The sequence below is a fragment of the Rhinopithecus roxellana genome, chromosome 7 (genome assembly GCF_007565055.1).
Source record: "Rhinopithecus roxellana isolate Shanxi Qingling chromosome 7, ASM756505v1, whole genome shotgun sequence".
NCBI classification, from domain to species: Eukaryota; Metazoa; Chordata; class Mammalia; order Primates; family Cercopithecidae; genus Rhinopithecus; species Rhinopithecus roxellana.
The window spans coordinates 103,020,598-103,092,686 of record NC_044555.1 but is presented as its reverse complement, the minus strand read 5'-3'; the positions used below and the strand labels follow the sequence as shown (position 1 = coordinate 103,092,686).

The 72,089-nt window shown below is 40.0% G+C and overlaps 1 pseudogene; it reads right to left on the bottom strand.

Annotated features, from left to right (window-relative positions):
* Window positions 1-61,356: 61,356 nt before the first annotated feature.
* Window positions 61,357-64,180, bottom strand: LOC104680860 (annotated as a pseudogene).
* Window positions 64,181-72,089: the final 7,909 nt, after the last annotated feature.

Genomic DNA, 72,089 nt, shown 5'->3' with positions numbered 1-72,089 from the left:
AGCACCATTTATTAAATAGGGAATCCTTTCCCCATTTCTTGTTTCTCTCAGGTTTGTCAAAGATCAGATGGCTGTAGATGTGCGGTATTATTTCTGAGGACTCTGTTCTGTTCCATTGGTCTATATCTCTGTTTTGGTACCAGTACCATGCTGTTTTGGTTACTGTAGCCTTGTAGTATAGTTTGAAGTCAGGTAGCGTGACGCCTCCAGCTTTGTCCTTTTGACTTAGGATTGTCTTGGCAATGCGGGCTCTTTTTTGGTTCCATATGAACTTTAAAGCAGTTTTTTCCAATTCTGTGAAGAAAGTCATTGGTAGCTTGATGGGGATGGCATTGAATCTATAAATAACCTTGGGGAGTATGGCCATTTTCACGATATTGATTCTTCCTATCCATGAGCATGGTATGTTCTTCCATTTGTTTGTGTCCTCTTTGATTTCACTGAGCAGTGGTTTGTAGTTCTCCTTGAAGAGGTCCTTTACATCCCTTGTAAGCTGGATTCCTAGGTATTTGATTCTCTTTGAAGCAATTGTGAATGGAAGTTCATTCCTGATTTGGCTCTCTGCTTGTCTGTTGCTGGTGTATAAGAATGCTTGTGATTTTTGCACATTAATTTTGTATCCTGAGACTTTGCTGAAGTTGCTTATCAGCTTAAGGAGATTTTGGGCTGAGACGATGGGGTTTTCTAAATATACAATCATGTCATCTGCAAACAGGGACAATTTGACTTCTTCTTTTCCTAACTGGATACCCTTGATTTCTTTCTCTTGCCTGATTGCCCTAGCCAGAACTTCCAACACTATGTTGAATAGGAGTGGTGAGAGAGGGCATCCCTGTCTTGTGCCAGTTTTCAAAGGGAATTTTTCCAGTTTTTGCCCATTCAGTATGATATTAGCTGTGGGTTTGTCATAAATAGCTCTTATTATTTTGAGGTACGTTCCATCAATACCGAATTTATTGAGCGTTTTTAGCATGAAGGGCTGTTGAATTTTGTCAAAAGCCTTTTCTGCATCTATTGAGACAATCATGTGGTTCTTGTCTTTGGTTCTGTTTATATGCTGGATTACGTTTATTGATTTGCGAATGTTGAACCAGCCTTGCATCCCAGGGATGAAGCCCACTTGATCATGGTGGATAAGCTTTTTGATGTGCTGCTGAATCCGGTTTGCCAGTATTTTATTGAGGATTTTTGCATCAATGTTCATCAGGGATATTGGTCTAAAATTCTCTTTTTTTGTTGTGTCTCTGCCAGGCTTTGGTATCAGGATGATGTTGGCCTCATAAAATGAGTTAGGGAGGATTCCCTCTTTTTCTATTGATTGGAATAGTTTCAGAAGGAATGGTACCAGCTCCTCCTTGTACCTCTGGTAGAATTCAGCTGTGAATCCATCTGGTCCTGGACTTTTTTTGGTGGGTAGGCTATTAATTGTTGCCTCAATTTCAGAGCCTGCTATTGGTCTATTCAGGGATTCAACTTCTTCCTGGTTTAGCCTTGGGAGAGTGTAAGTGTCCAGGAAATTATCCATTTCTTCTAGATTTTCTAGTTGATTTGCGTAGAGGTGTTTATAGTATTCTCTGATGGTAGTTTGTATTTCTGTGGGGTCAGTGGTGATATCCCCTTTATCATTTTTTATTGCATCTATTTGATTCCTCTCTCTTTTTTTCTTTATTAGCCTTGCTAGCGGTCTGTCAATTTTGTTGATCTTTTCAAAAAACCAACTCCTGGATTCATTGATTTTTTGGAGGGTTTTTTGTGTCTCTATCTCCTTCAGTTCTGCTCTGATCTTAGTTATTTCTTGCCTTCTGCTAGCTTTTGAATGTGATTGCTCTTGCCTCTCTAGTTCTTTTAATTGTGATGTTAGAGTGTCAATTTTAGATCTTTCCTGCTTTCTCTTGTGGGCATTTAGTGCTATAAATTTCCCTCTACACACTGCTTTAAATGTGTCCCAGAGATTCTGGTATGTTGTATCTTTGTTCTCATTGGTATCAAAGAACATCTTTATTTCCGCTTTCATTTCGTTATGTACCCAATAGTCATTCAGGAGCAGGTTGTTCAGTTTCCATGTAGTTGAGCGGTTTTGATTGAGTTTCTTAGTCCTGAGTTCTAGTTTGATTGCACTGTGGTCTGAGAGACAGTTTGTTATAATTTCTGTTCTTTTACATTTGCTGAGGAGTGCTTTACTTCCAATTATGTGGTCAATTTTGGAATAAGTGCGATGTGGTGCTGAGAAGAATGTATATTCTGTTGATTTGGGGTGGAGAGTTCTATAGATGTCTATTAGGTCCGCTTGGTACAGAGATGAGTTCAATTCCTGGATATCCTTGTTAACTTTCTGTCTCGTTGATCTGTCTAATGTTGACAGCGGAGTGTTGAAGTCTCCCATTATTATTGTATGGGAGTCTAAGTCTCTTTGTAAGTCTCTAAGGACTTGCTTTATGAATCTGGGTGCTCCTGTATTGGGTGCATATATATTTAGGAGAGTTAGCTCTTCCTGTTGAATTGATCCCTTTACCATTATGTAATGGCCTTCTTTGTCTCTTTTGATCTTTGATGGTTTAAAGTCTGTTTTATCAGAGACAAGGATTGCAACCCCTGCTTTTTTTTGTTCTCCGTTTGCTGGGTAGATCTTCCTCCATCCCTTTATTTTGAGCCTATGTATGTCTCTGCATGTGAGATGGGTCTCCTGAATACAGCAGACTGATGGGTCTTGACTCTTTATCCAGTTTGCCAGTCTGTGTCTTTTAATTGGAGCATTTAGTCCATTAACATTTAAGGTTAATATTGTTATGTGTGAACTTGATCCTGCCATTATGATATTAACTGGTTATTTTGCTCGTTAGTTGATGCAGTTTCTTCCTAGCCTCGATGGTCTTTACATTTTGCCATGTTTTTGCGATGGCTGGTACCGGTTGTTCCTTTCCATGTTTAGGGCTTCCTTCCGGGTCTCTTGTAAGGCAGGCCTGGTGGTGACAAAATCTCTAAGCATTTGCTTATCTGTAAAGGATTTTATTTCTCCTTCACTTATGAAACTTAGTTTGGCTGGATATGAAATTCTGGGTTGAAAATTCTTTTCTTTAAGAACGTTGAATATTGGCCCCCACTCTCTTCTGGCTTGGAGAGTTTCTGCCGAGAGATCTGCTGTTAGTCTGATGGGCTTCCCTTTGTGGGTAACCCGACCTTTCTCTCTGGCTGCCCTTAAGATTTTTTCTTTCATTTCAACTTTGGTGAATCTGGCAATTATGTGTCTTGGAGTTGCTCTTCTGGAGGAGTATCTTTGTGGCGTTCTCTGTATTTCCTGAATTTGAATGTTGGCCTGCCCTACTAGGTTGGGGAAGTTCTCCTGGATGATATCCTGAAGAGTGTTTTCCAACTTGGTTCCATTTTCCCCCTCACTTTCAGGCACCCCAATCAGACGTAGATTTGGTCTTTTTACATAATCCCATACTTCTTGCAGGCTTTGCTCATTTCTTTTTCTTCTTTTTTCTTTTGGTTTCTCTTCTCGCTTCATTTCATTCATTTGATCTTCAATCGCTGATACTCTTTCTTCCAGTTGATCGAGTCGGTTACTGAAGCTTGTGCATTTGTCATGTATTTCTCGTGTCATGGTTTTCATCTCTGTCATTTCGTTTATGATCTTCTCTGCATTAATGAGTCTAGCTGTCAATTCTTCCACTCTTTTTTCAAGATTTTTAGTTTCTTTGCGCTGGGTACGTAATTCCTCCTTTAGCTCTGATAAGTTTGATGGACTGAAGCCTTCTTCTCTCCTCTCGTCCAAGTCATTCTCTGACCAGCTTTGATCCGTTGCTGGCGATGGGCTGCGCTCCTTTGCAGGGGGAGATGCGCTCTTATTTTTTGAATTTCCAGCTTTTCTGCCCTACTTCTTCCCCATCTTTGTGGTTTTATCTGTCTCTGGTCTTTGATGGTGGTGACGTACTGATGGGGTTTTGGTATAGGTGTCCTTCCTGTTTGATAGTTTTCCTTCTGACAGTCAGAAGGACTGTCTGTTGGTCTGTTGGAGATTGCTTGAGGTCCACTCCAGACCCTGTTTGCCTGGGTATCAGCAGCAGAGGTTGCCGAAGATAGAATATTGCTGAACAGCGAGTGTACCTGTCTGATTCTTCCTTTGGAAGTTTCCTCTCAGGGGTGTACTCCACCCTGTGAGGTGTGGGGTGTCAGACTGCCCCTAGTGGGGGATTTCTCCCAGCTAGGCTACTCAGGGGTCAGGGACCCACCTGAGCAGGCAGTCTGTCTGTTCTCAGATCTCAACCTCCGCGTTGGGAGATCCACGGCTCTCCCCAAAGCTGTCAGACAGAGTCGTTCGCGTCTGCACCGGCTCCCGCTACTTCCCCTGTTGGTCTTCAGCTGTGCGCTGTCCCCAGAGGTGGAGACTACAGAGACAGGCAGGCTTCCTTGAGCTGCTGTGAGCTCCACCCAGTTCGAGCTTCCCAGCGGCTTTGTTTACCTACTTAAGCCTCAGCAATGGCGGGCGCCCCTCCCCCAGCCTCGCTGCTGCCTTGCGGATAGATCGCGGCAGACTGCTGTGTTAGCAGTGAGGGAGGCTTCGTGGGCGTGGGACCCTCCCGGCCAGGAGTGGGATATGTTCTCCTGGTGTGCCTGTATGCTTACAGTGCAGTATTGGGGTGGGAGTTACCCGATTTTCCAGGTGTTGTGTGTCTCAGTTCCCCTGGCTAGGAAAACAGATCCCCTTCCCCCTTGCGCTTCCAGGTGAGGCGATGCCTCACCCTGCTTCAGCTCTCGCTGGTCAGGCTGCAGCAGCTGACCAGCACCGATTGTCCGGCACTCCCTAGTGAGATGACCGCAGTGCCTCAGTTGAAAATGCAGAAATCACCGGTCTTCTGTGTCTCTCGCGCTGGGAGTTGGAGACTGGAGCTGTTCCTATTCGGCCATCTTGCTCCGCCCCCCGGCTTTTTTTTTTTTAATGGAGTCTTATTCTACCGCCCAGGCTGGAATGCAGTGGCATTATCTTGGCTCATTGCAACCTCTGCCTCCCGGGTTCAAGCAGCCCTCCTGCCTCAGCCTCCCAAGTAGCTGGCCTGGATAATTTTTGTATTTTTAGTAGACATGAGGTTTTGTCATGTTGGCCAGGCTGGTCTCAAACTCCTGACCTGAAGTGATCTGCCCACCTCACCTCCCAAAGTGCTGGGATTACAGGCACGAGCCACCAGTCACCTCACAGGGTTGTACTTGCCTCACAGGGTTCTGGTAGGCCTCTAATGAGTTTAAATATGCAAAGCAGCTAGTCATGCACTTAACACACAGCAGTAACTCAATATATATCAGTGCCCTCTACCTTCCCTTGAAAATAATTATTGAAAATTAATCTCCATACAGCAAGGATGTTTTAAGATCTATAACATAAATATTTTATATTTACTAATTGTAATTAATAGTTTCATATTATTTCACCATTTCTACTTTGTTACATAGTTGTGGTTACCCCAGATCTTGTGCTTCTTAATAGTATGTGCAGAAACTCACCCACACGAAATGGATTATTTTGTGACTGATTTAAAAAGATTTGCACAAAATTACTGCTGCATTTTAATTTGCTTATTCCATTTTTCTTTTCATGCTACCTGGCAGAATTGTCTTAATGGCACTTAGAAAAGCAGACTTACATGGGAAAGTAAGTTATCCAAGCAGACACCCAGAATTGCTTGGCATACTTTATATAACAACTGGCAAATTAACCTTCACACACTCTGATAATACTGCAGAATTTAAGGAGCAACTGTATCTGCCTCCATGCAGCTGTCTCATTTGCTAATGCATGTTCCTAAAATAAAATTTAAAAAAACCACTGACACACATATTATCTTTTTCCTTTCAACAATCCAGCTACTCAGTCCTTCTTGAGGTCCATTTTCGTAAACGCTTTGCTGATCAAGAAGTGTCTGAAGATGGGAGGACGGAGAAAGCTTTTATTGTTTACTGAGTATCAGAGGACACTTCCTTCAAGTGACCTAAGGCATGTGTGAGAGCTATCCTAAGGGTCACATTTTAAAGGAGTGAAGTCATCACGAAGGCTGCCTTAGAGGACTGAGTTAGTGCCAAAGGCTATCCTCAGCAGCATTTCCAGATTCGCTTTTCTAAAAATCCAGAGATTTTTTTAAACATATAAATCAAGAATAAACAAGGCAAATGTTCAGTAATTCACTTCCATGCATTACTCCCCTTCTCCCTGGAACTCAATTTCTTAGCCGGGTTGCTTTTTGGGGCTAAAAGAAAGGAAAACAGAGATGGAGACAGACAGGGCCAAGAAGCCAATAAAGAGATGAGCTGCACAAAGGTATGATAATCAGTAAACCTAAGCAAGAAAAAGCTGAGAGGAAAGAAAGTTACTTAAAATCAGAGAATGTGGGGAGGGAGAAAAATTGCTTAAAATTAGTTTACAGAAAAAGAAAATTAACCTCCATTTTACTGTTGAATGACCTTTAGTCTGGAATTAGAATTCTATGAAATCTAAACAAAGAGCCACATTTAATTCCCTGGGAAACTCCAATTTTAACTTGGCTTTAATAATAAAAATTTTGTGTGCAAATTCAGAAAGCAGCACACACAAAGAAATTAAAGAATACAAAAACCAGTCCTAGGTAATCATGGAAATCTTACATAAAGAGAAAATGAAAATCTTTTCATGCAATTGCCCTTTACTCGAAAATTCTACTAATCCTGACCTTTCGGGTTTTGTAAAGTACCAAATGCAAATTAAATGAAAATGAAATCACAATACATTGGATTTTAGAGAAAGGAAAGGGCTAATCATGAACGCTTTTTTTTTTGGTAAGAACTGTTCAGGTGAATATTATGCTTAGTAACTGTTCAGGGAAGAAAGTGGGTAGAAATAAGCTTTCTCTCCTACCATGAGGCTGGATGCATGCTTTGTTCTCTGAGGGAAAGATCTCTACACATTGAATAAAGGTGATGTACTTACACTGGACTTTAGCGAGAGTCTGACCCACAGAATTCCTTTCCTTTGTGGGCAATAGGAGCAATTCTCAGCATGGGAAGTACACACACACACACACACACAGAGAGAGTCATCGCACCCACTCTCTTTCCTTGCCTACGCCTTTTGTCTCCAAATCTAAGGGACCACACACCATCTCCATTTTATAGGCCCCTGTTTGACACTCTTAAGGCATTTCAAGTTTATCCTGCCTAAGCCTATATTTAACATTATAGATTAAAATCAGAGAATGTGGCCGGGCGCGGTGGCTCAAGCCTGTAATCCCAGCACTTTGGGAGGCCGAGACGGGCGGATCACGAGGTCAGGAGATCGAGACCATCCTGGCTAACACGGTGAAACCCCGTCTCTACTAAAAATACAAAAAAAACTAGCCGGGCGAAGTGGCGGGCGCCTGTAGTCCCAGCTACTCGGGAGGCTGAGGCAGGAGAATGGCGTAAACCCGGGAGGCGGAGCTTGCAGTGAGCTGAGATCCGGCCACTGCACTCCAGCCCCGGCGACAGAGTGAGACTCTGCCTCAAAAAAAAAAAAAAAAAAAAAATCAGAGAATGTTAAAGCTGAAAGTTACCTTATATACACCTACGTCACCCAGTCAGTCAGCTCTTGCAACATTAAGGCCATTTAAATAATTTAATTGGCAAATTAAATTTCCTTGTGTTTTTCGGGAAAAAATCTATTATGTAAAGTTAAGTTAGCCTCTACAAAAGCATTTGTGCTTTAGCTGTAATCTGGCCAACCATTTTAGTGATCATTCATGAAAATATATCATTCATTCTAAGTCCTCTTAGGCATTTAGAGGTGAATTGAAAATACTTATTTCTGAATTTGTTCCTCCTCTATTTCTTAGTATCACCTCTACCTCCCATGCACATTAACCTGGGAAAGAGACAGAAAAAATCAGGGAAAAAAAAAAGATGTTAGGAGAAGCTGAACAGAGTCTGAAATTCTCCAGAATGAGAGTGAAAGGAGTTGAAATGCCTTTGAAATATTCTTTCTCAGCAAACAAAAATCACAGAATAGATGCTGCAGACTTGAAAATGGATAAACAATGTGCCTACATCTTTATCTCTTTGCAATCACCTCAAGATTGAATTGTACTGTACACTATGGATGTCTAGTTGTGCTTCAGTTATAGTATATTTCCTTTGATGCCAGCCTCCCTAATGTCAGGATTTTTCCCAGATTAAGAGTGAGAACTGGGATTGAGCCAAACAACAACACAGAATCCATAATCTTCAATATAGTTCAAGGTTGTGGGATAAACTTGAAATGCCTAAGAGTGTCAAACAGGGGCCTATAAAATGGAGATGGTGTATGGTCCCTTAGGTTTAATATGTACTTTTAATAAACCTAACTTTAGAACATCAAAATACATGAGGCAAACACTGACAGAACTTCAAGAACTTCAAAGAGAAGTAGATGAATCTACTATTATAGATGGAAACTTTATAACACCTATATATCAGAAATGGACAGATTCCAACAGCAGAAAATCAGTAAGGACATGGCTAAACTTAGCACCATTAATCAACTAGTTATAATTGATATCTATAGACTACCTCATCCAACAACAGCAGATTATACATTATTCTGAAGCTCATGTGGAATATTCACCAAGATTGACATTCTGGATCATAAAACACACCTTAACAAATTGAAAGGAATAGAAATCATATAATGCCTGCTCTCAGACTACAATGGTATTCACCTAGAAATCAGTAACAAAAAGATAGCTGAAAATTTTCCAAATACTTGGAGATTAAATGTTAAACTGCTAAATAACATGTGGGTCAAAAAAAAATCTTAAGAGAAATTTGAAAAATATTTTGAACTAAAGGAAAATGAAAATGAAACTTCTTGAAATTTGTGGGATTCAGCAAAAGCAGTAATTAGAGGGAAATTTGTAGCACTGAATCTAAATATTAGAGAAAAAAGGTTTAATATCAGTCATCTAAGCTTCTACTTTAGGACACTAGAAAAAAAAACAAAATCAGCCAGGCGCGGTGGCTCACGCCTGTAATCCCAGCACTTTGGGAGGCCAAGGTGGGCGGATCACGAGGTCAGGAGATCGAGACCATCCTGGCTAACACGGTGAAACCCCATCTCTATTAAAAATACAAAAAATTTTAAAAATTAGCTGGGTGTGGTGGTGGGCGCCTGTAGTCCCAGCTACTCGGGAGGCTGAGGCAGGAGAATGGTGTGAACCCGGGAGGCAGAGCTTGCAGTGAGCCGAGATCCTGCCACTGCACTCCAACCTGTGGGACAGAGCAAGACTCATCATTTACATTAGGTATATCTCCTAATGCTATCCCTCCCCCCATCCCCCACCCCACGACAGGCCCCAGTGTGTCATGTTCCCCTTCCTGTCTCTAAGTGTTCTCATTGTTCAATTCCCACCTATGAATGAGAACATGCGGTGTTTGGTTTTCTGTCCTTGTGATAGTTTGCTGAGAATGATGGTTTCCAGCTTCATCCATGTCCCTACAAAGAACATGAACTCATCCTTTTTTATGGAAAGCCAATGATACATAAAAATAATTATATGTCACTACTGTACCAGGTATGCAAGGCTGGTTCAACATTTGAAAATCAATTAATTCCCGTTTTATTGTTTATCAGTTAAAAAGAAGAAAGAAAATCAATTAATGCAATCCATCACATCAACATGCTAAAGGAGAAAAACCACATGATCATATCAATAGGGGCAGAAAAAGCATCTGACAAAATCCAACACCCATTCGTGACAAAAACTCTCAATAAATTAGTAATAGAGGAGAAATTCTTCAACTTGATAGAGAATACCTACAAAAAATCTGTAGCTAATATAATACTGTTAATAAATAGTGAGAAACTTGACGCTGTGAGCACCCTAGACAAGCAAGGTGTCAGTTCTACATTTCCGTCTGCCTTCAGGCTATGGGTAATGAGGGGCCCTCTCTGCTTCCATCTGGCTTTGGGAAAAAGCTTGTCACCTTTGATCAGATTAAGATTTCATCCAGTGCCTCAGTATTTGTGGGATATGCTTTGAGTTATCCTTTTGGCCTCTGATTTGGGAGATACTGGAATCTAACTCAAGCCTATAGATAGTAAAGAAAGCACAAGCAGATACCACTGGGAAAAAAAAGAGTAAAACACTGGAAGAGGGAAATTAGTATAGATTCAGAGAAAATTGTAAATTTTTCTCTTACTTTGGAATTGAAAAAATTAAAAATAAAACTCCTCTAATAAATTCAGTCCCTCCCTTTGTCTCCTCTACACCACCACCCTTCCTGTCCCTACCCAATACATTCATATGTACACATACACATATACACTCACATGTGCACGAATGAAGACAGAACTAAGCCCATTGAGAGTAAGGAGAAGGAAGAATTCAGAACTAGAAGTTTGTTGAAGACCCTTTGAGGGACCCTCCAACAAGCCCTAAAAGCAGTCCAATAGGCAATGGAACCCAAACCAGTCCCTCTTCCGGGAAAATTGACTAGATGTCCACAGGGTTTGCGTTTTAAGGTCAAAGCCTGTGCGTGGCTATAACCCTGCTGACTTCAATGTGGCCATTTGCTCAAACCTGTAGATCCCTCATTTCCCTAAGAAATTCCATCAGTTAAAAAGCCAAATACTTGGCCCTTATTAGATCCAGACCTTCATCTATATTTTTGAGAACCTGTGTGTGTCTTCTTGGGTTCAGTTTTCTAAGACCTGCTTTGACCTAAAATAGGAATAAAAATGATATAAATATGGGAAACAGTTCATCTACATATTCTGCCTCTATTTATAGGGTAGATGGAGATAACTATACAGCACAATTTTTTAAAGCTATTAATTCTCTAACACAAGTGATTCAGAATTACAATTCCCTTTCTTGTCTCAAAATTTATACTGCAAGACAATTCAACAACTGTTTATCAGGTGCCTAGCACAGTGTTCTTAGTGTTTATCATGGTGTCTCAAAAGTAGTTGCTGAATTATCATTTGAATCAAACTGCTATTAGTTAATTTTGCCAGTCCAAAAGACAGATTATTAGAAAATGTCTTCATTTTTCTGGCCGGCATCTGAGGGGTTTGGAAATAATCTGGATTCATTCCCAGAAATGAATATTTCTGCTAATCAGGGTTCTGGAGTGAAAAAAAAAATGTTGAAGCTTAGGTCAGATTAAGAAATAGGTGGTTTGTTTTACTTCCTGTGACTATCTAGTGTTATTCTAATGCTGCCCCCTACTTAAATGCATAAGGAGCAACATTAAAGTACTCCACTCTGTGCTTTGGTTGGATGGATGGGCCAATAGAAAAAAAGGTAAGCCGACCGGGCGCTGTGGCTCACGCCTGTGATCCTAGCACTTTATGAGGCCGAGGCGGGCGGATCACGAGGTCAGGAGATCGAGACCATCCTGGCGAACACGGTGAAACCCCGTCTCTACTAAAAATACAAAAAAATCAGCCGGGCGTGGTGGCCGGCGACTGTAGTCCCAGCTGCTCGGGAGGCTGAGGCAGGAGAATGGCGTGAACCCGAGAGGCGGAGCTTGCAGTGAGCCGAGATCGCGCCACTGCACTCCAGCCTGGGTGACAGAGCGAGACTCCGTGGCAAAAAACAAAAAAAGAAGAAAAGGTAAGCCATAAAAATGCAAAGTTTGTAGAACTGATTGATTGTAAGGGGCTTTCTTTGGAGAAGGTTTGTAAATGTGTTATAGAAAGAAAAGGTGTGCCTGGAATCTTGTCAAAAAGACTCATCTTCCTCAAGGTCAATCAAGAAACCGAACTGACTGGCATATGATGACAGTGGAAAATTATAATCTACTCAACTCCATTGGAACTTCTCTGGCATGACATAGTCATGATGAAAAATATAAAAGGAGAAAGGAAATTTTAAAACTGGGAGAAAATGGGATTTTAAAAATGGGAATAATTTATCAGTTTTCAGAGAAGAGTAAACTCTCGCCCTTTCTATGGGTTATTGAGAAACAATCACCTTGACATAGAGAAAGACATTCATTTAGCCATGCTTATTTGATAAAAATAAAAGTGCAGAACTCAAGAACCCTCCTTCCCTTCATCCAAATTTTTTGCTCACCAAACAGTCTTCCTGTGGATTACTTTCTATGCAAAAGGTTTATATTAATTTCTTATTGGATTCATAACAGATTGTGAAATTAGATATTCACCCTTTCTATGGGTTATTGAGAAACAATGGCTTAGATGTAGAGAAAAACATTCATTTAGTCATGCTTATTTGATAAAAATAAAAGTACAGAACTCAAGAACCCTCCTTCCCTTCATCCAAATTCTTTGCTCACCAAGCAATCTTCCCATCTATAATTTGGTTCCCTGAGTGCCCATCCAGAAGGAATGTCATGAGAAAATGAAAGATGTGAATTATTCTACAAGATCCATCTGTAAATTAGTAAGTGACTCTGTGGTTTCTATGTCAGCCTTTTACAGGTGTAGATAGTGTGAAGCAGTTCCCCAAAATTAACCACTTTGGTGCTAAATAAACCAAGTTTCTGGATCTGCAAAGCTGAGTATCTGACCCTGAATCCATGAGGAACTTTCAATCAGCCTGCCCATTGAGCTTTGCTAACTTGGCACATTAAGCATTCTTGTTGTCATTCCTTAACTGTCGCATGGCCTGAATATCACATTTACTTTCATTAGAAATAAATGTGCAAAAAACAAGAAACTCAGAGGAAAGTAATGTAGCAGAGAGGGAAAGGGCTTTAGTGTCATAAGACCTGAATTTGGATAAGATACCAAGCTCCTACCTTCCATTTTTCTCATTTGAAAATGGACTTAATAATGTCTACTTCTGAAAGATTTCCTTGTGAGATCAAATGATATTACACATAAATTATCTGGCAAATGGAAGATGTTCAATAAGACATAACTTTTGTTACTACCAGGCTATGTTTATATTTTAAAAATACCTTAGACTTAACCCAAAGGCGTAAATGTCTGGTGGAGACATCTCAGACTCCAGTCAGGAAGCAAAGTGGCAAAAGAATGTGGGGGGACCCAGGGCCTATCAAGGTCTTTGGAAATTGCACCCCAGGAGCTCCAAACACTAGAGCTTCTGGTTGTCCACTTAGGGAGGATGAAGTAATTAGGTAGCTATCCTAAACCCATTTAGGGAGGATGCAGTAATTATGAAGCTGCTTCTATCATAATTTCTGTGTAGATGGGTGGTTCATTGACATAGGCTACTCCCAACACATTGTCACAGATACCTTCTATCTTCATCCAGAGAAAGCTTGCTGGGGAATAATACAAATTATAATACCTAACATTTGTTCAGCATTTACTTTGTGCTTTACACTGTGTTAAGAAAAGTAGTTCTCTAATTATTTTCATATGCATTTGTTTTGTCTCATCAAGAATATCCTAAGCTCCTTGAGGATTTAGTGTCTACCTCATTGCCCAGCACAGTGTAGGGTGTAATGGAAGAACAAATGCTATGGATGTTGCTGCTGAACTATTAACATTTACTGATTCCTTACTCTAAGCCAACCAGTATGCTAACTGCTATTACATGCATTATCTCTTTCATTTCTCTCAATAACCGAATGAAGTAGGTTATTATCCCTATCTTACAGATGGAGGCATTGGAACTTGAAGGTTAGGTTGCTTGCCTAAGTTCACTCAGCTCTAAGTGGCTGAGTATGGAGTAAGTCCATGTCAGTGATTCCCAAAACCATTCTACTACCATCCTATTATCTCAAATCTTGACTTATCATTTACCTCAGGCAGGTCATTTAACGTTTTTAAAGTATACCTATGCTATGGTCTGAATGTTTGTGTATCCCTAAAAATTCAACTGTTGAAATCCTAACCCACAAGGTGATGGTATTAGGAGGTGGAGCCTCTAGGAGGTGATTAGGCCATGAAGGAAGAGCTCAGGATTGAGATTAGTGCCTTTATAAGAAACCCTGGAGTGCTAGCACACCCCTTCCACCATGTGAGGATACAGCAAATAGGCACTATCTATGGAAAAGGAAATAGGTCCTCCCTCAACAAAGACCAAATCTGCCAATGCCTTGATATTGAACTCCAGGCTCCAGACTGTGAGACATACATTATGTTGTTTATAAGCTTCCCAGTTTATGGTATTTTCTTATAGCAGCCCAAACAAAGACAACCTATGAAATTGAGATAATAATTCCCACCCTCAACAAAACAGCACATTGTGAATTCATCATTTTGACCCTGAGAATGATGAAACCCCAAATAAAGACTGGTCATTAGAAAGATCCTATAATATCTAGTTTCACAATCTGTTATGAATCCAATAAGAAATTAATATAAACCTTTTGCATTTTTATCCAATTCAAAATAAATATTACTAGTAAAAAAAAGTCAGCACAAAATAAAACTGAAAAAGCTGAAGCAAAACTAACTATATTTGATAATAAAAAGTTGTAGTAGCTGGGCGGGGTGGCTCAAGCCTGTAATCCCAGCACTTTGGGAGGCCGAGACGGGTGGATCACGAGGTCAGGAGATCGAGACCATCCTGGCTAACATGGTGAAACCGAAACCCCATCTCTACTAAAAACACAAAAAACTAGCCGGGCAAGGTGGCGGGCGCCTGTCGTCCCAGCTACTACGGAGGCTGAGGCAGGAGAATGGCATAAACCCGGGAGGGGCAGCTTGCAGTGAGCTGAGATCTGGCCACTGCACTCCAGCCCGGGGGGACAGAGCAAGACTCCGTCTCAAAAAAAAAAAAAAAAAAAAAAAAAAAAGTTGTTGTAGATGAAAAACTAAGAATCAGACCTTTTTAGTCAAAAAACTGCAAAAATTGACCTGATGAGTTAGACTTGGTAGAACTTATCAAAGAAATTGAATGGAAAATGAATAAAAACACACCAAGCAAAATATGTCATTAATTGCAAATTTAATAGGAAACAAAATTTTGCAAAATATGTATCTATCCAATTGGACTAAGGCAAATTGAACTGTGTAGAAATAATTGCCATAAACGTGAAACTAGGGAGAAAATGTTTGCAAACAACCCTTCTGACAAGGAATTCATAGCCAGAACATATAAGGAACTCAACTCTATAGGAAAAAAAGTCCAGTAATCTGATAAAAAAAAAAATGGGCAAAATATTTGAGTAGATATTGCTCAAAAGAAAACATACATGTGACAGACAGGCATATGAAAATGTGCTCAACATCATTGATCATCAGAAAAATACAAATCAAAACTACAGTGAGATATCATCTCATGCCAGTTAAAATGGCTTCTATCCAAAAGACAGAAATAATAAAGACTGCAATAACAAATGCTGGCGAGGATGTGAAGAAAAGGGAACCCTCGTACATTGTTGGAGATAATGTAAATTAGTACAACCACTACGGAGAAAAGTTTGGAGGTTCCTCAAAAAACAAAATAGAGCTACAAGGTGATCCAGCAATCCCACTACTGGGTATGTATCCAAAAGAAAGGAAATCAATTTATTGAAGAGACATCTGCACTCCTGTGTTTGTTGCAGCACTGTTTCCAACAGCCGAGATTTGGAAGCAACCTAAGTGTCCCTCAACAGATGAATGGAAAAAGAACATGTGATACATATCCACAATGGAGAACTATTCAGCCATAAAAAAGAATGAGCTTCAGATGTTTGCAACAACATAGATGGAACTGAAGGGTATTATGTTAATTGAAATAAGGAAGGCACAGAAAGACAAACATCACATGTTCTCATTTATTTGTGAAATCTAAACATCAAAATAATGGAACCCATGGAGATAGAGAGTAGAAGGATGGCTACCAGAGGCCAAGAAGGGTAGTAGGAGGTTGGTGGGGAGGTGGGGATGGTAAATGGGTACAAAAAAATAAAATGAATGAACAAGGCCTAGTATTTGATAGCACAACAGGGTGACTATAGACAATAATAATTGTTCATTTTAAAATGACTAAAGGAGTATAATTGGATTATTTGTAACACAAGAGATAAATGCTTGAGGGATGGATACCCCATTTTCCATGATGTGCTTATTTCACATTGCATGGCTAAATCAAAACATCTCATGTACCCCATAAATATATACACCTACTATGTATCCACAACAGTTAAAAACATTTTTAAAAGTAAAGCTATATAATACAAAATAAATTTCAGTATAACCTTTATTAAGAAACTAACTGATTTTGATAACAAATAATTTAAGCAAATTAAAAGTAAAAATGAAAAAAAATTTCACTTCAATGCATAAAAAATTTGATAAAATAAATATATAGGCTTAGTGGCATTCTCTCCAGGAAATAATTTAAAGAAGAAAATTCATCAATGTTGTTATAATTAAGAATCATAGCAAAATGGTTTTAAAAGTGTGGGCTCTGGAGCCACATGATCTGAGCTTGAATTCCAGCTCCACCACTTACTTAACTGTATACTTCGGCTGGTAGCTTATCTTCTGTCTTCTCTGTACCCTGCAGTGACTTTGTCTGTAAAATGGGTATAAAAATAGTATTTGTTTCTTGTGAGGAGTAAATAAAGTAGTGCATACAAAGCACTTAAAAGAGTGCCTGACATATACTAAGTTCTGTATAAGCACTGGCTATGTACAAATCTTTCCTTTTCCATTACTTTCAGGACCCCATATCGCTTAACATTGGGTCATAATCATTGCATGAGAAGGTGCTATCAAGACATTATGATATGCCTGTAATTGAAAGAACTAGTGTGTTATCAATGATCAAAAATCCCATGTTTAATAAACAAGTTTTATGTTGTTTCAACTGCCAGAACTAGGTTGTTTTGCAAAGATTATAAAAAAGTAAGTTGATAATTTTTCCATGGAGTTTTCTGAGTTGCTTAAATGTAGGCTGTTTTGTTCTCTAGCACTAAGAAGGTGGGTGGATAGTGTCTGCAGAAAAGAGTTAGTCTTCATTAAAAATATATGTGATTTAGGCACATATATATTTAGGCTATAACGTTGCCTTTTGATTCAAAGATGCTGAGTCTAGGCACTTTCCTACTAGGTATTTCTGTATTTTAGTTTGATCCCTTTATTTCCAAATAGAAGAATGTGCCTCCCTCAATAATTCATTCTAGTATTTAAAACTCACTATATGGAGATATTGAGACCTGGATATGATGGGAGTGGGCCAGAAACCAGAAAAAAAAAAGGGGAGGGGCTGGTGAATATCTTCCTTTTACCACCAGTTTTTTAAAAATTTTATTATTATTTTTTAAAATTCTGGGGTACATGTTCAGGATGTGCAGGTTTGTTACATAGGTAAATGTGTGCCATGGTAGTTTGCTGCGTCTATCAACCCATAACCTAGATGTTAAACCCAGCATGCTTTAGCTATTTTTCCTGATGCTCTTCCTGTCCCCCGCCAATCCCGACAGGCTTCAGTGTATATCGGTCCCCTCCCTGTGTCCATGTGTCTTCATTGTTCAGCTCCCACTTATAAGTAAGAACATGAGGCACCACCCATTTTTTAAAATCCCATAATAAAAATTTTTAGATATTTCCATTTTCCCGTACTCCAGAGCTAATTTTTACCCCTCATATGCCTGTCACTGTCCCTTTTAACCTTTCCCACTTTATTGCCCAGTTTTCAAGGCTCAGTTCATTTTCCATCTCCTCCCTCCTCTAATTAAGCAAGATATTCTCTCTTTGAATTCACATTGCATTCCTTACCTTGACCATGGAACTTTAGACTTCATTACTTGTGTTGGTTTTCATGTCATGTGTTATTTTAGTCCAGGGTTCTTAGCCACAGCTGCCCAGTGAAATTAACTGGGGGGCTTTAAAAATGTTGATGCCTGGGTCCCACCTCACAAATTCTAGTTTAATTAGTCTTAGATGCAACCCAGAGATTGGGATTTTTAAAAGCTCCCCAGGTGATCTTAGTGTATAGCCAGGATTGAAAACCACCATTTTAGTTCATCATGAATGTAAGCTCTTTTATATTAATAAATTTTGTACTAGCATTAGCATTAGCAGCCCTCAGACTTGCTCAAATGCTGATATACCTAGAAGTTACAGTGCTCTTTAAAGAACACTATAAAATATTGATGTATTTGATTGGTTCCTATAAATGCAGAACAATTTTAGTGGCAAAAAACAACTATGGTTTGAATATCAAATATAAAAGTATAGCCCTGTGTACATATAACCTAGACAAACTTTTGAGCTATGCATGACTGCCTGATTCTCAGTTTCTCCTTAATATTCTTTGGCTTATTTTTTTGTGATCTGTAAGCATTCACTAACAGTCTCATAATAAGAGGTATCAAACTTTTAAATAAAAATTATAAGCCACAATTTCAAAAGTGACTAAATTCCATCTTTTTGTGTTCTTTTACTTGCAAAGTAAGAAAAGCCTATTGCTACTAGATTTTACTGTTGAAATGCTTCCATTCAGCTTGCAGAACACCCAACACAATATTAATTGCTGACATTTATTAAACCCTTATTACATAGCAGATGATCTTCTTTATATACATTATTCACATTTATATGCTTTATATGTTTATGTATTATATATAAATTACCATTTTGTAATGACAGCTTTTGTTAAAAAGGAATGAATGGAATACAAATAGCATTTTATTTGGAAATTACTTGTCTGAAGCAGGTCTTTTGAATCTCTTTATAAAAGAAACTTGCATTTTATTAATAACAATGGCATGTACATGAATATGTAATTGGTAGGAGTCATACCTGTAAGTTATTTATTTCCATAAAAGTTTTGGAGTCCTAGAAATAATTCCACAGTTGGCTAGCAAACTGAGACTTACAGGTTGTAAACTAAATGTTGAACTCCAAATTTGGAGTCTGTGGTATGCTGATTAATGGCCCCTAAAGATATCCAGGTCTTAATTTCTGGAATTTGTACATGCTATATGGCAGAAGAGACTGTGCAGATATAATTACATTAAAGCCCTTAAAATAGGGAGATTATCCTGGATTATTTAGGTGAGCCTTAGATGCAATCACATGCATCCTTTAAGAGTGAAGCAGAGGGAGATTTGACACAGAAGAAAGAAGGCAATATGACAACCTCAGCACAGAGAGAGAGATTTGAAGATGCCAAGATATAGGTACTGTAGATGGAGGAAGGGCCCGCCCACAAAACAAGGAACGCAGATCTTGAAGCCAGAAGGCAAGAAAACAGATTCTCCCCTAGAGCTTCTGGGGATAACAGTTCTGCCTCTGGGGATAACAGTTCTGCCAATACCTGAATTTCAGGCCAGTGAAACTGATTTTGGATTTCTGGCCTCCAAAATTGTAAGAAAATAAGTGTGCATTGTTTTAAGCCACCAAGTTTGTGGTAATTTGTTACAGCAGTCATAGGAAACTAATACAAAGTCTTTCCCCAAATAGATACTGTCAGGAAAAGATGAAAACCAAGATTTCAGGTCTAGGCCATAACAACACTCAACAAACACAGAAGGACATATTAAAATCAAAGAAATATTGCCTGAACCTATTCCTTTGTTTTTAAATTGATAAGGTGTGCAATAGAAAACTGGGTTTATTGTTAATGTAGAAACCACTTCAGTTGAACAGTCTTTGAAGAAATTTGGCTCTTTTTTTGGATAGTGTCCACCCAACCTCAGATGTGCCAAACCAACCCCATCTGTGTGGTTTACATCAGAAAGTGTACTTTTTTCCTCTTTTTATTTTGTGTGTGTGTGTGTGTGTGTGTGTGTGTGTGTGTGTGTGTGTGTGTGTGGAGATGGGGTATCACTATGTTACCCAGGCTAGTTCAAAATCCTGGCTTCAAGTGATCCTCCTGCCTCAGTCTCCCAAAGTGTTGGGATTGCAGGCATGAGCCACCATGCCCAGCCCAGAAGTGTACTTTTTTAAAGAATGTTTTGGTGAAAGATGACTGAAAGTCTTTACATGATAGTTGAATTTTGACTTGAAATTCTTTTTTAAAAAATCAAAATGTAATAAATCACATGGATTATCAGTTATTTACTTACAAATAACTTTAAGGAGCAGATAGGTTATCAAGACTTTAATGACTTAGGATGTCATCAGTAAACCATCCCGTTAAGAATTTGGTGTTTTTGATCAGGCTTGGTGACTCACGCCTATAATCCCAGTACTTTGGGAGGCTGAGGCAGGAGGATCATGAGGTCAGGAGTTTGAGACCAGCCTGACCAACACGGTGAAACCCCATCTCAACTAAAGATACAAAAATTAGCTGGGCATAGTGGTGTGCGCCTGTAATCCCAGCTACTCAAGAAGCTGAGGCAGGAGAATCACTTAAACCTAGGAGTCGGAGGTTGCAGTGAGCCAAAATTATGCCACTGCACTCCAGCCTGGGCGAAAGAATGAGACTCCGTCAAAAAAAAAGAATTTGGGTTTTTCCACTAAAGATACTACATGGACAGCATGAGAGTACCCTCACATTCTGATGATGACAGGATGGCATACTCTTTGAAGATTTGGCTTCACCTAAATTTTTTAGAAGATAAACTCACTTTATCTAGAAGTTAACACAGATGTTGATGGGTCATTTGTAATTTAAAAAGGGGGAAATTCCGATGAAGAAAACAAAAATAAAACACCATTTAATGAAACAGGTGTTCCCTTGGGAAGGGTTGTAGGGGTTGGGCTGGGGAGTGAAATTTTATGTTTCAAAAAGCTCGATCAATCTGAAAGTGACTGACTCTATAAAGGCTTCATTTAATGGCCACAATAGAAAAGTAATAAAAGCAAACAACTATCCCTAAAAGTACAAAACCATAAATTCTGTATCAGTGGGTCTATGTTTTTCAAAAGAAGCAAAAAGAAATGGGTGAATTTTTGGTTTAGAATTTATTTTATTTTGTTTTTTAACGATAATATGCACCCTAGAGACTAATTATCAGTCTTTCATTTCCTGGTCACAAATTACTTCTAAGCTTCATTGTTGTATTAGTATCCATTTTGTGGTGTGTATTTCTGTCTTTTAACCATGAATACGTATATTGGAGTAAGGATGTGTAACTAAGGATGTAAAGCAATTTTCTACATATGCAGCCAATGTTTAAGTCATTTCAAGCCATTAAAGCTTATAAAAGCAAATTATTTGCCCTTTCTAGGTTCACTAACGATAACTTTCACCTAAGTGGTTTTAGAGGAGCATAGTTACTGAATTAGATCCTGCTGAATTAGTAAGTCTATACTCCCCCAAACAGTATTTAGTAAGTCAGCACATCTGTAATTTTTAAATTACTGCTCTTATAAACAAAGACAGAGATAACTGGAGGCCACAACTTAATAGTTCTCTAGACAGTTGTCTATTCCAGTTCGTGGGTGATATCTTAATGAGGATTCTTTACATCATGTAACTGGATATAGGAAGAAAGAGGTGACGGTAGCAGAAGGTAGTGGCAAGGTCTTTTGTTTGTGTAATAGGAAGCCAGGTCTCTGTCCCTCTAGTGAGAACCCCTGAATGGCATATCTAGCTTCAGAAAAGCTGGATCATCAGTGTTGACAATCAGAAATCCTATTTACATTAATACTATCAATCCTCTTGAGAATAAAAAACAGATTGCTTTTTGACTGACAGTAGGTTCTTGTGACAAAGAGATCAAGATCCTTCAACAAAGCAGTTGGACAATAGTCACCCTTATCTTAGGAAGCATGAGAGGTAATGCCAAGAATGAGTAGGGAGCCCCAAAGTAGAATAGGTTTGAGGAACCTAGGCACTATTACAGACATTGGATTTTTTGTTGGCAGGGAGAAATGTTTTCCAATAAGACCCAAGTGGTTTTTGTTCAAATGTCTATGGTAGGGGTTGGCAAACTTTTTCTGTAAATGATCATATAGTAAATATGTTGGGCTTTGTGTCTCAAGAGATAAAATTGAGGATATTATGTCGGTGTTCATATAGCAAGAGAGAGAACAAATTTCCACATATTCAATGTTCAGTAATAGTGATTTGAGGCCAGATTTTATCATTCAGAAAATTTTCAATCTCAGCCCTGAGCTAAGAAAAACTCAATAAAAAGTTACCACTGCTAAGCCATTGAACTTCAGTGTCATAGGGCAAGTCAGATATTCAGTTTCTATTTCTGACAAAAATTCACAGAAGTGTTGATGGCTAAGTCCAGGAGAGAATGTGAACTTCATCACTGACACTACTGGTATAATAACACAGTAGATGCAAATATTTTCTGCAAAGTGCCTGCTGAAGCAATGGATAACCATAGGCTTTAATTAAGTCACCATCAGTAAATGGTTTTCTTTGCTTGCCTAATAAATGAGCCACTTGGAAATTTACTTTGGTGGCAACCTCATTTCCTGTGAAGAAATTCTTCTGCGATAAGGCATTCCATTTTAAATGTTCTAATTTTTCTGACCATTGCTTTCCTGTGAGTTGGGGATATTAAGAGTGCTTAGTCTGGAAATATTGACATATACCGTATTCTTTTGGTATCCTACAGCTGTAGTGTCATTGCACAATAAACATAATGCTTTGCCATATAATCAGACAACCAAATATCCAAACTCCAGTGTGTCTTAACAATACAACAATCAGAACTGGACGTTGTGGTGTGTGCCTGCTGTCCCAGCTACTCAGAAGGCTGAGGCAGATCACTTGAGGCCGGAAGTTTGAGCCCAGCCTGGGCAACAAGACCTCTGTCTCTTTAAAAATATATACAACAATCAAAGTCCACGTCTTTTTTGTTTGAAAGGCTGTAGAATTATAGATGTGTCACTGCAATTTATAATGCACTGAGCATCACTGTGAAGAGATAAGAGAACCATATTTTGTCTCTGTTGCAACTAAAGTGTATAACTTTTTTTTTTTTTTTTTTTTTTTTGAGATAGAGTCTCACTCCTTCACGCAGGATGGGGTGCAGTGGTGCAATCTCAGCTCACTGCAACCTCCGCCTCCCGGGTTCAAGCGATTCTCGTGCCTCAGCCTCTTGAGTAGCTGGACTTACAGGAGTGTGCCACCATGCCCAGATAATTTTTGTAATTTTAGTAGAGACGGGGTTTCATAATGTTGGCCAGGCTGGTCTCAAACTCCTGACCTCAAGTGATCTGCCTGCCTTGGCCTCCCAAAGTGCTGGGATTACAGGCCTGAGCCACCACGCCTGGCCCCAAGTGCAACTTTCAACTCCCCAAAATCTTAACTACTAATAGCCAGTTGTTGAGCAGAAGCCTTACTGATAACATAAACAATCGAATAACACATATTTTGTAAGTTATTTGTACTATATACTGTATTCTTACAATAAAGTAAGCTAGAAATGAGAAAACGTTATTAAGAAAATTATAAGGAAGAGAAAATATAGTACTGTACTTATTGATACCTTAAGTTTACATCAACTGTTTACAAAATAAATTGTCCAAATAGTGGGCAACCTCCCTCTATAGACCTCAATCTATGGTGCATATCAAACAATTCAACTTTTTCTTGTAATGTCATAGCTTTTCTCTGCTTCTTAGGAGCATTCCAGCATCACTAGGGGCTTTTTGTATGGATCCCATGGTGTTATTCAAGGTTTACAGTATTGCACTAAACATGATGAAAAATACAAGAGCTCCAGGACAGGTCACTTTTTACCGCACTCCAGGATATACCGGAGAGACAACTGCTCACACAGAGATGATTTGTGTCACATAGCGTTTTAAGCAGATATTCAAAATATTCAACCTCACCACCTCAGCAACAGGAGGTGGCTACAAAATCATTATGTAGTACAGAATGTATTACAGTTAATTTTATGCAGTTATGATTAATGTAATAAGTTTGTTGACATTTCTCTCAAATGGTGCCAGGTACGGTTTGTGTGGATTCATTTTGATAAATTTTATCTTTTTATAGTAATTTGTGTATATTTTATGGTTGTAAATGGTAACATAGAGTATTATTTACATATATTTCATGCATTCATGACATAACTTTTTCTTAATTTTTTTGATATTTCTAAATTAGGTGGTTCATCTGCGAATTTTTTCAAATTGTCACAAATGTCAAAAAATTGTTCCAGTATATTTATTGAAAGAAATCCATGTAACAGTAGACCCATGCAGTCCAAACCCATGTTGTTCAAAGGTCAACTGTATTTAACTCCGCTATTATAGCACAAAAACAACCAGAAATAATGCATAAATGAATGACTGTGACTATATTCCAATAAAACTTTACTTACAGGCCCTGAAATTTGAATTTTATATAATTTTCATGAGTCATGAAATATTTTTCTTTTCTTTTTTTCTTTTTTTTTTGAGACGGAGTCTTGCTTTATCACCAGGCTGGAGTGCAGTAGCATGATTTCGGCTCACTGCAACCTCTGCCTCCTGGGTTCAAGCAATTATCCTGTGGCAAACTCCTGAGTAGCTGGGGCTACAGGCACATGCCACCATGCCCAGCTAATTTTTGTACTTTTAGTAGAGATAGGGTTTCACCATGTTGGCCAGGATGGTCTCAATCTCTTGACCTCATGATCTGCCCAACTCGGCCTCCTAAATATTTTTCTTCCTTTGATTTTTCTCATCCATTAAAAAATATTAAAAACCATTCTTACCAGAAGAAAACCTAGAGAAAAAGCTTCATGACATTGGAGTTGGTAGTGTTTTATTGGATAAGAGATGAAAAGCACAGGCAGCAAAAGCAGAAAATAGACAAACGAAACTACAATAAATTTAAGAAAGCTTTTGTGTATCAAAAGATGCAATCAACAGAATGAAATATCAACCTACAGAATGAGAGAAAATATTTGCAAATCATGTATCTGAAATGGGGTTAATATTCAGAATATATAAAGAACTCCTACAACTCAACAACAGAAAAACCCAAATAAGCTAATTTTAAAAATGAGCAAAGGACATGAATATATATTTCTCCAAGGATGATATACAAATGGCCAGTACATATGAAAATATGTATATCACTAATCAGTAAAGAATTGCAAATCAAATGAAATATCACCTTACACCTATTAGGATGGCTACTACCAAAAAAATCAATAAAATAAAACATGTTGACAAGAATGTGGAGAAATTGGGACCCTTGTGCACTATTGGTAGAATTGTAAAATGGTGCAACTTCTGTGGAAAACAATATGGTGGTACCTCAAAAAATAAAAAATAGAACCACCATATGATCCAGCAGGCTTGCTTCTGAATATATTCGCAAAAGAATTAAAAGCAGGGCCTCAGAGAGATATGTCTACACCCATGTTCATAGCAGCATTGCACACAACAGCCATGTGATAGAAACAACTCAGATGTCTATGGACCAATGAATAGATAAACAAAATGTAGTATATACACAGAATGGAATATTGTTCAGCCTTAAAAAAGAAGAAGATTCTATCATATGCTACAACAGGGATGAACCTCAAGGACATTATGCTTAGTGAAATAAGCCAATCAAAAAATTGCAAATACTGCATTATTCCACTGCAAATACTGCATTATTAAGTTATCTAAAGTATTGAATCCTCTTAGAAACCAAAAGTGGAATGGCGTTTGCCCAGAGCTAGAGGAAGAGGCAAATGAAGAGCTGCTATTCAACAGGTGCAAAGTTTCAGTTTTGCAAGGTGAAAAGTTTCTAGAGATCTGTTGTGCAACAATGTTTGTATAGTTAATACTACCAAACTTTAAAAGTGGTTAAGATGGGCTGGGCACAGTGGCTCATGCCTATAATCCCAGCACTTTGGGAGGCTGAGGTGGGCGAATGGCTTGAGCCCAGGTGTTGGTGACCAGTCAGGGCAACATGGAGAAACCCTGCCTCTAAAAAAAAAAAAATTAGCACGGTGTTGTAGTGCATGTCTGTGGTCCCAGCTACTCAGGAGATTGAGGTGGGAGGGTCACCTGGGCTTTGGGAATTCGAGGCTGCAGTGAGCTATGTCATGCCACTGCATTCCAGCCTGGGCGACAGAGTGAGACCCTGTCTCAAAAACAAGAAAATGGTTAAGATGGTAAATTTTATTTTATCTTTTTAACCACAAAATAAATACAAGTTAGGGAAGGGACATTATTAAAAGAACAGTCTTGAATGTACCGTAAATTATTTCTTAAACAAATCATTCCCAAATTTTGATATGTAACTATATTTAGTAAAAAATGACTTGAGTCAATGTCTTACAAGTATTAAAATTCGTAGAAACAGAAAGAATATTGGTTACCAAGGGCTGGAAGAAGAGAGGAAAGGGAGTTGTTTAATGGGTGTGGTGTTTCAGTTTTGCAAGATGAAAAAGTTGCAGAGATCTGTTGCACACCAATGTGAATATACTTAACACTACTGAACTGTACTCCTAAACATGGTTAAGGTGGTAAATTTTATGTCATTTTTTAACCACAATTAAAAATAAACAAAGAAAACCTTCTTAGATTGCATGCCGTACAAAAACAGACAGGGCACTGAACTTGGCCTGCAGGTTGTAGTTGCCATTCTTCCTCTTTGGCCCGGCCTAAGGAAACTTCTCTTAGGTTCCATGCCTGAGAGTACTCTAAACTATAAGAATCACACCCACCTTTGAAGAACTCAATAAAACACCTGCAATACCAGTGGGTAGAAGGCTGTCTTTCCTCTAGGAAAAAATTCACAGTGGATGCAGTGGTGGAAAAACCAGCAGAGTTAGAATGGGAGATATTAAGGGACTGGATAATGGATGGGAGAATGTGTGTGCAATCATAGCAGAGAAGAAAGCGTGAATAGTGAGGAATTTGATAGCCTGTTTGAGGAAGAAGAGGAATATGGACATTGACAATCCACTGCTCACTTTTTACCCAGAAGCTGATGTCATTTAGGTGAGCAAGAGTTAATTCCTTCAGTTACTGTGTAAACTTGGACAAGTCCATTCCTCTTACCGTATCTGTGAAAAGGAGGGTGGGAACATTCCTACTGCCCTCTCAGCTCTAAAAACCACAAGACTCTATCACCAAGCTGACAAAATGCCAATGATTTTATCCTCTCATTTGTACAGCTTTAAAGGCAGGAGACTTTCTGTGTCTCCTATTGGGTAGATTTTATTTATTTACTCTAGACAGTGTGGGTTAAAAAACTAATTACAGTCTGTGGAGTCCTGACTAACTCTATCCACAGCTGGATCTTTTACTCGATACCTCAAGCCTCCCTTCTCCTGGGAACCTGAGGAAATAGTACAAACAGGGAAGGGAATTAGGAACCATTGTTAACTCCAGTTTCTTTTCTTCTTTTTTATTTTTCTTGCTCTGTTGCCCAGGCTGGAGTGCAGTGGCTCGATCTTGGCTCACTGCAACCTCTGCCTCCCAGGTTCAAGCGATTCTCCTGCCTCGGCTTCCTGAGTAGCTGAGATTACAGGCTCCCACCACCACATCTGACTAATTTTTGTATTTTTTAAACAGAGACACGGTTTCACCATGTTGACCAGGCTGGTCTCGAACTCCTGACCTCAGGTGATCCCCCTGCCTCGGCCTCCCAAAGTGCTGGGATTACAGGCATGAGCCACCATGCCCAGCCTTTAACTCCAGTTTCTTAGCTCCTCAGCAGCTACCCCCTCCTGTTAAAAATCTCAGAAGTCTCTTCCAGTTCTTTAATAAGAATGGTTGGGGAAAGAGTCTTCTTTATGAAAAGAATGTAAATCCCAGTACTGTTGTTTGTTTGTTTTGTTTTGTTTTGAAATGGAGTTTCACTATTGCCCAGGCTGGAGTGCAGTGGCTCCATCTTGGCTCACTGCAGTCTCCGCCTCCTGGGTTCAAGTGATTCTCCTGTCTCAGCCTCCCAAGTAGCTGGAATTACAGGCGTGTGCCACCACACCCAGCTAGTTTTTGTATTTTCAGTAGAGATGGGGTTTCACCTGTTGGCTAGGCTGATCTTGAACTCCTGGCCTCAAGTGATCCTCCCGCCTCCGCCTCCCAAAGTGCTGGGATTATAGGAGTGAGCCACTGTGCCCAGCCAAATCCCAGTGTTCATTTTAAAAAATAATCATTGTGTGTGACAGTGTTATCAAAAGCAACAGCAAAATTCTTTTAGCTTTTTTTTTTTAATCCTCTCCTCCTTTATTAGTGACTACTAAGGAAAAAGCAGGAATTTAAAGGGAGTCATAACAGACCTTCCTCCTTCCAGCTGTTAACCAGGTTAATCGGACTCATTCCAGTTGTTAACTTCCTTCCTTCCAAAGAGGAAGAAGTGTCTTTTCTGTTGGCCTCTAGTGTGTTAGGAAAAGGGCCACGTGTTGGGGGGAGGGCCTTTATTAGTGGGATCACTCCAGTAGCCGTCTCATTTGCTTTCCAGTTTGCAGCTGTCCCATGATCTGATTATTTGAATCTCAGTCTCAGAACTGACTTGCCTTTGTTTCTGGTTCAAGAAAGCTCTAATTAGAATGGGAAAGTTCAGCCACACTGTTCAAGTTAAACACATCGCAATGGGGAAACATGAACCTCAAGACTGCTGTGCCAGGATCAGAATTTTCAAAGTGAATGCCTTTGCCAGTGTTGTGCTTTTGTTTACTTCTGGGGCTGGTTGTGGTGTTAGCCTCACATTTGCTCAGACATTTTCCTGGGGTGATTTACCATAACATTTGGTCCAAGAAAAAGGAAATTAAATATCTATTGGCTACCTTTGTGCATTCATTGCCATGTTACAGTTGGAGCTATAATAACAATAATAAAATGTCTTGCAGGTGTAAGTTGTGATTAGTTATACAACACTTGCACATCATGTTCTTGTTTAAGACAACAAACCCTGGGAGGTAAATAGAGTAAGAGCTCTATCCTCATTTTACTGACGATAAAACTGAGGCTCAGAGAGCTCAAGTGACTTGCCTAAGTTAGCGGTTAATCTGAAACTAAAACCTACCTGAAGATAACAGCTTTTTACAGAACATCACACTGCCAACCTTCTTTCAGAAAAGCAGAGAGGTTGCAATCCTGCAAGGCTTAGACTCAGCCTGGAGGCAGGAGGAGTGGTTAAAATCATGAAACACTTTGGGAGGCCGAGGCAGGCAGATCACGAGGTCAGGAGATCGAGACCATCCCGGATAACACGGTGAAGCCCCGTTTCTACTAAAAATACAAAAAATTAGCTGGGCGTGGTGGTGAGTGACTGTAATCCCAGCTACTTGGGAGGCTGAGGCAGAAGAATGGCGTGAACCTAGGAGGCGGAGCTTACAATGAGCCAAGATAGCCCCACTGCACTCCAGCCTGGGCGACCGTCCGTCAAAAAAAAAAAAAAAAAAAAAAAAAATCATGAAATACTGAGGCACTGACTGGTGAAGAACTGCTGCTTCGAGCCTTTTGAATGGGTGCCAGTTGCATCAGCATGGAGGAGTCCTTCTGGGATGGGGCTGCCCTGCTGCCTGCCTGCCAACAGGCTCCCATCCATGTGTCCAGATGACCAGAGCTGAGATAGCACCAGCTAGAGAGAAAACAGCATCCCTGGCAACAGGACCAGCACCTTAGCATGCAAACTGTGTACTGAGCCCACAGCTGACCAGTATGCCCCTCGAGGGCCTTCAGCTAGCCACTGATGAGAACTTCTGCCTCTCCAATATATCCTACTGCTTCTTAAATACTTTTAATATTATCCAAACATGTACAACTAAGTCGAGGCAACAGCAAAACTGTGAAATAGATCCCTATCATTTGTCTTTTCTCCACAGCAGGTGCCCTGCCCCTGAATGGGTGCCTGGTTCCTCAGGTTACTCCCTACCCCAGTCTGTTAGAGGCCTTCACTTCAGAGTGATATCTGGGCTAGGTCTATTCAGATTTTCCTATCTTCCTTTTACCATACTCACCTATCTAAGCTGTCAGAGACTGACTTGAAAGTTTTAGTGACTGGTGACAGATAGTTATGATGCTTAAAGACATAAAGTCTTAGCGACATCTTTACTTATGAAACTTAAGGCCCCATGGGGGATGGGACAGGATATATTTTTTGAGAGTTGACTTTTCTGCTCTCAAGCCATATCTTGTAATAAATATCTACAAAACTAGGTCATGGCTTACTGCAGCCTCAACCTCCTGGGCTCAAGCAATCCTCCTACTTCAGCCTCCTGAATAGCTGGGACTACTGGTATATGCCACCACACTCGGCTAATTTTTAAATGTATTGTGGAGATGGGGTTTTGCTGCACTATCCAGGATGGTCTCAAACTCCTGGTTTCAAGTTATCCTCCTGCTTCGGCCTCCCAAAGTTCTGGGATGACAGCTATGAGCCACCGTCCCCCGCTCTAAAATACATTTTTAATGTACTATCACTTTCTATTCTACAGGAAAAGAGGGAGCTATATTTAAGAAAAGAAATGTGTTTAGGAGGGGGGCATTTCGTCCAAAGGCATAACTCTGAAAATAAACATAAATGCCATATTTCGTGGTTAAGAGCACAGGCTTTCAATTCTTTTTTACAAATGGCAAGAAAATAATCCCAGTACTTTGGGATGCTGAGATGGGAGGATAGCTTGAGGCCAGGAGTTTGAGATCAGCCTGGACAACATAGCAAGACCCTGTCTCTACAAAAACTGAAGAAAAAAAAAATAGGCGTGGTGGTGCACACCTGTAGTCCAAGCTACTGTACTCAGGAGGCTGAGGTGGGAGGAGTGCTTGAGCCCAGGAGGTCAAAGCTGCAGTGAGCCATGATTGCACTACTGCACTCCAGCCTGGGTGACAGAGGAAGACACTGTCTCAAAAGAAAGAAAGAATGAAAGAAAGAATGAACAGACAGAAGAAAGGAAGGAGAAAGAAGGAAAGAAAGAAAGAAAGAAAGAAAGAAAGAAAGAAAGAAAGAAAGAAAGAAAGAGAGAGAGAGAGAGAAAGAGAGAAAGAGAGAAAGAGAGAAAGAGAGAAAGAGAAAGAGAGAAAGAGGGAGGGAGGGAGGAAGAAAGGGCAAGAAAAGAGGGAAAAGCTTATAGATTAAAAGAAACTTAAGAGATGACTTATCAACCAAATGCCATTATATGGTACAAACCTTATTTTGGATCATGATTCAAATAACCCAATGTGAAATAAATGAGATAATTGGGGAAATATGACCATGGATTGGATGATTGATGACATTAAGAAATAATTCATTTTTATAGGTATTATAGTTATGTTTAAAGAGTCCATTTCTTTTGAAGATATATGTTGAAATATTTAAAATGAAATGACATGAAATCTTGTGTGTGTATGGTATATGCAACCAGTGTGTGTGCCCTATAAATAGCTTTGCAGGGGGGGCGGAGCAAGATGGCCGAATAGGAACAGCTCCAGTCTCCAACTCCCAGCGCGAGCGACACAGAAGACCGGTGATTTCTGCATTTTCAACTGAGGTACTGGGGTCATCTCACTAGGGAGTGCCGGACAATCGGTGCTGGTCAGCTGCTGCAGCCTGACCAGCGAGAGCTGAAGCAGGGCGAGGCATCGCCTCACCTGGAAGCGCAAGGGGGAAGGGGATCCGTTTTCCTAGCCAGGGGAACTGAGACACACAACACCTGGAAAATCGGGTAACTCCCACCCCAATACTGCGCTGTAAGCATACAGGCATTCCAGGAGAATATATCCCACACCTGGCCGGGAGGGTCCCACGCCCACGAAGCCTCCCTCACTGCTAACACAGCAGTCTGCCGCGATCTATCCACAAGGCAGCAGCGAGGCTGGGGGAGGGGCGCCCGCCATTGCTGAGGCTTAAGTAGGTAAACAAAGCCGCTGGGAAGCTCGAACTGGGTGGAGCTCACAGCAGCTCAAGGAAGCCTGCCTGTCTCTGTAGTCTCCACCTCTGGGGACAGCGCACAGCTGAAGACCAACAGGGGAAGTAGTGGGAGCCGGTGCAGACGCGAACGACTCTGTCTGACAGCTTTGGGGAGAGCCGCGGATCTCCCAACGCGGAGGTTGAGATCTGAGAACGGACAGACTGCCTGCTCAGGTGTGTCCCTGACCCCTGAGTAGCCTAGCTGGGAGAAATCCCCCACTAGGGGCAGTCTGACACCCCACACCTCACAGGGTGGAGTACACCCCTGAGAGGACACTTCCAAAGGAAGAATCAGACAGGTACACTCGCTGTTCAGCAATATTCTATCTTCGGCAACCTCTGCTGCTGATACCCAGGCAAACAGGGTCTGGAGTGGACCTCAAGCAATCTCCAACAGACCAACAGAGAGTCCTTCTGACTGTCAGAAGGAAAACTATCAAACAGGAAGGACACCTATACCAAAACCCCATCAGTTCGTCACCACCATCAAAGACCAGAGACAGATAAAACCACAAAGATGGGGAAGAAGCAGGGCAGAAAAGCTGGAAATTCAAAAAATAAGAGCGCATCTCCCCCTGCAAAGGAGCGCAGCCCATCACCAGCAACGGATCAAAGCTGGTCAGAGAATGACTTGGACGAGAGGAGAGAAGAAGGCTTCAGTCCATCAAACTTATCAGAGCTAAAGGAGGAATTACGTACCCAGCGCAAAGAAACTAAAAATCTTGAAAAAAGAGTGGAAGAATTGACAGCTAGACTCATTAATGCAGAGAAGATCATAAACGAAATGACAGAGATGAAAACCATGACACGAGAAATACGTGACAAATGCACAAGCTTCAGTAACCGACTCGATCAACTGGAAGAAAGAGTATCAGCGATTGAAGATCAAATGAATGAAATGAAGCGAGAAGAGAAACCAAAAGAAAAAAGAAGAAAAAGAAATGAGCAAAGCCTGCAAGAAGTATGGGATTACGTAAAAAGACCAAATCTACGTCTGATTGGGGTGCCTGAAAGTGAGGGGGAAAATGGAACCAAGTTGGAAAACACTCTTCAGGATATCATCCAGGAGAACTTCCCCAACCTAGTAGGGCAGGCCAACATTCAAATTCAGGAAATACAGAGAACGCCACAAAGATACTCCTCCAGAAGAGCAACTCCAAGACACATAATTGCCAGATTCACCAAAGTTGAAATGAAGGAAAAAATCTTAAGGGCAGCCAGAGAGAAAGGTCGGGTCACCCACAAAGGGAAGCCCATCAGACTAACAGCAGATCTCTCGGCAGAAACTCTCCAAGCCAGAAGAGAGTGGGGGCCAATATTCAACGTTCTTAAAGAAAAGAATTTTCAACCCAGAATTTCATATCCAGCCAAACTAAGTTTCATAAGTGAAGGAGAAATAAAATCCTTTACAGATAAGCAAATGCTTAGAGATTTTGTCACCACCAGGCCTGCCTTACAAGAGACCCTGAAGGAAGCCCTAAACATGGAAAGGAACAACCGGTACCAGCCATCGCAAAAACATGGCAAAATGTAAAGACCATCGAGGCTAGGAAGAAACTGCATCAACTAACGAGCAAAATAACCAGTTAATATCATAATGGCAGGATCAAGTTCACACATAACAATATTAACCTTAAATGTTAATGGACTAAATGCTCCAATTAAAAGACACAGACTGGCAAACTGGATAAAGAGTCAAGACCCATCAGTCTGCTGTATTCAGGAGACCCATCTCACATGCAGAGACATACATAGGCTCAAAATAAAGGGATGGAGGAAGATCTACCAAGCAAATGGAGAACAAAAAAAAGCAGGGGTTGCAATCCTAGTCTCTGATAAAACAGACTTTAAACCATCAAAGATCAAAAGAGACAAAGAAGGCCATTACATAATGGTAAAGGGATCAATTCAACAGGAAGAGCTAACTCTCCTAAATATATATGCACCCAATACAGGAGCACCCAGATTCATAAAGCAAGTCCTTAGAGACTTACAAAGAGACTTAGACTCCCATACAATAATAATGGGAGACTTCAACACTCCGCTGTCAACATTAGACAGATCAACGAGACAGAAAGTTAACAAGGATATCCAGGAATTGAACTCATCTCTGCACCAAGCGGACCTAATAGACATCTATAGAACTCTCCACCCCAAATCAACAGAATATACATTCTTCTCAGCACCACATCGCACTTATTCCAAAATTGACCACATAATTGGAAGTAAAGTACTCCTCAGCAAATGTAAAAGAACAGAAATTATAACAAACTGTCTCTCAGACCACAGTGCAATCAAACTAGAACTCAGGACTAAGAAACTCAATCAAAACTGCTCAACTACATGGAAACTGAACAACCTGCTCCTGAATGACTACTGGGTGCATAACGAAATGAAAGCGGAAATAAAGATGTTCTTTGAAACCAATGAGAACAAAGATACAACATACCAGAATCTCTGGGACACATTTAAAGCAGTGTGTAGAGGGAAATTTATAGCACTAAATGCCCACAAGAGAAAGCAGGAAAGATCTAAAATTGACACTCTAACATCACAATTAAAAGAACTAGAGAGGCAAGAGCAATCACATTCAAAAGCTAGCAGAAGGCAAGAAATAACTAAGATCAGAGCAGAACTGAAGGAGATAGAGACACAAAAAACCCTCCAAAAAATCAATGAATCCAGGAGTTGGTTTTTTGAAAAGATCAACAAAATTGACAGACCGCTAGCAAGGCTAATAAAGAAAAAAAGAGAGAGGAATCAAATAGATGCAATAAAAAATGATAAAGGGGATATCACCACTGACCCCACAGAAATACAAACTACCGTCAGAGAATACTATAAACGCCTCTACGCAAATCAACTAGAAAATCTAGAAGAAATGGATAATTTCCTGGACACTTACACTCTCCCAAGGCTAAACCAGGAAGAAGTTGAATCCCTGAATAGACCAATAGCAGGCTCTGAAATTGAGGCAACAATTAATAGCCTACCCACCAAAAAAAGTCCAGGACCAGATGGATTCACAGCTGAATTCTACCAGAGGTACAAGGAGGAGCTGGTACCATTCCTTCTGAAACTATTCCAATCAATAGAAAAAGAGGGAATCCTCCCTAACTCATTTTATGAGGCCAACATCATCCTGATACCAAAGCCTGGCAGAGACACAACAAAAAAAGAGAATTTTAGACCAATATCCCTGATGAACATTGATGCAAAAATCCTCAATAAAATACTGGCAAACCGGATTCAGCAGCACATCAAAAAGCTTATCCACCATGATCAAGTGGGCTTCATCCCTGGGATGCAAGGCTGGTTCAACATTCGCAAATCAATAAACGTAATCCAGCATATAAACAGAACCAAAGACAAGAACCACATGATTATCTCAATAGATGCAGAAAAGGCTTTTGACAAAATTCAACAGCCCTTCATGCTAAAAACGCTCAATAAATTCGGTATTGATGGAACGTACCTCAAAATAATAAGAGCTATTTATGACAAACCCACAGCTAATATCATACTGAATGGGCAAAAACTGGAAAAATTCCCTTTGAAAACTGGCACAAGACAGGGATGCCCTCTCTCACCACTCCTATTCAACATAGTGTTGGAAGTTCTGGCTAGGGCAATCAGGCAAGAGAAAGAAATCAAGGGTATCCAGTTAGGAAAAGAAGAAGTCAAATTGTCCCTGTTTGCAGATGACATGATTGTATATTTAGAAAACCCCATCGTCTCAGCCCAAAATCTCCTTAAGCTGATAAGCAACTTCAGCAAAGTCTCAGGATACAAAATTAATGTGCAAAAATCACAAGCATTCTTTTACACCAGCAACAGACAAGCAGAGAGCCAAATCAGGAATGAACTTCCATTCACAATTGCTTCAAAGAGAATAAAATACCTAGGAATCCAGCTTACAAGGGATGTAAAGGACCTCTTCAAGGAGAACTACAAACCACTGCTCAGTGAAATAAAAGGGGACACAAACAAATGGAAGAACATACCATGCTCATGGATAGGAAGAATCAATATCGTGAAAATGGCCATACTCCCCAAGGTTATTTATAGATTCAATGCCATCCCCATCAAGCTACCAATGAGTTTCTTCACAGAATTGGAAAAAACTGCTTTAAAGTTCATATGGAACCAAAAAAGAGCCCGCATTGCCAAGACAATCCTAGGTCAAAAGGACAAAGCTGGAGGCGTCACGCTACCTGACTTCAAACTATACTACAAGGCTACAGTAACCAAAACAGCATGGTACTGGTACCAAAACAGAGATATAGACCAATGGAACAGAACAGAGTCCTCAGAAATAATACCGCACATCTACAGCCATCTGATCTTTGACAAACCTGAGAGAAACAAGAAATGGGGAAAGGATTCCCTATTTAATAAATGGTGCTGGGAAAATTGGCTAGCCATAAGTAGAAAGCTGAAACTGGATCCTTTCCTTACCCCTTATACGAAGATTAATTCAAGATGGATTAGAGACTTAAATGTTAGACCTAATACCATAAAAACCCTAGAAGAAAATCTAGGTAGTACCATTCAGGAAATAGGCATGGGCAAGGACTTCATGTCTAAAACACCAAAAGCAACGGCAGCAAAAGCCAAAATTGACAAATGGGATCTAATTAAACTAAAGAGCTTTTGCATAGCAAAAGAAACTACCATCAGAGTGAACAGGCAACCTACAGAATGGGAGAAAATTTTTGCAACCTACTCAACTGACAAAGGGCTAATATCCAGAATTTACAAAGAACTCAAACAAATATACGAGAAAAAAACAAACAACCCCATCAAAAAGTGGGGAAAGGATATGAACAGACATTTCTCAAAAGAAGATATTCATACAGCCAACAGACACATGAAAAAATGCTCATCATCACTGGCCATCAGAGAAATGCAAATCAAAACCACAATGAGATACCATCTCACACCAGTTAGAATGGCAATCATTAAGAAGTCAGGAAACAACAGGTGTTGGAGAGGATGTGGAGAAATAGGAACACTTTTACACTGTTGGTGGGATTGTAAACTAGTTCAACCATTATGGAAAACAGTATGGCAATTCCTCAAGGATCTAGAACTAGATGTACCATATGACCCAGCCATCCCACTACTGGGTATATACCCAAAGGATCATAAATTATTCTACTACAAAGACACATGTACACGTATGTTTATTGCGGCACTATTCACAATAGCAAAGACTTGGAATCAACCCAAATGTCCATCTGTGACAGACTGGATTAAGAAAATGTGGCACATATACACCATGGAATACTATGCAGCCATAAAAAAGGATGAGTTTGCGTCCTTTGTAGGGACATGGATTCAGCTGGAAACCATCATTCTTAGCAAACTATCACAAGAAGAGAAAACCAAACACCGCATGTTCTCACTCATAGGTGGGAACTGAACAATGAGATCACTTGGACTCGGGAAGGGGAACATCACACACTGGGGTCTATCATGGGGAGGGGGGAGGGGGGAGGAGGGAGAGATTGCATTGGGGAGTTATACATGATATAAATGATGAATTGATGGGTGCTGACGAGTTGATGGGTGCAGCACACCAACATGGCATAAGTATACATATGTAACAAACCTGCACGTTATGCACATGTACCCTAGAACTTAAAGTATAATAAAAAAAAAAATAAATAAATAGCTTTGCAATATACAAGATGTCTACTGTTGTTTTCCAACTGAAGAGCTTGTCTGGGAAAGTTTGCAGTAGCACCACAGGTGGAAACAGTAATGAAGAATCAGACAGTTAATCCTGAGGAATAAGAAAACCTTGCGTCACGGGCAAAGATTTCATGATGAAAACATCAAAAGCAATTGCAAGAAAAGCAAAAATTGACAAATGGGATCTAATTAAACTAAAGAGCTTCTGCACAGCAAAAGAAACTACCATCAGAGTAAACAGAGAACCTGCAGAATGAGAGAAAAATTTTGCAATCTATCCATCTGACAAAGGGCTAATATTCAGAATCTACAAGGAACTTAAACAAATGTACAAGAAAAAAACAAACAACTTCATTGAAAAGCGGGCAAAGGACATGAAGAGACACTTCTGAGAAGAAGACATTTATGCAGCCAACAAACACATGAAAAAAAGCTCAACATCACTGATCATTAGAGAAATGCAAATCAAAACCACAATGAGACACCCTGTCATGCCAGTCAGAATGGCAATTATTAAAAAGTCAAGAAACAACAGATGCTGGCAAAGCTGTGGAGAAATAGGAATGCTTTTACACTGTTGGTGGGAATGTAAATTATTTCAGCCACTATGGAAGACAGTATGGCAATTCCTGAAAGACCTAGAACCAGAATTACTATCTGACCCAGCAATCCCATTGCTGGGTATATACCCAAAGGAATATACATCATTCTATTATAAAGATATATGCATGCATATGTTCATTGCAGCACTATTCATAATAGCAAAGACATGGGACCAACCCAAAGGCCCATCAGTGATAGACTGGATAAAGAAAATGTGGTACATATACACCATGGGATACTATGCAGCCATAAAAAGGAATGAGATCATGTCCTTTGCGGGGACGTCGATGGAGCTGGAAGCCATTACCCTCAGCAAAGTAATGCAGGAATAGAATACCAAACACGGCATGTTCTCACTTATAAGTGGGAGCTGAACAAGGAGAACACATGGACACAGGGAGGGGAGCAACACACACTGGGGCCTGTCAGGGGTGGCGGGTAAGGGAGGGCATCAGGATAAATAGCCAATGCATGTGGAGCTTAATACCTAGGCGATGGGTTGATAGGTGCAGCCAACCACCATGGCACATGTTTACCTGTGTAACAAATCAGTATGTCCTGCACATGTATCCCAGAACTTAAATTTTTAAAAAAGGAAAAGCCTTGCTTCACAGCACTCTTTAAAAGCATCCTTAGGAACAAAAGTAGCATATTTCTTTTGTATCTGTTTTTTGCCCTTTCTCTACCACTTCCCACTCCACATTGCCCCATAGTGAATGTTAATAACCAATTAATTCTCCTCGGATTTCCTCAGAATACTGAGCGGGGAAAGTCTGCTTGCCACTGAAGCAGGAATACAGATCCCTTCCTTACATAGTCCTTATACCTCACATAGGAATGGAGAACTCTGTAGTCATACTTTAACTCTTTTAACAAACATTTACCAAATGTTCACTACATGCCAGAACTCTGCTAGATACTTACACGTTATCTCAATGATCTGGCCCAGACCCATTTTACATATGACTAGACTGAAGTTTGGAGAAATTAAGTGACTCACCCAGGATTACACACACTGCTAATGTAATCATGGGCCATCAATGCTTGTGGAGGCCCTGTGGTCTGTGAAGGGGAGAAAGTCACAGAACAAAGAGGCCCTTCATGTTCAATACCAAGTCCATGCTGCACATGAAGGTTCAGAGCAAGGGAACAACATGGAGTCCACTGAGCTCCATTGTAAGGTAGAAGTGGACTACCAGACAGGACCTTTGCCAGCCCTGAGCCATTAAGGACTTCCCGAGCCCAGCCAATTTACCTGCTTTTCAATAAGATCTTTATTTGCTCTTCTATCCTTGTCTAAAGTTGTTGTCATTTCCTTTTCTGTCTGGCGACACTGAAAGCTGCCTTTAGGCAGTATGACCACACTGGCCCCTTCTGCAACCCCCACCTCACCAAGAAACATATCTTAGGATTCCCTTTGTTTGACTTTTTTCTTCTTTTTTGAGTAGAAAGCATCTTATCTCTCACATTTCTAGAACTTTGGCTATTCAAATTCTTTATTGGATCAGCAAGCAGCTCAGGGTCAGGGGTAAATGGAAAGTGCTATCCTAGCAGCTCTGGTTTCATTATTAAGCAGTTGCGTTGGGAGACATATGGATTCACAGGACCAGAGCCTCCTAGAGCTGCCAAGCTCTCAGAAACTGTGGAACTGGGCCCAATCTGGGATGACTGCAACTTGGCTGCTAAGAGTTCGTTTGATTGTTCATTCATCCCTCCCTTTGTTCTTTTGTTCCAGAAACACTTCTTAACTGCCTACTAGTGCCTTGCTCTCCCCGCCCAACTCAGGAGGCTCTTATCTTGAGGAAGGGGGTGAATTGACCAGTAAACAGAGGGTCACCATCCACTGTGGCTAGTTCTATGAGGGAGAGGCAGTGTCAGATAGTGGTTTAGAAAGTACAATTTAAAAATCACACAGTCCTGGTTTAGACCTCAGCTTTCATACTTATTTGTTGCGTGGCGGTGGATGAGCTATGAAACCTCCTCAGTTAATTCATAGTGGGGAGGTACCTGGTGCTAGAGCAGCACAGATAGGCAGCAGAACATCTCTATCTGACTAATGGGGATCCATAAAACCAGGAGCTAACACAGGATAATTTTATTCTTAGAAACATCTTATCTTCAGCATGGTGGTGTGCACTTGTAATCCCAGTCACTCAGGAGGCTGAGGCAGGAGGATCTCTTGAACCAAGGAGTTGGAAGCTGCAGTGTGACTATGACTTGCAGAGAGCAAGACTTCATGTCTTTCTCTCTCTCACACTCTCATTTTCTCTCTCTCTGTGTGTGTGTGTGTGTGTGGTGTGTGTGTGTGTGTGTGTGTGTCTGTGTGTGTGTATGTATATATATATATATATCCTTGGCAAGGGCAGGCAACAGGCAGGTAGAAGGCTGGGACAAGGGATGTTTGTTCATTGGGATTGAGATGTCCACAGGGGCTCTAGTTCAGAGTCAGATCCATAATTTATAGAAGGATTTAGGGGGCAAGGCAGACTTCACTTCCAGAGGAAATATACGGCTGGCTTTATAGAATAAGAGTATAAATTAGGACTTGGAAATAACAGAACCCGTTAACTAGAATACGGGGGCCACACTAAACAGTACAGGAGCCCTGCTGACAATGCTGGGGTTGGCAAGCATGGCAGTCCTGAGAATGTGCCTCTCAGATCTCTGCAGGGACAGTGACCAAGCTGCTGCTGTGCTCTGAAATCATCATCACATTGGCACTGAGGCCATGCTTCCTAAGGCTGCTCCCCATCATTGTGTGGGCACAGCAGGGAACCTAGACAGGCCTGTCCATGAGACACTGGATTCCTTTGACTGGTGACTGTCTCAAGGACTCCCTGGCAGCCTTGTTAAACTTTCCTTAGAACTACATGGTAGGCTAATACCCTACCTCCACCATTCCTTCCTTCCTTCCTTCTTTCTTTTTCTCTCTCCTTCACTCAGGGTCAGACTTGCATTGCATTGCAATGAATGCTGGTGGCTCTCCTAGATTTTCCTAGCTCCCTCCCCATTTTCTATCATATAGATTGCCCCTAATAAATTTCTTGTGCTTTTAACCCTATCACGTTGTCCGCTTCTTGGAGAGCCTGGACTAACACAGAGGGTCACCTACAGGTGTGGTTTAAGGGACCCCAGCTTAAAGGTTAATGAGTTGAAATGAAGATTTCATAGGACATTTAGTGCAATGGTTTCACATTTCATTCCATGAAGAATGTAGATTCACTGGAGAGGCCTTAGGGGCCAGCCACAATGCCATTCACTAGGAATAAAATAATGAACAAGATAAGCAAGATACCTTTACAGAATTTGCCAGGAAAGACAGCAGAGATAAGCAAATAATTAAGAAAATATTTCCACTAGCTTTTTAAAATTTAAAAGCTAGGAATATAGTTCAAATCCCTTACATATCTTACAAGTCTTCATGATCTAGCCCCTACCTTTCTATGTCCTTTTTTTTTTTTTTTTTTTTTTTGCCATATCCTTATTGCATTCTGCATAAGCCAGCCAGAAATGTTTGCAATTTCCAGAAACTTCCACCTTCCTTCTTATTCTGAGCCGTTGCCAAAGCTACCCTTCGCCTACTAGCCTTAACCATATCCATCTGCCAGGCTTAATTCAGGCATCCTCTCTCTGGGAAGTTTTCCTTGAGCAACTGACGGTGCTCCCATAGCAACCTCTACCCTGATCATAGATTTCATTAAAGGCAAGTAAATGGAAAACTATAGAAAAGCAAATGTCACTCCAGGTATAAGAAATCTATATTCCTTCTTTCCAAATCAGTTGGCTCATATTTAAGAAACACTATCTCCACCCTTTATGCTCAAGCCAAACTTGACTTTTGTTTTGTTGCAGAGACTGCCTACCCAATATATTTTCTCCCCTGCTTCCTTACTATAATAATGTGGCCAAATAAAAAATATCTATGCTTCTTAGTCTTTCTTCAGATAGAGACAATGAGATGCAAGCAAAAGTCATAGGGTGGGGCTTCTGGGAAGCCCTTTTTGCCTTTTGACTCTCCCTTCTACCCACTGCCTGGTATTTGAATGTGATGCTTAAAGTACCACCAGGCATCTTGGGACTATGAGGGAAAGGTCAAGAGAATTACAAACAGCTCTGACATTCTTGAGCTGCTAAACCAACACCAGCAACCACCTACCTTTGGACTTCTCATTACATGGGACAAATAAACCCTCATATGTTTCAGACACTGTAATCAAATTTTTTTCACTGACAGATTAGTGCAATTCAAAACTGGTCCACTTTAACAAGTTCTGCTCCCTTCTCCTTAGCTATACTCATGCCTGGAACGTCTCCCTCCCCACCATCCTTTCCCCTAAATCTCCGAATCCTATCCATCATGGAAGATCCAGTTTAAATGGCACCCAGTTAATGGGATCTTATTTTATCTCATCCCACACTTCATGTGCTGTTTCTTCTGATTCTTATGACTCATCGTATTGCACTTTATCTGGACTTCTGTTGTGGAATATATATGCTCTTATTGGTATTGAATACATCTTTGTACTTCTGCAATAAATTGCAGATACACACATAGTAGACATTCAGCAAATCTTTGTTGAATTAAATATAAACTTGCAATATGAACATAACTTTATATACACACACATTTAACCACTGACTACTGTATTTTTTGGAATAAAGTTGGGCAGAATGCAAGCAAACAAACTGATAACATATAACTTCAAATGACATCTTCTTTAATTTATTTGGAAAATCAAATTATTCACATGACAATGGGATATTTACTTCTGCTTATTTTTAGATTGAACATTCTTTCATTTCAATATTTATATTTATTTAATGTCTCCACAATGAAGTCATTAGTGCTATGAACGGGGCTATATTAAGATGAATGAAGGCTTGAGCTGGGAATGTTATGATCAGAGCTAAAATATGGAGGCTATGAAAAACCTAGGTGAATGTGGTGAGATCCTGAACTAAGCTGAGGGCAGGGCAAGTGGAAAGGGGAAGCAAGTCTGTACTATTTGGCCCAGACTCTGAGAACAGGCACATAAATATTACTTAAAGGTCTGCCATTCAAGCTCATACTGGAGACCAGAATCTTATTGAATATTACATGCCCCAAAATGATGCAGATAAAGAGGGAGATAGGGCTGACAGTGTGTTTAAAGATGATGTTTTGATGAAAGATAAATGCATATTCAGAATTCTAAAAAAAAAAAACCATGAAATAAACAGCTGAGAAAAGCTCATTAGAAAGAAAGATCCTTACACAGGAAGAAAGTCTCTTTCTCTGTGCTCATAGAACACTCTGTTCATGTCTATTATAGTCTTCATTAGATTGGATTGTAATATGTTATTTATATTTCTCCCATAATTTTGAGTACAGGAATCACATATTATTCATCTTTGTGGCCACCTAGCACTATGCCTGACACACAACAGACACTACTCAGTGATTGCTGATTGTCATCCTTCTTGACTTGTCTGCAACATTTATCATTATTGACAATGGCCTTCTTGAAACATGCTCACTCTTTGCTTTCACGACACTGGATTCTCTTGGCTCTTCTGTCTTCTCCCTAATAAGTCATTTTCAGTTTTCTTTGCTGAGTCTTCTTTCCCGCAACTACCTTTTCAAGTATTGGTATCCTTCAAGGTACTGTCCTTTCCCCCCTTTCTTTTAATTTATACTAAATACCAAAAAAATTGTTAGCACTTTATCTCCATAAATATATTACTCCTTTAACAGTCTCTCTACTCCTGCCTTCTGAAATTTCACTTAGATGTATTTGAGACTTTTCTTAACGCAGTCCTCAATGTCTCTTAGCTTCTTTCAGAATTTTATTTCATGGCTTTGTGCATCTTACTGGGAAATACCATTTGACGTATTTTCCAACTCACAAATTGTCTTCAGCTCTCTGTTTAACCTATCCAAGGAGATTTTATTTTGTACTTAAATTATATTTTCCACTTCTCACATCCATTTTGGTCTCTTTAAAAAAATCTTCCTGCTCAGTTTTCACAGTTTCTTATTTTGTAATCATCTTTAAATTCCTTTTTATCTATTTTAGCATATTGGACATTCTTATTTTATATTCAATATTGAATCATTCTTATCTTTCTGAGCCTTTGTGGCTCTGTTTCTGCAGACTCTCACTCAAAATGGCTTGTTTCTTTGTAGATTTCATGATATTTTTTTCATTGTGAGCTCATGTTCTTTGGAATTTTATCTGTGGGAATTCTTTGAGGCCACTTAACTGTTCTTCTAGCAGAAATTTTAATTTGCTACTATGATGTGCCTAGGGGTGCTATTAACCAAGGACCACCATAAACTAACTTTTCTGAATGATGGTTTCTAAGACACAGGAATAGAATTCTGCTCCTAAAACTGCTTGAGTGTGGGTATGCGGTTGGGAGTTCTCAGAGGAAATAATTTTTCCCCACACTCTTCTGCCTCATCCCTGGACAGATAAGTGTCTTTAATGTAGAGATGTGGCATTTCCTAGGCCACTCAGTGAGGTAGTGACTGTTAGAGGATTTTAGCTTTATGATAGACTCTCCAATCGGCTTGACTGCCTTGCGTGAGCGCCAGGCTTTACAGTCTGTTTTGGTCCACCATACAGTCCTTTAATACTGACTCTAGGCCACCAGGGACAAGCAGATACTTCCAAGACAAACCCTGGCTGGATTACCTTTAGAAAACCAGGCTTTATTGTCTGGCCTCTGATTGTTTTCCTTACTTAACTTCAGCTCGGCTCCACTTTAAAAACATTTTAAATATTCTATTCCACTTTTCAGGCACTTTTTTGGAAGGATTTCCCCAAACACCTATACTATTGCCTAAAGCACAAAATGTTCTCTTATTTAATACTATTTTCCCTAGCTAGTTTCATCCTCTTTAGACTACATTTTCTCTCTAGATGACTCTCAAATCTACATTCTGGCCTTTTTCTTGACGTTCAGACATGACTAACTCTCCCTGTCCCACATCTGCTCTTTGTCCTATGCCTAATGTCTCAGTGAGCGGCACAATAGTCTGCCTAATCAATCAGGCTAGAAATGTTAACATCCACGTCAGATCATTTCTCTCTCTTATACTCAGTTACCAATTACTGTAATTACCTACTGTGAAATTGTCTCAGGTTATCCCTTCTTCTTCATTCCCTGTGGAAACACCCTGATTCAGGCTCTTACCCACTCCTCGTCTAGACGATATCCCTAGTCACACAACTGATCTTTGACCTCTGATCTATGTGCTACCCTTTTCATGATTGAAGCTGCAACTGAAATTCTTCAAAATCACAGATCTGATCATGTCACTTACCTGCACAAAAACCATGATTGCCTTTCCATTGCCTATTAAAGAAGGAATAAAATCCTGATGTCTTTGCTTAGTGTTCAAGGTACATGGCAATGGAGTAGCAATCTTTACAGTCTTTTCATTGTGACTCCTTATTCTGTGACACATGCAATGCTCCAGTTACACTGTACTTGTCACTCTGTGATTTAACTCCTTCACCTGAAGTACTCTTTCCCTCATCTCCATCTACCAAAATCCCACTTGTCATTTAAGGGCCAGTTCAATTTTTACTCCCTCCATGAAGCCTTCCCAGAGATTAAATACACCTTCATCTGCACTTCCACAGCAGTTTGCCTATATCTTTTGTGGCACTTACCATATTGTTCCTTTTATTAGAGGTCATTGAGATGTTTCTTTTTCCTACCAGATTCTGAATCTTGAATGCATGAGAGGATGGCAGTTACATACTTTGGCTTTGTTTGGGATCAAAAAGATCAGGTTCAAACCTTGATCACATCACTAGCTGTGTGACTTTTGGCTTAACCTCTCTGAATTTCAGTTTCCTCATTTACAAAAATAGTAGCATTGTAAAGTTTAAATTACCTAATTCATGGAAAGACTTTAGCCCAGTGCTTGGCACAGAGTAACTGTTCAATACATATTCACTATTATTATTAAAGATAAGTGTTACAGCTTGTTCATCTTTCTATGTCTTCAGCAATTCCTCCAGCTTCATCTCTTCCTGCAGCCCTCTTCTCCTTCCAGGGCTTAGCCCAGAACCTTGCACAGACTGAGTAATCGCTAAATTCTTCTGGAGCAAATGCTGAAAACATCACACAGTTTTTATACAAAACATTTAATTCAGTCTGAGTAGGAACAGTTCGTGTTTGTATGAGACACCAACAAACGAATGCTTATGGGCTGTCCCTGCAAGATATATCAATGGAACATCCTGTCTGAGCACCAAAGAGCACCCCTTTCAGTATTGTCTGAACAAGCTGGCCTTACTAGGAGTGGTGAAAGAGAAGGGGGAGGTTTCGTATCCTAAGGAAGTGTTTGGAACTTAATGAGAAGTGTAGGCTGAGAAAATGACCCTGCTCTTTGAAAATTAAATGCAGCTACTGAATGTGAGGCTTACACACAGCCAAGGCCATGTGTGAGCAACAGGGGCCAGGGTTTTGCAAAATCTTTTTTCTGGCCTGTGGTGAATTTTGAATCAAACCCACTCAGCATTTTGCTCTCTATAGACACAGCACATTTTTTCTCTAAATCCTCACTCTCAGCATGCTTACTAACCAACATTCCTGATAAAAACCAATGAAACCAAATGAATTATTTCGGGTGAGATATGAAGTTGGTCTTCCCCCCATGTCTTGCTCCAGTACCAAAACTGTTTATGCTATACTTTACATTCCTTGAAACTACCAATATTCCAAAGTTATCTTTCTCAGATTCCATAGTTTTTTCTGTTCTAGAAAAATAAAAACACCATATTTTATGACATACCTTTTCTAATGTTATCAGTAAGATTCTCATAAAAGTGAAAGGTTTTCAAGTGCAAATTTTGTTTTTTAATTCTTCCTGAATTATATCTTGCATAGCTGCAAATCCATCAAAATGCTCAAATGATTCTATATATGTTTCCAAGTTTACTTATGAATTTGAGAACAGTTTAGACTTTTGCTGCTTTAAGCTAACTATTTTAGGAATGTGGAGCTTTATCATTCAGAGATGATAAAAATGGAATTTTCCTTTAACCTCATAGCACACACAACTCAATGGTATTTCTGAGATCTGATTGTTTCCCCTTGGGTAAAGAGTATGGAACAGCTCTATTACATGATACACTCCAGGTGACCGTGCACACCACACTCTCCCTGCCAAGAAATTCAATTAAAAGGCTTTGTTTTTGAAACCAAATGTTATATACATGGTTGCCTGGCTGATCTTTATTTGTACATGTAACTATTGATTCCTAACGTGTCCCTTCCATTGGAAAAACAAGTGGCCCAGGATATATATAGTAAACGTTATTCAGTTCTATCTCCTAAATAGTTTTTCTTTGATAGTATCTGCTCTCTCCTCCTCAATATTGATCTTGCTCTCAGCTAGCTGTCAGGTAATCACTGACAAGGTCTTGGCTGATAAGGCTTAAGCCAGGAGTTTCTAAGAGTTGTGTGTGCATGCGTTGTGTGTGTGTGTGTGTGAGAGAGAGAGAGAGAGAGAGAGACAGGAGAGAGAGTGAGAGGAGAGAGAGAGAGAGAGAGAGCGAAAAAGAGAGAAAGAGAGCGAAAATAAGGAGAGGAGAGTCAAAAGTCAGAGGAAAAGAAGGGAGAACCCAGAAAGTAGAAAATAGTGAGGCATGGCAGAAGCAACCAGCCTGAAGACCTAGAAAATGAAGCTGGGGTATTGTTTTCTGGCTGGGAATTCCTAGCCTAAGGTGTTACCAATCTGAGTTAATAAAAATCTTCTTTAATACCCAACCAGTTTTTATTACTTGAAAGTTTTCATGGCAGAACTTTAGGCACCTTGGCAATTCCTGGAGAAGGTAATTTGGAGATGGCCTTATGATTCAGAGTGATCATCTCAGTGGTGTAATCTGTGGGGTGCAAAGCAGAATCCCTGGCTCCGGTCACTACTCAGACCTTATTGAATCTGCCAGGCAAAGAGTGGGAAACTGTTTCCTGTCATACTTTATGGCCCAGACAAGGCAATGTGAGTTTGTTTTGCTTCAGGGGTTGAAGTTTTTTGAGCCCTCCTTTTCCTATTTCAGTTCCACTAACTCTAATGCTATTGAAGAGGTAGAAGGTGAGGCACATGCAAATCTAGTTTGACACCCCCAAGTAAGCTACCTAGTGTCAACTGAAGGATGATGAGGTTCATAAATTTCGAAATGAGAGCTTTATTTCTCATAAAGTGTTGTAGCCTGCAGGGTGGCCATTCCGACAGGCTGAGAAGCAGAGCCTCCTGCCAGAAGCCAGAAACAGATACTTTAAGGGAGGAGCAAAAGGAACAGGAATTTATGCTGAGCAGGGTGATTGAATATACATATTCAATAAGCTATAGGAGGAGTCATGAATATTTATGAAAGGAGAACTGCACATGTGTAACTGAGCTTCATGCCCCTTCATGGGTCCTGTGTACAAAAAATGGTGGTGTTAGGATGATCTGAGGGTAGAGTTTTTGGCTTTCTGACATCAAATGGTGAAGTGGGAGACAAGAAAAACCTTACTGCACATCCTCCATAGACTGGTCAGACTACTCCGTGGTCAGTGCTCTCTTACGCAAAAATAGGAGGGGCAGCGTCAGGAGGTTGGTTCATATCAGTGGTACAGTCTTTTGAAAGGGCTGGTTACCGTTAAGCCCTTAGGGAAGAAAGTCTAATTGTGGTTAGGGAGGGAGGGAGTATAACAAAACATATCTGACTCCGCATTCTGTCATGGCTAAGAATTCACTTTCTTTCTTTCCCTCTCTCTTTCTCTCTCTCCCCTTTTCTTTCTCTTTCTTTATCTCTCTTTCTTTCTTCTTTCTTCCTTCTTTCTTTCTCCTTCCTTCCTTCCTTCCTTCCTTGCTTTCTTTCTTTCTATTCTGTCTTCTTCTTTTCTGTTGAAAAGAAGCTCCCAGGCTGGAGTGCAGTGGTGCAATAATGGCTCACTGCAGCCTCAACCTCCTGGGCTCAAACAATCCTCCTCCCTCAGCCTCCCAAAGTGCCAGGATTACAGATGTGAGCCACTGTGCTTATCCAGCATGAGAACTCAGTTTTCAAGGTTACTCTGGAATCCTGTTGGCTAAGAGACGGCCGATTCAGTCAGTTTGGGTGCTTAGAATTTTAGTTTACATTAGGAATAATTGGCCATACAAACTCCCCCAGAAAAGCAGCCAGATCTTTTATATTGTGCTTGTATGAGGCCTGACCTTATTTCCAAGTATCCCCTGGAGGAACCCTTGTGAAGTAGGTGAGTCTTTTGGTTGCTCCCCTGTTGTCTTCCTCTTGGATTTCCCAACCCCAGCTGCTTACTTCATTCCCTCAGGGCCTTGGTTTCACTCAGTCTACTATAAAAGCACCTTTACTTCAGGTATCAGGCCTGCCCATGATAAGGTTTTGTTATTATAATGCTCATCCTCATGTAGTTTTTCATTTTGCAGGACAGACACAAATAAGGCAAGATGGGCCTTTGCAAACAGCTTAATCAGCACCTCTTGAAGACAGAAAATCTTTCAAAAACGTAACTCTTTATTTTCTGCTCCTGCCTGCTGTTTCTATTATGTCTCCACAGGAATATTGTTGATCAATGGTGCATTTTGGTGAACGTAATATGTGATGGGGGGCAGCAGAGCCTCCCTTAAAATCCTTCAGTCAAGCAACCTAGACATTATCTAGGCAGCGAATAGTTCCATCTCCTCAGAAGCCCAGCCACATCCACAATTAAGAAAAGGAAAGCATCATGCTTGCCTTAGTTCATGCTGCTATAACAAAATGCCACGAACTGGAGGGCTTACAAACAAAAGAAATGTATTTCTCATATTTCTGGAGTCTGGGGAGTCCAAGATCAAAGAATTTCTAGATACAGTGTCTGGAGAGGACCTGCCCTCTGGTTCATAGATGGTACCTTCTCGCTGTGTCCTCACATGGTGAAGGATGAAAGGCAGCTCTCTGGAGTTCTCTTTTATAAGTGCACTAATCCCATTCATGAGGACTCTCTTCTCATGACCTAATAATCTCCCAAACACTCCATCTCCTAACACCACCACATTGGTGATTGGGCTTCAACATATGACTGTGATGGGGATACGTATATTCAGACCATAGCAGGGCTATAGCACTGGTTCTCGCCTTGCCTGTATATTATAACCATTGGAGATACTTTAACACTGATGGGTCTTGCGTGAAGCCTGAGCACACAGCTTGTTTGAAGCTCCCCAGGTGATTATAAAATATAGCCAGGCCTGAGAGCTACTTTGTTACAGTGTGAAGTTCTTGCTGACAAATGGCATCCTATGTAATGTCAGAGTTTGATTGAATTTTCCTCTGTCAACAATCATCTTCTTTGAAAAAACAGGTGAGGGCCAAAAGTAATGCTCAATATTTACCAACCTGAATCCTGATACTAACCCTTCTTCTTGTTGAACCTTAACTAGCAGTATTGGTAATATTAGCTTTTACTCTCTAGTAATTGATTATTAGAATTGGGTATATTTCGGGAGACAACATCCTTGCTGCCTGGGACTGAGGGGATTCCTAGGATGTAGAATTTTGGTTTTTAAACTAGACAGTGCTAGAGAAACCGGGATGAGTAGGCTACCCTAGATCCATATGAGAAGAGGACATAAGCCATACAGTTATTTGTGCAGTCACATTCTAAGGATTACAAATTGGGAGAATGTGCAACACGGAGGCAATGCTTTTTGCAGAAATCTACCACTTTCTATGGACAAGTGAAGTTATTCAGTTTGATTTACTTGGCACAGTTCTACAAAGGAAAAGTTCACAGTTACAATGGCTCAAAAATAGCAAAAACAAACAAAACAGAACCACCAATGTTCCACATTCACTTCTTGACCTGGACTTGTGTAGTTTGGTTAGAGTTTGAGCTCCTGCCTAGTGATTATCAAGAGGCAATTGGGCAGTTTACATGATGAATGGTATCAGCACAGAAGTCCAGTTGTGACCAAAAGCCCAAAAAGTATTCATCTTATTATGTGCACGTTGAATAGGATTTGAAAATGGATCTGCAACTGAACATCATATGGAAGCATTTCTTTTTCTAAATTGGAGGATGCCCACAACAAAACACATCATGTTGGAAAGTACACATCTGATGTGCCTGACTCAAGTGTGTTTTCTTTTCCTTTTTCTTTCTTATTATTATTTTTTTTTTCTGAGACAGAGTCGCCCAGGCTGGAGTGCAGTGGTGCAATGTCGGCTCACTGCAACCTCCACCTCCCAGGTTCAAGTGATTCTCCTGCCTCACCCTCCCGAGTAGCTGAGATTACTGGTAAGTACCACAACACCAGGCTAATTTTTCTATTTTTTTTTTTTTTTTTTTTTTTAAGTAGAGACGGGGTTTCACCATGTTGGACAGGCTGGTCTCAAACGCCTCACAAGTGGTCCACCTGTCTCAGTCTCTCAAAGTCACCATGCCCAGCATTTTTTTTTTTTTTTTTTAGACAGAGTCTTGCTCTGTTGCCTAGGCTGGAGTGCAGTGGCACCATCTCAGCTCACTGCAGCCTGAACCTCCCAGGCTCAAGCGATCCTCCCACCTCTCAGCCTCCAGAGTAGCTGAGCGGGACCCACCACATTCAGCTAATTTTTTTTTTTCTCAGAGAAAGGATTTTGCCCTGTTGCCCAGGCTGGTCTCAAACTCCTGGACTCGAGCGATCCACCCGCCTTGGCCTCCCAGAGTGCTGGGATTACAGGTCTGAGCTACTGCACGTGGCCTCAAGTCTGTTTTCAATAGGACAATACTATTTTATTATCCTCAGGTGGAAAAGATTAGAATTGAGCAATGGGCCCTTAGTAACCTTATACAGGAGAAATGCAGATTTTAGTATATTAACACATACATTTTATGTAAAATTAGTTGCAAATATATAAACATTTTGTGGTAGTCTGTGTATCTTTAATACAAACTGGCAATGTATACAGTGGTTAAAAAATTGGCTTTAGGGCCAGGCAGGGTGGCTCACATCTGTAATCCTAGCACTTTGGGAGACTGAGGTGGGTGGATCACTTGAGGCCAGGAGTTTGAGACTAGCCTGGGCAACATGGTGAAAACCCGTCTCTACTAAAAATACAAAAATTAGCCGGGCGTGGTGACATGCACCTATAGTCCCAGCTACTCAGAAGGCTGAGGCACAAGAATCACTTGAACCCGGGAGGAGGCGGTTGCAGTGAGCCAAGATCATGTCACTGCACTCCAGATTAGGTGACAAAGTCAGACTCCATTTGAAGAAAAAAAAAAAAAAGGCTTTAGAATCAGACAGATGGATTCAAAATCTGGTTCCACTTCTTGGGACCTTGTGATGTGACCTTGGGAAAATTACTTAACCTTCCCAATTCTGTTTCATCATCTGTATATTAAAGATAATTATACTTCCCTTGTGGACTTGCAAGAATTACATGAAAAAATAGATATAAAGCAGAGTTTCTCAACCTCAGCACTACTGACACGTGTGACCACATAATGCTTTGTTTCAGGGGCCTGTCCTATGAGTTGTAGGATATGTAGCAGCATTTCTGGCCTCTACCCACAACTACTCTCCAAGAAGTGACAACTGAAAATGTCTCCACACAATGCCAAAAGTCCCCTGGGGTCATGGGAAAATTGCCACTGGTTGAGAACCATTGGACACAAAGTGATTAGCGTGATATCTAGAAAATAGCAGGTACTCAATAAGTGGTAGCAATTATAATTATTAATACTGTATCAAAACTAGAGCTCTTATTCCTGATGCGGAACCTTAAACATATATAAATATTTTAACTGTAACTAAGAATAAACTCTCAGACTTATTATTTTAGGCTGTGTAAAACAGTCTTATTCCGCTGAAAGCAATATCAGAAAACAACACTTTTCTGCCTCGCATCTCCTGTGCCTATTAGTCCTGCAAATCTAAGATCTTTTAGGTATAGTGATGTTATTCAACCATTTTAAATGTGAATATATGGACAGTGAATATAATTTAGCTATTTTTAAGTGGTTTGTGAATGTTTAAAATGATTGAATAGCATCACTATACCTAAAAGATCTTAGATTTGCAGGACTAGCAGGTGCAGGAGATAAGAGGCAGAAAAGTTTAAGGCATTTGAGGCGCAATCTTTTCTCCCATCTAACTCATTTCCCCTCTCCTGACATTCATGCCCTGCAGAAAACCTCAGCTCCTACTTTACTATGGCAATCAAGTATGAGTTTCCTCTTATCAACAGCCGGTCTCCTGTCTGAACTCTTCTTCTCCTCTCATCCTTGTTTTTATTAAAGAAAGAAGGGTCTCTCCTCTATGAGTCTTCACTCCTATGCTGCTGTCTTTCCTGAAAGGCCTTGCTCTACCATTTATGCATTCTGTATCCATGCCTTCACTATATTCCTTTCCATCAGCTCTTTTACTCTCTATCACCAAATAAGATCAGTTTCCCCTACTTAGAAATTTTTTTTTTTTGCTACAGACATCTGAAATTGCAGTCTTATTTCTTTACTGAACCACACACACAACTCCTTCTCAGTTTCTTTTGTTGGATCCTCTTTGTTGCCTAGCCCTTAAAGTATTGGTACTGCTCAGTGTTCTGTCCTCTGACAGCTCTGCTTCTCACTCAACACTACGCGACCCTACTTTCACCCAGAGAAATCCACATTTTCTCTCATAGATTCAGTTACCAACTATTTGCTGTTGCCTCCCAAATCTCTATTTTCTGGATTAAATCTCTCTCCGAACTTGAGATAAACATAGCGAACTGCCTACTATATACCTCCACTAGGATATCCAGCAGGTACCTCAAAATCAACATATGCTAAACTGAACTCATCAATTCTATTCTCAGAACGACTCCTCAACTGATGTTTCCTACATCAGCATACACTCGCTTGTCCAAGCCAAACATCTTGATGTCATTCTTGGACGTTCTTTCTCCCAAAACTTCCTACTGCCAATTAATTAGCAATAACTGTCAATTCCACCTCCCACATATTTATGGAGTCCACCCACTCCTCTCTCTCTTTCTCTACTGACACCATCATATCTCTCCTAAACTACTATAACAGGCTCATAACTGATCAACCCGGCCTTGCCTTACCCTGCCCATGCACAGTTAGAGAGATCTTCCTAAAGTACAAACCTGATTAAAGCACTCTCCTGTTTAAGCCTTTCAGCAGCTTCCCAATGCCAGTTTGGATTGAATTCAAAGTCCTTGACACAGCCCTGTAAGTTTATTAGTTGACTCCTGCTTACCTCTTCAATGGTATCTCTACAAAATCACTCAGGCCACTATTTTTTTCAGTTGCTTACTGGTCTTGTTTTCTTTTCTCTCTAGATCCCTACACAGGGTGTTTCCTGCTTGAATCACTCCCTTTGCCTCTCATCTAGCTAATTCCAGCTCATCCTGTAGGTCTCCATTTAAACATCACTTTCTCTGAAAAGCCTTCCAGATCCCTCAAGTCTGGGATAGATGGCCCTCCTCATGTCCTATGTTAGTACCCTGTGTCTCCTGCACTTTGGTGCTTATCAGATTGTCGTGTAGTTTACAGTTTTCTTGTCTTTCTTCTCCACTAGACTATAATCTACATGACAGTGTTTCCAGCACTCTAGTGCTAAGCATATAGTAGGTGCTCAAGAAATAATTGTGGAACAGAACTGAATTAAATGTCTCCACGATTCTTCATCAAATGCAAGGCTTTTATTCTCATTATTTTTACTTTTTTTGTTTTTTTGAGACAGGGTTTTGCTCTGTCACCCAGGCTGGAGTGCAGTAGTGCAACCTCCACCTGCCGGGTTCAAGCCATTCTCGTGCCTCAGTCTCCTGAGTAGCTCGGATTATAGGCTCATGCCACCACGCCCAGCTAATTTTTGTATTTTTAGTAAAGATGGAGTTTCATAATGTTGACCAGGCTGGTCTTGAACTCCTGACCTCAAGTGATCCACCCTCCTCGGCCTCCCAAAGTGCTGGAGTTACAGGTGTGAGCCACTGCACTCAGCCTTATTCTGATTTTTAATCTTTCTGGATACTCAAATTGTTTGATCCTTCCCTGTCTTCTTAAAATTATTCTCCTTTGTTTTAAGTGACAGCACAGGATGCAAGTTGTCTTTCTACTTTTTTTGAGAATTTCTAGTCCTTGTTTGCTGATTCCTTTCCTGTCCCTTAACTTTGGACTTTCCTCGAAGACTCTGTTCTTCACTGTATTTTATCTCCACACTCAGTGTCTAGAATATAACAAATACTCAAAAATTATTGTTTCCTTCTTTCTCCCATTCTCCAGAAATTCATTTAATCTCATGACTCCAAATGTCTCCCAGATTCATGTTTCAGTCTGAGCAATGCAATAGAGTACCAATTACCTGATACCTCAAATGAACTATAATCAAAAACCATGGCACTAGACCATACCCATTCAGTTTATTCCTACAACACAACTTCTGTATTTGCCAAAATTGTAACCAAGAGTCTCTTAATCACTGGGGATCCATACATCAGGCATCTCTAGCTCCACTAACTACTTTATACTCTGGGTGCAATTACCCAGCAAGTGTTACCTTTTGCCTAGAAATGATCCCATCTATTGATTTTTTTATCTAATTTCCCCCTTTATTTTTTTTATCCTCTTCTTTTTACTCTTATATTACTGCATTGGATTTCTTGCTAGTTGACTTTCCTGATCTCAGTATCATCCACTTTCAGATTGTTTTGTATACTGCCACCAGACTCATCACCCATACACACTCTTTTCATGGCCAAGGGCTCTTCACACAGTAGACTCAATAAATATGACAGAAAAACGATTCACTATCCCCTCAAGAACTTACAGTGGCTACAAATCATCTGCTAAGTCCAAACTCCCCTTTCTGACCTTTTTCCTTCCTTCTGGCCCTAACCAGCTTTTCAGCTTTACCACAACCCCATACTGTTCTTCCCTACATCCTACTTTCCTGACTTGCTGAACTTCTTGCCTTTTCCAGAACACATCCTGCTTCATTCCATTGCCCCTGTTGGTTCCTCTACCTTAAGCAAATTCACTCCCCTATCAGTATGAAAAGCCTAATATTTTTAATATTGAGTTAAAATGTCATTTCTTCTGTTAGGTAGAGTCGATGCTCATTCTGTGCCTGTTTTGTATGTTGTACTTAATACATTCATTACTTTCTTTCTGGTATCATAGTAATGTGCATGTCTACACTATAAATTTCATGATGTCTGGAATTCTCACTTGCTCATTCTTATAATTCATGACGCATCCAAACCATTGCCTGTAATGCACATAGTAGGTACTTGGCAATGAGTCCTTGAAATGACTTGGCCACATTGTCAACCATTTCTCCATGCCCCCACTCTTGGTCTCCACCAAGTGAATAGTGAGTCAGGAGGCAGATCTCTTTGAATAAAATTAAGCTGGACATACCCAACTCTGGTAAGACATTGTCAGTTTTGGCAGGAGCATCTTCTGGGTATCTGCCTAATTTACATGACTCACCATAATCTGCCCTGTCCAATGTATACAGCCTTGCTTCTCATTTGTTCCTAAGCATGTGTCCTCCACTTCACATTATTTTAAATCTTTCAACTCAGCCTTTGTTCATGCAGTTGCCCATGCCAGAAATACTCTTCCCTTTTTCTGATCAAATCCTCCCCAAACTTCAGACCCAGATTAAGTCTTACTTTATCCATGATGTCATCTTTAACTATTTGAGCCCACATTTTCTCTCCTATGTCTGAATTCCTTTGGCAGAGATAATGCAATATATTATGGTATTCTCAAATTCTTTCCTGCATATGTCTTACTTTTCTCAGCAAGATAATTGACTCTTTGGGGGCAAAGATCATGTTTTAGTCTCCTTTGGTAATCAGTGCTGCTGATCATTAGATTGATAAATCAACAGAGTTATTTTCTTCCTTATTACTAATTTCTCATAAATTGAGAAAAGATCCCCATAGCCTACTTTTGTCTATTAAAGAGCTCTATATCAGGTCTTGGAGATAACCTAAGGATTAGCCAATATTATTTAAAATGAGAGATTTTTAAAAATTAATTTTTTTTTTGCAATTAAATCAGTTTCTTTGCAGTTAATCCTGCTTGTTGTCTTGCCATAGGTTAAGGCAGTTAGGAGAAAGAGTTAATTAAAGATGATGGATTTTGTGGCTATTTATGAAACATGGTTGAACAAGATCCTGATAAATCAAATTCACTATCACGTTTTTTTAATTATAGGAAAGTAATAAAGTCTATGTTCTGGTGATTAGATCATTTTGGTAGTGAAATCTTCGTAGACGATATTTGGACTTTCATCATAGATTTAATCAATTCGAACACTTAAGGGGTTGTTTACAAGGTTAAATAACTAGGCATGGTTTGACCCAGAGAGTTGTGCATAAGCTTCACATATGGCACAAAGAAGAGCTGAAGGGCAGAGGTGAACAAACGGCACAGTGTGGCTTAGACTTTGTATTGCACACTGGATTTTCAGGATATGCAGGGAGAAAAAAATCATAACAGCATTTCTCTGCTTATTTCTTTATATTTAGGTTCATTTCTTGTTCTAAGGAATCAGTTTCCTCTTAAGTGCTTTGATTTTTTTTCTTTAACACAATGAACTGGTTAACAGCATTTTGATTTTGCAACCATTGATTTAAACTCACTATAATAAACCATGCTATTGAGGATGTCAGAAGGCAGATGAGATCAGACTTTAGGTGGAGGTCTGTTTTGCTTCTTACAGTCACTCATTTCTATATTTTTATATCAATGAGAGTTGAATGTTGCATTCTTTCTCTTTGATCTCTGTTTTGTTTTTTCCAGCTGCCACAGAACGCTAACTATTCTATGATCAAAGCTCCCCTGAAAGCCTTTAACCCTCACAGGTCACTAGCCAGTACTTTAGTGGGTTACTCTGGTCATCATTTTCTTACAGCTCACCAACAGCTACTTACAAGAGCATTTGACTAGAGATGCTCCCTCAATTTTATAAGCCCTCTAGTTACACACACACACACACACACACACAGACACCCTTGGGAACAATGTCCACACAGAAACTTGAACACAAATGTGCATAAGAGCTTTCTCATAATAGTCAAAAAAGTGGAAACAACCCAAAAGCCCATCAGTGAATGAATGGATAAATAAAACGTGCCATATCCATACAATGGAGTATTATTTGTCACTGAAAAGGAATTAAGTATTGATACATCTATACAACATGGACGATATTTGAAAGCACTATGGTAAGTGAAAGAAGCCAGACATAAAAGGCTACATATTGTGTGATCTCATTTATAAGAAATGTCCACAATAGGCAAATCTAAAGAGACAGAAAGCAGATTAACGTTTGCCAGAGTCTGAATGGGGGGTGTGGCACGGGGATGAAAGTGATTGATAATGGGTATGGGTATTCTTTTTGAGATGATGAAAATATTCCAAATTAGATTGTGATGATGGTTGCATAACACTGTGAATATACAAAAAAATTTGAATTGTACATTTTAAATGGGTGAATTTGTGTGGTATATGAATTGTATCTCGATTTTTGAAAAAAACACTTAAAAGTCTCCTTTTGAGGACAGAGCTAGCTCCCAATTTTAAATACTGGTTCTGCATCAGAATCTTCAGAGGTAGGGACCTGGAATCTCTGCATTATAATAAATTCTTGAATGATTATTATGCACAACTAAAATTTAAGGATCACAGAATTAAAAGAAACAAACCTTGCACTGTCTCCATGAAATATAACTGCAAATGTCTCCATTCAGGGAGAAGCTGCAATTACTCTCAAGTGAATAATACTCAACTTCTTTGTTGTTGTAGATCAGGTATTTAAGTTTTGGTTGATTGATCTTTGTGTATCTACTTTCAACTTTCAGATCAAGTTTCTTTTATACCTCTGAAAGAAAGGGTGAAAACACAGGATCCACTGATACTCTGTTCCCTATGAATTAAAATTAGAGAATTGCTATCAGTCTCACTTCTGATACCATTTGTGGAAAACTAGTTCAGGGTTTTCCTCCTTCCACAGCTAAGGAATGAAAAATAAGATTCTGTATCATACAGTAAGTTGGAAATGTGAGTGAAGTTAGAACTTATGATTCTCTGTCTTGAGTGGCTTTTGCTCAGCTGTCATTGAGGTTTTAAATTGTACATCAGACTGTGGTATTAACTCCCTAAAAGGCATGGAATTGTAACCATATGCCACATTCTAGCTCAGTAAAGGAAAATGTATTTTCCCTACATCACTTTAGAAATTAAAGCTCTTGGCTGGGTGTGGTGGCTCATGCCTGTAATCCCAGCACTTTGGGAGGCTGAGGTGGGCGGATCACTTGAAGCCAGAAGTTCAAGACTAGCCTGGCCAACATAGTGAAACCACATCTCTACTAAAAATACAAAAAATTGGCCAGGCATGGTGGCGGGCACCTGTAATCCCATCTACCTGGAGGCTGAGACACGAGAATGGCAATTCCAGCTGACCTTGGTGGTCTTATTAGAAATAACTGAAGAAACTGGATTGACATTAGATAGGTGAATGGGATAATCTTGATAATCATATAGTACTAAGTTAGAGAAGTATTGGGTAATATAGCATGAATTTACAGATCCTGCATAGGCTTCACATTGATGAAGTTACTGTGCTGCTAGCTATCTAATAATTAATATGGTAAAAATCTTAGGCTATCTCTACCCTTCATCAAAATTTTTTTTGAAATAAAACAATCTGCAGAGCATAGGTTAGGAACTTTTACTCATATATGAGAAAATTGTTTATTTTCTTGTTTCCTGAAAATCTAAACTAAACATGAAATTTAAGTGAAACCAAGAACAAGGTTTATTTAGTGTAACTACCTGAAATCTCATTTTTCACATATCAACAATTAAAAGTAGCTAATATTCATGTAGTCAATAAAACTCAATAAATATTTATTGGTCACCTCCTGTGGTGCCAGGGAAGTACACTAGGTAAACATCGTGATATTGGATGAATAAAACATGGCTCCTGGCCTTGAGGAGTTCAGTGGAGGAAGTAAAGCTTTACTTATTCATAAAGTATATCTGTGATAATAGACTATAGTTCTAGGTACTGAAAAAAATACCTGGAAATGAAATATTAGGTTAGGGATTTGAACTTGGCAAAATGAAAAGCTAAAAATCTTATCTTTTCATGAAAGTCACAATGATATATGGGCTATGATAATAGCTTACAGGTCTAAATGCTATGTGAAATAATGTTGATTCTTGGATAAACTATTTCCTCATCATTTTAATAGGTTAGACATAAAGCTTGAGATATGCACTATTACTCGTAAAGAGTTTGGCAAATTTTCTGCATTTTCGTGGGTTTATAATCTTGGCACTTCGTTGTCACAATACCTTATGTTTAACTACAGAAGGCTGAAAAAAGAAAAAATAGGAAAACCACTAGCAAATGTTAAAAATGTTTATTATTAAACATCATTCACTAATTCAAAAAGTGTATGCTGAAAATAAGATTGCTTGAGGTTTTTCATATCCTTGAGGCTATTATTGGTCTATTGGAAATGACTTTTGTAGATCATGCTACTCTTCACTTTGTGAATGGAATTTTGGCTATGGCAGATAGTACACAGTATTGTTCCCAGTATGTCTAGCAGGCAGCAGACTGAAATATCTTTTACCAGCACTATTTCTGTCCCTCCCTGCATCACAGATATTTTTAGAACCTGATACTGGATTTAAGTGAATTTGTCATTGCTCTGCATACATTGTAAAACACAGCCTATTGAAAGCTCCTTTTCAGCTCTCCCTTGCTACTAGTAAAGGATGAAAATTGCAAGCAGGGTCTCCTTAAACCTGATTAGAAGTGGGGCAATCATACATGTTGAGAGTACCACAAGTGCAATTTGAAATTGGTTGTAATTAAGGTGGTTAATGAAAATGACTTAAAAAAAAAAACTACATGGAAAGAAAAGTTAAAGAAAATATGTCACCTGACATATGCCATTTTGAAACATAAGGTAAATATTTCAACATGCCTTCAGTTTTCTCCAAAATATTTTAGAATGAAGACAAACTAATTTTTGAAAACCAAAGTTCTATCTCCAACTACTTCATATCCTTTTTTTAAAAAAAGAAAAAGACAAGCAATACTTTATTTAAAATCCATCACAGAAATTAACAGCTTCACTCTGTAATACAGCATACATGTTTTAAAGCCTAAGTCAGTAATTGTATATGAGAGTATACACTGCTACATACAAATTAACTCTTCAGACCACAATTTTTCAATGTTTAAAACAGAATAAGCTTCCCTGTGAAAGCAGCATCTGTGCTGGTTTCTTTTTTGGTTTTTGTTTTTTTTTTTTGTTTGTTTGTTTTTTGTTTTTTGTTTTTTGAGACAGAGTTTCACTCTTGTTGCCCCAGGCTGGAGTACAAGGGCACAATCTCAAATCACTGCAACCTCCGCCTCCAAGGTTCAAGCGATTCTCCTGTCTCTGCTGTTTTAACTCTAGTATTCTTCTTCACCCTCTTTTTCAACAGACTCCACACCAACATCCTCATAATCCATCTCAAGGGCAGCCTTGTCCTCACGAGCCTCAGAAAACTCTTTCCTCCATTTCCTTACCCACTTACCAGTGAACAAAGACATGTTTGGAATACATCAGGTCAAACTTGTGGTCCAAGTGAGCCCAGGCCTCAGCAATGGCTGTGTTGTTGCCCAACATGCACACAGCTCTCTGTATCTCAGTCAGGTCTCTGCCAGGCACCACAGTGGGAGGCTAGTAATTAATGCCACCTTGAAACCAGTGGGACACCAATCCACAGACTAGATGGTACACTCGATCTTGATGGTGACAATGGCAGCACTGGCATCTTTTGGAACCACATCATTATGGTACAACAGGCAGCAAGCCATGTATTTACCATAGTAAGGGTCATGTTTCACCGCCTGGTTGGCTTGCTCAAAGAAAGCATTGGTAATCTCTGCTACAGAAAGCTGTCTACGGTAGGCTTTCTCAGTAGAGATGATGAGGGTGTATTAGTTTGTTTTCATACTGCTGATAAAGACATACATACCCAAGGCTGGGCAATTTACAAAAGCAAGAGGTTTATTGGACTTACAGCTCCACATGGCTGGGGAGGGCCTCACAATCATGGTGGAAGGCAAAGAGGAGCAAGTCATATCTTACACAGATGGCAGCAGGCAAAAAGAGAGCTTGTGCAGAGAAACTCCAGTTTCTAAAAGCCATCAGATCTTGTGAGAGTTATTCACTATCATGAGAACAGCACCAGAAAGACCCACCCCCATGATTTAATCATCTTCCACCAGGTCTCTCCCACAACACATGGGAATTATGGTAGCTACAAAATGAAATTTGGGTGGGGACACAGAGCCAAACCATATCAGAGGGCATAGCTGCCCAGAGAGAAGTGGATGCAGGGATAGGACACCAGGTGGGTCTGCAGTTCTATCAGATTAATATTTAGGGTTCCATCAAATCTCAGGGAAGCAGTGACGGAGGACACAATTTGACCTATGAGTCTATTCAGGTTAGTGTAGGTTGGGTGCTTAATATCAAGGTTTCCATAACAGATGCCATACATGGCCTCACTGTCTATCATGAAAGCATAATCAGAGTGCTCCAGGGTGATGTGGGTGGTGAGAGTGGAGTTGTAGGGCTCTAGCGCAGGTGTGGAAACCTGAGGGGCTGGGTAAATGGAGAACTCCAGCTTGGATTTCTTACCATAGTCAACAGAGAGACATTCCATGAGCAAGGAGGTGAACCCAGAACCAATTCCCCTGACAAAGCTGTGAAAACCAAGAAGCCCCAAAGACCTGTGCACAGGTTGGCCAATTTATGAATTTGGCCCAATATGAGGTCAGTGATCTCCTTGCCAATGGTGCCCTCGGGCATAGTTATTGGCAGCATCTTCCTTGCCTGTGATGAGATGCTCAGATTGGAAGACCTCATGGTATGTGCCAGAGTGAACTTCGTCAATGACCATGGATTCCAGGTCTGCAAACACTGCTTGGGCATGTGCTTGGTTTCTGCTTCACAGCTACCTAGCAGATGACAGAGATGGAGAGGAGAGGTTGTTGCTTCTTACAGACCGACTCTTAAACAGTTGATGTAAGAGAACCTTCATCTCCTTTTTATAACAGGGATTTATTTGTAGAGCAGTTTGAGGCCCACAGCAAAAGTGAGCAGCAAGTACAAAGTTCTCATATACCTCCTGCCCACCACAACATGCGCAGCCTCCCCAACTGTCAACATCTGGCACCAGAGTGGTACATTCATTAAAATCAATGAACCTACATTGAGGCATCATGACCACCCAGAGTCCCATAGTGTACATTTGCGTTCACTCTTGGTACTGTTCATTCTATGGATTTTGGCAAATGTACAATGACATGTATCTACCATTGTATTGCCATAAGTACTTTTATTGTCCTAAATTCCTCTGAGCTCTGCCCATTCACTTCTCCTCATCTACTTTTAAAAAGCCAAACTTCTCAATGTCTATTATCTGCCTAATCTGGGATTTCTCAGTCTCAGACTCTTGACATTTTGAACAGAATAATTCTTTTAAAGGGGATGTCTAGTACATTTAGTACATTCTAGGATATATAGCAGCATCCCTGGCCTCTACCCAGTCAATGCCAGAAAACACTGCCATTCTTAGTTGTGACAACCAAAAATGTCTCCAGACATTGCTAAATGTCCCCTGGTAGCAGGTAGCAAAATCATTCCTGTTAAGAACCACTGGCCTAATCTAAGGCATACTCTACTTCCAAATGAATGTCTATATTATCCTATTATGACTTGTAGAGTTAGTCATTAAATGCTATCAACAAATATTTATTAGGCTTACTATGTGCTGGATAATATAAATGTATTCTACTCTAGCCAGTCGAGAGCTATTAAATTCTTAATATATTAATAAGTGACAGGGAGAGGCATGAGTTGTTGCAACAAACATTTTAAAAATCTACATCCAGTAGCTACATTGAATCTTGAGGCATGGTTGATTAAATTGATACAGCAATCTTCACGATCTAGTTCACAGCAGAATGAACGCAGAGGGAAAATGCATTGATCATTAAGATTGCTTAACTGATTGGACCTGCTATGCTGTGATTCACTTCAGCAGCCACATGCAAGAGATGGACACTGCCTCTACAGGGAAATAATTCTGAGTAATTAGCCAGGGAAGACGCTATACAAGTCCCCACTCCCACCCTAACTCCACCACTGTTTTCCCATGATAGCAAGGGATATTTACCTGATTCCCTTGTGAAATTGCCATAAGTGCCTCAGTGCTCCTTTCATTTTGCCTCTGTAGATAGAGGCAGGGCTGATGATAAGCTGGTTTCCTTTTTGGTTAGCCAGTACTTGTGCCATTCAGATCATTAAATCAAATGTAACCAAGCAAGTATAATTTGAGATTTTATTTGGAGATTCTCCTTGTAAAGATTTAGACATTAAAGTAGTCACACAGAATCCAAGAGACAACTGTCAGAAATGGAAAGGGGAATTGGAGTGGTAGACAATGAGACATCTTGGCAAAACTAATTCTATTTGCATATAGCCTCAAATTATGGGTTTCCTCCTTCTCTTTCTCCTTTTCCTTTTTTGGACAGACTTATTACAATCATTTTGATTTCTCCCGCTTTTGTTTTTTGGCTTTTCTTTATGATGGGTCAAAAATAAATAAATTCAAAATTGACTCATTGAAAGTGGTTAACTACAGTTAACTTTTATTTCCAAGGCACTTCTTGGAGGACGTGGGTCTACTTATTCCTTGTTTGTTAAAGTGAACTGATATGTATATTCCCCTTTGTGGACCTCTAAATTAGTCTTCTCATCTGTAACTTGTAAGATTCCTTCCAGCTCTAATTGTCTATGATCTGTTGGTTAGTATAATAAATGTATACTAGACCATGATGCATGCTGGGACCTCAGCAAAAGGAAGAAGAGGAAAGGAGTAGGACAGAATCTTGGAAAAGGCTGGATTGAAATTTCATGGACTAACTTGGTTGTAGGAATGTACCTTCAAGATTGTGTTTGGGGCCAGGTGCAGTGGTTTACACCTGTAATCCCAGCACTTTGGGAGGCTAAGGCAGGAGGAATGTTTAAGGCCAGGAGTTTGAGACCAGCCAGTACAACATAGCGAGATCCCACCTCTATAAAAAATTTAAAAATTGGCTGAGCATTGTGCCACATGACTGTACTCCCAGATACTTGGGAGGCTGAGGTGGGAGGATTGCTTGAGCCCAGGAATTTGAGGCTGCAGTGAGCTGAAATCACACCACTGCACTCCAACCTGGGTGAGAGATAAAGACCCTGTCACAACATTAAAAAAAAAAAAAAAAAAAAGGTTGTGTTTGGCATGTCAAATCAAAGTTCAAAGGATGAGACAAATGGGCTTTATTCAAAGGATGATCAAGTCCTGGAGTTAGGTAAGGGAAAGCAGTAGAACCAAACATTTGCTGCCAAGAACTGATCCCAGATGGTCTATTTGGATTACAGCAAGGTGCCAGCTAAAGGAGGAAGCTATGCAAAACAGGATCCAGTTCCCAGGGGCAATGGGAGTAGGAAAGATTTCTTGGAGAATCAGGGTCCTAGTCAATCAGGCTGGAACTGAGGATTAGTTCTAGCCTCAAAGTGGGAATGAGAACCCTAATAAGAAAACTAAGGCAAAAGGTCAATCACAGAGGGTAACCCAACACTAGAGGTGGATGGGTGGTCAGAGAAGAGGCGGCAGTTCAGTGAACACACAACAGAGATAAAGGTGCCCGAGAGATCATGTCTATTTTATCATGCCCACCATCAGGAGAGAATGCCTAGTATCCTGCTGGTTGTAGGCAGGATTTGGCCCACTCGATGTAGGAGGCAGAATAGTCCTAGCCTCTGTCAGAGCAGGGCTAGGAAAGGCTACCTATTATACTTTGTTTCACTTAATTCTTCTCTTTGTCAATTCTTAGTCACAAAACATCATACTCATCAATTGCAATGGTTTTTATTTCTACCCTGAGTTGTACGCAACTTCTTAAAGAATTAAACATGATCAGGCCCTAAATAGAGTGCTATGAAATTTCTGTGTATCCACGGACTTTATACACTAAACCAAGTTAGGCAAACGTTTTCTGTACAGGTCTGGACAGTAAATATTTAAGGCTCTCCAGACCATAGGGTGTTGGTCACAAGTACTTACCTCTGCCATTGTAGCATGAACATAACCATATTCAATATGAAAACAGATACGCATGGCTGTGTTCCAATAAGTCTTTATTTATGGACCTTGAAATTGAATTTCATAAAATTTTCACGTCACAAAATATTATTCATTTTTATTTTTTTAGCAACTTAAACATGTACAAATCATTCTTAGCTCACGGGCCATACAAAAACAAACAGTAGGTCATAGTTTGCAACTCCTGTGCTAAACTTAAACAAATTATAATTTATTTAGTGAACAATGATCTGCCTAATTCTGTCCTAGAGATGGGAGTGTTGTATGTTAACCTTAATGTCTGTGGCTGAGTCCCTGTAATTTACTACCTCATCTTCCTGATGTTCCTCTCTACCTTCCTGAATTATCCTCCTGTGTTTGGTCCAGTTCCAGGCCTTGTTGACCTGGCCAGTCCACTGATTTCACTGAGCCTGACTGAGGCAGTATCATATGAACAGAGGAGCATGCAGAAAAATAGATGGAAAATAATAAACATATAAAAACTGTTTGAATAGCTTTTATTATAACCAAAAACCAAGATAGCACAAACTCTTTGTTTTATTTCATCCTTGATGAAGTAAAAGTGTTGAGAACTAGAGTTCTTCCTATCACAATGGCTGTTCAACACTGAAGTAAAAATTATACACAATAAAATTCTTAGCGACTGCATCAAGACACAATAATAATTATTTAGTTCTGGCCTTTACAAATCTCCACTTTCGAGTCTCTGAGTTCACTTTTTATAGTTTTGGTTCATTCTTGTTTAATCAAGGCTGTTCCAAATTTTTGTGGAAGTGATTCAGTCACATAAGTTTAGTATTTTTTTCTAATTCTCTTTCACACATACTGAACTCTAGCTTATGATAGCTATCCCCAGTTGCCAATGTATAAACTACTTCTTAAAGAGGAAACTATGCATTATAATGTAGATTACACTACATTTCAACTTTTCATCAATACATCATACAATCTTTGCAAAGACAATTAGAAGAAAAAAAATCCTGAAGTGGTAGCTCCCCATCTTGAGTTCATGTATTTTCTGGGATAAAATCTGGGAATGTATATTTCTGATCTATATTGTACCTGATATTTTGTCAACAGGAATATATGTTATCTGCTCTGCATCAAGATTTTCAAATGTGGTTAATTATGAAAAATATGCCTGTGATTTAGTTACACTTGAGGATGGAGATAGCATGACATAAGGATTTAGAGTGATCAGTATTAAAGACCTAACTGGGATATAATTCTAACTCAAATATCTAGACATAGACACATACTTTTGATTTCCAAGTAAAAGAGTAGGTTTGTAGTTATTAATGTTTAATAACAGTAAATAACAGAATATACCTGTTATTCTCCACAATCAGGACATGCCTGTATGCTGCTATAAAATTGGCAGTATTTGGTTACTTCAGTTATGTTTATTCAGCTATCTTATTTGGCACAGACTAAAATATTGACACTTTGGGGACCACTTAAGTTTTTTGTTGTACAAATATTATCTCAGAGCAAAGCATATAAACTCCTCAGTGAATGTATCTGTCTTACGGGAAAATGGGTCTCATTACTTTATATTCCCATGAACCACACAATCCTTAATCACAGTCAAAGAAAATGTACCTTGAACCACAAAAGAAACATACAAAAATACAGAGGAAACTAAGAATCGTGCCAATCTAACCAGCTCCACCTTCCAACATAGATGCTACTTTCACTGGCTTAAAACCATACTGGTCAGGTACGGTGGCTCATAACTATAGTCCCAGCTCTGGAGACTGAAGTAGGTGGATCTCTTGAGCCCAGGAGTTCAGGATTAGCCCAGGCTACATTGTGAAATTCCATCTCTACAAAAAAAAAAAAGAAAAAAGAAAAAGAAAAATTAGCCAAACATGGTGGCACGTGCCTGTAGTCCCAGCTACTCAGGAGGCTGACGTAGGAGGATTGCTTGAGTCTGGGAAGTAGAGGCTTCAGCGGGCCATGATTGCACCACTGGACTCCAGCCTGGGTGACAGAGCATGACCCTATGTCAAAAAATATATATATGAGAAACAAAACCATACCAGTGGTTCTTTGGTCACTGCTTGGAGCTTGGGACTATAATGAAGGAACAGGAAGTCTTTCCTTTCTTCAGTTCTTCAGTTTGGCTAATAGGAACTTTACTTGCACATTCAGATTTAGTACTACAAGGTTTTTACTTAACCTCATTTATCATATATTTATCTTATATCTACACCATCTTTCTTTCATGCTGAACATTGCAGTGATATGGAAGAGGCATTTGGGATCCTGTCAGCGTTTATTAAGATGAGAGAATCTAGAGTCACTTTAAATGGCAATGGGAATGAGCCAAAAAACAAGGGAAAATGGAAGATTCAGGGAAGAGGGAAAATCAACAGTGTAAGATTCCTAATAAAGTGGGAATAGGGATACTTCACTCATAATATCACTAGGCAACAAGTAGGATATTGGTGCTGGAATAATGCAAAGTCTTTGTCATTTGGATGGCTCCCATCTCTGGATTCTGTGGGAATACAGGTTTCCCTTTATTTTGATCTTGTCATGGCCTTTTAGGCTCAGGAGGAGTATTGTATGTTGGTCCTCTGCTGTGTGTGGCAGTGACAGACCTCAGAATAGAACTGGCTTGGATTCCCAGGCAATGTTCTTCCCTCACACCATACTGTTATTGAAAACAATATTGTTTCTAAAAATTACTTTCATTATTTTTTATTGCTGATTAACAATTTTCTCTGCATTTCAGTACATTCCATGTAACTATTTGATTTGGAATTTTTTTTTTTTTTTTTTTTTTGCATATGAAATTAATCCCAGGGACAGGGTGTCTAAGAAAGCCAGCCCTCCTGCTTCCATTGCCTGCCATGTCCCTTTCAGCACCACAAACTCATAAGAAAACATAGAGAAAACCAAAAAGAATCTTAACCTAACCAGATTTACCTCCCAATTTTGACACTGCTTTCATCGGAATCAGTGATTTAAAACCATGTCTCTGGTTCCTGGTTCACTGCTTAAAACTATGACTATAGAAAAGGCCATCTTTTCCTTTATTATAAAAACTTATATTTGTAAATTCCCCAGAAACAAACTCAATAATAACCCCATAGGCAGTGTGTATAAATTCCTAGTTAAGTCAGTACTCTCCAGTACTCTTCCGTTATCCTTTCACTACTTAATCTACCACATCTCTAAGATGTGAGTCACCTATTCACGTGTCCACCATTTTTCATCACTTAAATTGTGATTTTTTTTCTTTTTTTGGTTCTTTACACTCATACCTTCACTATATTTTAATAAGACCCTTATAAACTCTCTTTATGTGCATTGGCTTGCTGGTTTTTGTTTGTTTGTTTGTTTGTTTTTCCCCCCTCTTTCATAACATTGGCCAAGAAGGCTCTTAAGTGTCATTAAGTGTGTGACACTTAATGAGCTTTTGTTGCTACAGGGACTGGTGGGTGGACTGGAAGGTAACCCCATTAACTATTTCCCACTTTCTTAAACTTAAAGCACTGAAACTCAAAAGTATACAATAATTCTATATTGGTCATATTCAGCCTTCCCTTCTCTTGTGGCATCCTGCATTCTGACTAATTCCTAAGGGCCATGCCAGAGGTCCCCACTGGAAGGCCTAATGCTGTAAATGAAGATACAATGAATTGAGAACTGGCACTAGGATATTCGAGATCAGTCCTATAATTTCCTATTGACACACTCCCCAAACATCCAGATGGTCCTTTCATTTTATGATGTCTATATTTCTATGAATCAATTTTGTTTAGTATCATCTTCTCCTGCAAACAAAAGCCAAGAACTCTGCTGGCTCTTCTTTCACCTTTTCATCTCGCATAATGACACTTCTCAATTGGATCACCGTGTTGATAGTTTTATCTTCCGTTACATCAATTTTGGCTCCTGCTTCTTAAGCCTACTCTTCATCTATTGTGAGACTGTGCTGCCTTTCTTCTGATGCTCTGCCAATGTGATATTTTACAACACCTGTGACTGGTGTGGTTGGCCATGGCCAGACCTGACCAGAGCAGGCCTCAGTGAGGACCAAAATGGAAACTAGTTCCTGTAGTTCAGGCACAGAACCATAGAGACTACTCTTAGGCTGACGCAGCAAGAATTTCAAGGCCCCAGCACAGAACATGAGCCTTGGTGACATGACATCCTGAATAGGGAAATTATTGCCTTCTGTAATAAAACGAGTTGTCTCTGGATGCTGAATAAGGGGTGAGGGAGGTGGGTGTAAAATACAGGAAACCAAAGTTCTTAACTCTCAAACCTAGTAGAGGTTTCCCTCTGTGTGGGATGCCAAGTCTACAGAACTTAGGGCATGACTGTGAGAGATATACGGGAGGCCGTCAGCAGTCAAGTCATCCCTGGTGTCTTTTTTTTTTTTTAGACGAAGTCTCGCTCTTGTCCCCCAGGCTGGAGTACAATGGCACGATCTCGGCTCACTGCAACCTCCGCCTCCTGGGTTCAAGCGATTCTCCTGCCTCAGCCTCCCGAGTAGCTGGGATTACAGGCGCCTGCCACCACCCTGGCTAATTTTTGTATTTTTAGTAGAGACAGCGTTTCACCATGTTGGCCAGGCTGATCTCGAACTCTTGACTTCGGGTGATCTGCCTGCCTCGACCTCCCAAAGTGCTGGGATTACAGGTGTGAGCCACCACACCTGGCCATCCCTAGTGTCTATACAAATTATTTACCTCCCAACTTTGACACTGCTTTCATTCAGGGTCAGTGGTTTAGTCATCCCTAGTGTCTTTACAAATGCATCCCTAGTGCATTTGTATCCTTTCGACTGCCGATCTGCTACTTTTACTTTGAGAGTAAACCAGAGGAGACGTCACCTCAAAAGGTGGACCAGACTTGGACCAGACTTCCTTGATCAGCCTCTTGTGACTGGAAAAACTGTTCCTTTTTTATATTTCCACTGATCTATAAACCTCATCAGGGGGTCTGCAGGCAACATATCAAGGAAGGAGCTCTGTGGTAGGCTTTGCCTCACTCTTCTTTTCACATTCATTTCCTTTCCCTATCTCCTTTGTTCTAATTTTAAAACCATTGATCCTGGGCATGTGACAGCATTGAAATGGAATAAAATCATTTATTCTTTCAAGAAATATTTTTTGAGCACCACACTGTGCCAGGCACTGTTTTGAGCAGGGAGGATACAGCAGTGGGCATAAAGAGAAAAATCCTGCCCTTGTTGAGCTGACATTAGACAGTATGTTAGATGAAGAAAAGTGATATGGAGGAAATAAGCAAGAAAGGGAAGTACGATGTGCTAGGGGTTCCCTTAAGTAGGGTGGTCAGGGAAAACATCACTGAGATGGCGACATTTGAGGAAAGGCCTGAAGGAAGTGAGGGAGCAATTCATGTGTTACCTTAGGGAAGAGAGTTTCAGGTGGAGAGAATAAGAGGTGAACAAGTTCTGAGGTGGAAACAGGCTTAGGATGTGTTAGAGACAGCAAGGAGTGTCCTATATGGCGCCCTGCCCCACACCTTTGCTTGTGGGCACTTTGCAGTGTCCACAAGCAATTGCAGGATAACTTTTATATACCCACTATTAGGGAAGCAGGAGCCTAGGAAAGCCAGAGTGACATCATTTTAAAACCAACTCCGGCTGGGCACAGTGGCTCACGCCTGTAAATCCCAGCACTTCGGGAGGCCGAGGCGGGCGGATCACTTGAGGTCAGGAGTTCAAGGCCAGCCTGGTCAACATGGTAAAACCCCATCTCTACTAAAAATACAAAAATTAGCCAGACGTGTTGATGGGTGCCTGTAATCCCAGCTACTTGGGAGGCTGAGGCAGGAGAATTGCTTGAACCCAGGAGGCGGAGGTTTCAGTGAGCCAAGATCGCGCCACTGCACTCCAGCCTGAGTGACACAGTGAGACTCTGTCTCAGAATGAATGAATGAATAAATAAATAAATAAATAAATAAATAAATAAATAAAATAACCAAAAGACTCCATCTTGAGAC